The sequence below is a fragment of the Psammomys obesus genome, unplaced genomic scaffold (genome assembly GCF_907164565.1).
Source record: "Psammomys obesus unplaced genomic scaffold, mPsaObe1.curated_primary_1811, whole genome shotgun sequence".
Taxonomy (NCBI): domain Eukaryota; kingdom Metazoa; phylum Chordata; class Mammalia; order Rodentia; family Muridae; genus Psammomys; species Psammomys obesus.
The window spans coordinates 12148097-12219201 of NW_026596149.1; the positions used below are offsets into that span (position 1 = coordinate 12148097).

At 48.9% G+C, this 71105-nt stretch overlaps 1 protein-coding gene and 2 long non-coding RNA genes across 10 annotated transcripts in view; 2 read left to right on the forward strand and 1 right to left on the reverse strand.

The window, feature by feature from the left end:
• Positions 1-25, forward strand: part of Usp6nl (USP6 N-terminal like) — a 129727-nt gene extending 129702 nt beyond the window's left edge. For all 3 annotated transcript variants that reach the window (XM_055593896.1, XM_055593897.1, XM_055593898.1), the window contains one exon: positions 1-25. This exon is cut by the window's left edge and continues 3714 nt beyond it. The gene's annotated coding sequence lies outside the window, so the exon portion shown is untranslated.
• A 30191-nt stretch (positions 26-30216) lies between these two features.
• On the reverse strand, positions 30217-34268 carry LOC129666633 (uncharacterized). The gene is made up of 4 exons (XR_008718624.1): positions 34189-34268; positions 33212-33411; positions 32893-32977; positions 30217-31876 (listed from the first exon to the last, which is right to left on the reverse strand). It is a non-coding gene; the product is annotated as an uncharacterized LOC129666633 (long non-coding RNA).
• A 15281-nt stretch (positions 34269-49549) lies between these two features.
• LOC129666559 (uncharacterized) lies at positions 49550-58419 on the forward strand. Of its 6 annotated transcripts, XR_008718605.1 has the most exons (6): positions 49550-49591; positions 50290-50380; positions 50633-50715; positions 50809-50889; positions 55957-56316; positions 57840-58419. It is a non-coding gene; the product is annotated as an uncharacterized LOC129666559 (long non-coding RNA). The 6 variants fall into 6 exon arrangements; XR_008718603.1 differs by lacking the exon at positions 50633-50715; XR_008718608.1 differs by lacking the exon at positions 50633-50715 and having other exon boundaries at positions 57844-58419.
• The last annotated feature ends 12686 nt before the right edge of the window (positions 58420-71105 follow it).

Sequence of the window (71105 nt, forward strand, 5' to 3'; positions counted from 1 at the left end):
TCATGATGCTGTTGTATTGTACGCTTCTTAAGAAGAGCCCTGCTGAGCTTTAGACTTCACTAGTGAACTTAAAAGGCTTGGGGGAGAGGAGGTTGTTTGGTTGGATTTTTTCTTCTCAAGTCTCACCCCAGACCATTTAAATCGAATCTTGGGTGGAATGTAGGTATCAGATAATGGTATTTCTCTTGTGTCTTAGTGCTCTCATCTTGAAACTCTAAGAGAAATGCCCACCAAACCAAATTGTCTTATGTTTCTATTGTGGGGTGTTTAGAAATGGTTTGTTGTTGTTGTTGAAGACAGTCTTGCTATGTATGTCCCTGCCTTACCTTACTAGGTACACCGGGCTAATCTTGCAATTGAGGTGATCCTTCTGCCTCAGCCTCCACCGTGCTAAGATTATAGGCCTCCATCCTGATCAGCACATGGTTTTTGTGGTGGGTTTTGTATTGTTTTATTTTGTGCTCAGTGGTGGGGATTGGACACATGGTCTCAAATGCAAACACTACTGGATAACTAGCCATTAAAATCCTTTGTAGGTCAGAAGTTCTGGAGCTCAAAAAATGATATCAGGAAAGTTAGGGAAAAGTCCACTGGCAACAACATTATCTGCCATATAAACTTTATTTCAGCTGCTGGTCACAGCAGAGTAGCTTCACGGAGGGAAGAGGGGCCCCTCCACTTAAAAATAAAAATAAAAAAAGAGCCTTAAGATAGTGAGTTTCCTTCAATAGTCTGCTTTTCAAAACCCCAGCTATTAAAGATCTAAACAGTGACAAAAGCCTGGTCTAGTTATAACCAGTCAACGTTTTGAGCATCTAGAACTCACAGGTAAATCCTGAGCAGTTGCCATCTTCATGGTCTTCATGAATCGTGTAATGTGTGAGCATAGAATGTCAGTTTGGAGATGTAATTTCAGTGTTTTGTGGGTTTGGTATGTTTTTTTCTAGAACTTCTCTAGAACTGTGGCTGTCTTATTCTCTGTCATCAGGGCTGTTCCTTTAGAGCCTGTGCCTTGAAACCTGCTCTACCACTGAAGGACAGGAAGGGTCAGGGTTGCCCCTTCCCCAGGTGTTGGGGGAATTGGAGAATTGGGGCCAATAAGAATCTGTGAGTCGGTTTCAGTTTAGTGGTGGAGCAACTTCTGTTATGACGTGAGATTTGAGGATTGGGGGTTGACAGGGTCCTCACCTGACAGACATGCATCTACAGATCATTGGGACTTTGCCAACATAAGGGACCCAAAGTCACCAGAGAGTCCATGCCCCGGAGAAGATGCAGAGCAGTCATGCACATAGCGGAGGAGTTAGCCGTGAGAAAGGGCAGCGGTGTTCTGCGCATCTGTTAGTCAGGCAGTATGGGCCGGAGGCTGTCAGATCGGCATGGTAGGCTGAGTTTGCTGTCCAGTAATTGTGTGACTTTGAACATGTCCCATTGCCTTTCCTGGCCTCACTGTCCACAGCTATGACATAGGAGTGGAAGGGAGAACAGTCATGATTTGATTATTTGACTGACTGGAACTAGCAGTGATGGTGGTTTGAGCTCTGCTGTGCCAGCTGCTATTCTAACTCCTGGTAGAAGCCGTGATGTTGGAAACCCTTGTCTTCACGGAGCTTCCGTTCTGACCCACTTCCTCGTTTATAAACTGTGGGGTTTTGTTTGTGTGTTTTCCATGTTTCCTAGGATTGACTTGATTGGTTTGAAGTGCTTGGTGAAGCACTTATACCGTGTTGTTTCCTCTGATTACATGCAGTCACAGTACCAGGCCTTAGTGACCAGGAGGTATTTGACCTTCCTCCCACGGGGTTGAGAGTCTAGAGACCAGCCCAGGGAAAAAGGCAGTCAACTTGCATGAGGTACAAGACAGGAGAAGCTGAGTTGAAATGACTTGAGATGGTGCCAGCCTCTCACCCATGGCGGTGCTGTAAAATCCAGCAGACTTGCCCTTTGATATGAAGCGGAAAAGTCTGTTTGGATTTCACCAGGAGTGCTTGCTCACCTGCTGTGTTCCTCGAGCCAAAGTCAGATCACAGTGTTTGCAAGCACAAATAGGTGGCAAGCCCCTTAAAGGTTTGAATGGGATGAGATGGACAGTTACTGTAATGAAGGACAAGGTCAGCCAGGGGTGGGGAGGGAGGGACGTACTGTGGTGGAAGACAAGGCTATGGAGAGGTTGCTTTGCTGGCTGCACTCTCACGATCTGTCTACAGGTTGCCCCTAGCTTCTGGTCTAATTCCTTCTTGTACTCAGAAGTATTAAACACTGATTATTAAACCTTCTGCAATGCAGACTCAACTTTATTTGGAGGAAATCACAATCAGAATACAAAGCAGGCAGCACGGAGCAGATTACATATCAGCATCAACTTGGTAGAGCAGCTGTTTAAATGCTGCCACCATAAGTGGTACGTGAGGAGAATGTGACACGGAAAGGGCACGTGGGGCGGGGGGAGCTCTTCCACATGATAAATATAAGGTGGCAGCAAGCGGTGGCTTGCAGAAAGCTGGGGCCCTCTTGAGGGAGTTAATGAGTTCTGCCACTGATCTGTAGCTGCAGTCTTGGCAGGTGACTGAGCCCTTTTGGGACTCTGTTTTCAGATGTGTGTGCAGTGGCAAACAGTGGAGTCGGAACATGGTTCTTTCTGCTCCATAGTCTGAGGGGAGGGCGTCCCCACCGTAGGCTGCTTGCCTCTGCGGGGACCTTGGGTGTCAAGTGGTAGGAAAGTGATGGTGAGTGGGCAGGCCCAGTTTAGGGAGTAGATAGTAGTGGGGAAGACCGACAATCATGTGTTTACCTACTTCTGCAACAAGGACCAAGAAAGAGTGGTGCCCAGGTCCATGAGTGCCATACAGTAATCACCTCGCCCCAAAGATGACTCTCCAGAGAAAAGATGAGCCTTGGAGTGGCCTTGTGTTGGGTGTAGCCGTAAGAACAGGCAGAGGAGAGGCTTATAGCCATGAGAGGTCAGGCAGCTGTTGAGTGCTGATGTGGGTGCAGACAGCTGATGCTGAGTCTGTACAGACATTTACCATAGCAACGTGAACAATGGCGTCCATGAATAGCGCCATTAGCACACTCATCTTTGAGAAGGGGCCTCACTGCTCTGCATTTGTACAGTGACCTGGAGACCATTAAGTCTGCACAGTAGCTTGAATTTGGCACTTAGTAGCATGACTCTGGGCAAATTATATTGCCCTTCTGGACCTCACTTTCCTCAGGGAAGACCATGGGTCTCAGCCCAGCAAAGCCCCCACCTCCAGGAGAACGTCCCAGGAACTAGATTTCCTTTTGTCTTTAATCAATGCTTGGTACAACAGAACATCTCATGACTTTATAATCTAATCCACAGAACCTGAACTGCTTTTGTAATACAATTGTATGAGAATATTCTGCAGGAACTGGAACGAGCCTTGGACTCTAAACCTTGGGTGAGAAAGAGATGTTTCTTCCTTAGCGTCCTTTCTGCATTCTTCTAGCTCCCTTATCTTGCTTCTGTTACTACCAGGAAACCACCATATATATGTGTATGTGTGTGTGTTTAAAGATTTATTTATTTTTTGTATATAATGCTGTATCTGCACATAAGCCTGCATGCCAGAAGAGGGCATCAGATCACATTATAGATGGTTGGGAGCCACCATGTGGTTGCTGAGAATTGAACTCAGAACCTCTGGAAGGGCAGACAGTGCTCTTAACCACTGAGCCATCTCTCCAGCCACTGTTTTTCCCATTTAAATGAGCAAAATACCCTAAGGAAAATGGGCCACTAGTAGTAAAGAAGATGGACCTACAAGGAAACACTTTTACCAAACCTGCTTCAAATTCCCATTCAGTAGGGGATTGAAAGCAACAGTGGAATTCCAAAAATATGGGCATTTCAAACATCAGAATGTACATATTGCATTATTAGGTCAAGAAACATATATTTCTTAACGGATGTTTTGCACTGTTCTTTGCAACAGAACAAAAACCTAGAACCTGCGTGACTATGGCTATGTGATAGGATATATGTTACATTCATATAAAGGGGTTTTATATGTACTGATAGAGAAAGATATCTGAGTTATTCTGACTAATGCCTCAAAGAGTATTCTTTGGCCTACTATAACAGTTTTGTCTCAGAAACATGGTGTCAGAAGTAAAAGTGGCTTGGAGACTGGGTCACTGGCAGGATAATGAGAAGTTCTTTTTACATAGACTTCAGGAGCAAACAGTGAAAAATTGTTAGAGCAGATGGATGAGACTTGAGGAGCCACACTGAATCGGGATAGAAGTAGTGAGGGTGGAGCTGAAGTTGGCGGTCAGAGGGCTGTCTGATGAGATGGCTTGGTGATTAAGAACACTTGCTGCTCTTTCACAGGACCCGAGTCCAATTCCTAGCACCCACATCGGTTGGCTCACAACCACCTGTAACTCCAGTTCCACCTTGTAGCCTCTTGAAGGTGCGCACACACGTACAAGCACACATGTGCGTGAGCATACATGATCCACTTTAAGGGGAAGAAAAACACATTCTAAGCTTTGCTTTTAAAAATGTGTTAGAAATTGAAGCCCAATGACTTAAGACTTTGAAAAACATAATAGTGATTATAATGATTTAAAGGCAGATTATCTCAGAAACATGAAGACCTTAAAACAGAGTGTCTCAGATCATACACTTCATGCTAAATAATCAATGTTGGGTTTAATGGTTGCTTTTTAAAAGCATGTCTGGGAAGCCAGTCTTCTAGCCCTGGCTAACCCTGATCAGAAGCGACAGAAAGGTATTAAGCTCAGAGAGGAGGTGGAGGAGGCTGTAAAACACAGCTTGTTCTGACTGTCACCAGCTTGAAGCACAGTTATATGCTTGCATTTTATCAAATATGTAGTAAGAAAAGCACAGACTCAGAAGCACACAGTCCTTAAACTGAACAAGTCGAGTGTTTGCAGAGCGTGCATGAAGCCCTGGGGTTGATCTTCAGCATTCATAAACTGTTGATGCCTGTAACCAGCCCCAGCACTTTAAAGATGGAGGCAGAAAGATCAGGAATTGAAGATCATCCTAGGCTACCCAACTGAGTTCAAGGCCAACCTGTGCTATATGAGACCCTGTCTCCAAACGACAACAAAACCCAACATTAACCTCCTCTACAAGTCAGAAAAGAGCTATGTGCGTGTCAGTCTCCACACAGCACTTAGGAGTTCCTGCGTGTGTGTCACCATACCAGACAATGTGGTAGAAACATGGTTATAGGAAATTAAATTCTTTACAAACCAGATGCCTAAGCTTCTGCCCAGAATCAGTATGCCGAGTGAAGTCCTGCAGTAACACATACCATTGCTACTAATTTATGGATGGGTTTTTAGAAATAACTTAAGAAAAGGAATCCAGGCTTGAAGCCACCTTTGAAACGCCAGATGGAGTGTGAGTTTAATCAGAGGCCTAGAAAGAAACGTAAAACGATCTACCATGATCTATGAATTATGACTGAAATCAGCTAAGTTCAGGCAGTGAGAACCTGATTGGAGCTGATGGAAGAGATTTTGACCCCTGCAAAGAAATCTGCAAGTTCTTTTAGGATAAAGCTTGATGATGGGCAGCAGGGCAGCATGCTTGCCCAGAATTTAGTCACCTGAATGTTTCACACGAGGACAAAGAAGCCATAAAGAACCTAGCCTAATGCAGGAAATGTCCCCCAGCTCAAAAACTGCCAGAGATCCCTCAAGACACCTCAGGTCACACACAGTGCCACAAGTCTCAGTTCTGTCTCAGAGCCCTCAAATGGCCCTTAAAGCATAATCAACATTGACTTTTTGTGCGTGCATGAGTGTGTGTGTGTGTACACTCGCACATTTGTGGTGGTGGTGAGGGCCCTCAGCCATGCTTGAGAGGTCAGAGGACAACTCTCCCTTCACTGTGGAGGCCAGGCTAATTGGCTGTGTATTCTGGAGATAGCGCTGCCTCAGCCACCCTTGTCTGCAGTGGCGTGCTGGGATTACAGACACTTGAACTATTGTATTCAGCTTTCGTGTGGCTTCTGGAGATAGGACACAAGTCCTTAAGCTTGTGCAGCAAGTTTGCATCTCCAGCCCAACTCCAGGATTGTTGAGGGACCACTGAAATCTAGATCTCATCATTCTCAGCGGTATCAGTTACCTTTCTTTTCACTGACCAGACATGGCAACTTTGGAAGGATATATTGGGGCTCATAGTTTGAGAGGGTGTGGCCATCACGATGGGGAAGGAATGGCAGAGTTCACAGCAGTGGAAGCCTACAGCTGGGACTCCTGACACCTTAGTGGACCAGGAGACAGATCTCTGGGCTCTTGTGTATCTGCCTTTCTGTGACGCCATTCCTCAGGGTGGAGCCTGCCTCCTAAAGGTTCCTCCTAAACCTTCTGTGACAGCACCACCAGCTGAGAACCAGCTGCTCAAACACATGAGCCTGTGGGGACATTTCACATTCAAAGCACAGCACCAACTCCTGCTTCATCTCTATGCAAATTTAAAACATTACTATAGAACATAGCCCTCTCCCCGGCCTAAGAATGAGAGAGGGCCAGAAGCCAGACACTGTAAAGCTAGCCAACCAGCACACCCAGTCAGGAAAGTTCTAGAAGTGGTGTTTTGCTCCAGTTATTAAGACTGAAAAATGCTCAACAAAGCTTAGGGCTTGATGGCATGGCTATAGATTGGCACTTGTGACCTAGCCATTTCCCAGGCTCCGGGCCTCCTGAGGATGGAGTTTCTCTTCAGAAGGCAATTCAGAAAATTTTTGAGGGAACAGAGTAAATTGCTGCCTTTGGGGAATTCTTGGATTGGCTTCCAGGAAGTAGAGGTAGTGTGTGTTGACCTTTTCCCTTAACACACCTTTTTTTTTTTTTCTTTTTAGTTTGCATGCAGATAGGACAGATTATTTAAGCAACAGTTCTTGGGTGGACAAGATCCACTCTGTTTACTTCTGTGTATTTCCACAGGAAAGGGAGATAATGAAATTTAGCTTAACCAAGCTGTGGGTTGGAAGTTATAACCTACCTAATTCCTTAATTAGGCTATCAATTAAGCCTGTGTCTGTGCCACCTGCTATGCCTGGGCCTTGTGCCATGTAGAAGTGCCAGCACTGACAAGCTTGTCCCCACAGAACCCAGGGCTCCAGTCAGTCTTCAGTCTTTCTTCCTCATGGCTTTCTCTTCAGGGATATTAAGGTCCACTCTGAGACAGGTCATCCAGGTCATTCATATGCATGTGAGGTTACAGAGTATTCAAAACAACCCGCAGACTTGAGGACTCCCAACTTCTCCAAGGGGAGCACTGTGTGTTGACTGTACAGCTGACAGCCACCTTTTTTTTTTTCTTTTTTCTTTTTTGGCCTCAGATGTCCCAAGTTTTAATTCCATAGGGCAGCATCAGCCCAAGAGCTTGAAGAGAAAGAAACTAAGTCAAAGATGGCAAAGTCATAGCAAGTTGACTTCTGTAACTTCTGATTGTTCAATAGCATTGGTTGAATGAATGCACGAATGAAAAAAAGCTATTATGTATTAAGCATGGGTGTCACTAATGCTTTAGTTTTATAGGACTCATTTCAACATATAGGAAGCCTGCTAACTTATTTGCCATCCTCCCTCCTAAGAGGGAGAAGGGAGATGCCTTTTGTGGGATCAGAGCTAGTCTCCGTTGTAGAGCTCACAGCTGTGGTTGACTCCAGAGCCTGCAATGAAGAGCCTAGCCTGTGAATACTTAGAAGCTGCGCTGCATGGAATTATTAGCAAGTCTAGGACATACACTTCCCCTCGCTTACTCCCCCATGAGTGGTAGGCATGAGTTAGGTAAAACCTCGTCACTGGCTGAACCAAAATGTTTCCTAAAGAGATGGCATTCCAGAAAGAAGACTTGGTCCACAGCTTTGCTCTGCTCTTTGCCTTGGGCAGGTGTTTTATCTCACAAGGGGAACTGTATTCCACTTTCCAGTGAGGGCAATGTGTAGAGTCATAGGAAGTATGGACTGCAGGCTGGTGATGGCTCTGAGGAATACCACTACATGAAAGATGAAGATGAAGCCACCTCACTTCCTGCCATGCTAAGGCAGGACTAATGTGACTATTTCATTTAAAATATGAAGGATGCATACATGATCAACTGGGATGTTTTCCTACTCACTTGAAGCAAAGAATCAGTGTCTTTTGATTTCTCTTTACCACAATGAACATGTATTGAATGCTTGTTTTATATTGGCAGTTCCCTTAACAATCCATTGGTGTACAAGTGAGTAAGAGCCCCCCCCCCACACACACACACACTTCCCCACATGCTTTCAAGGCACTTCCGTCCCAGGAAGCAAGCAAGCAAGGCTGTCATGTCAGGTGTGAGAGCACCAAGAACAGAAGCAGCCTGCGCAAGGATGGAGAGCAATTGCTGTGATTTAAGGTGGTGATGGAGAAGTTGGTGGGTAGCAGTTGGAGCAGACATCTAGATCTTTGCAGAAGCACCTCTCAGAAGCAATGGCAGGTGCCCTGTTCTGAGGGAGGAGCCTTCCTGGCATGTGGGCACAAGAACAGAAAACCAGCAGGACTGTGGTAGACTTCTGCCTTTTGTTTGGCTCAAAAATTCGAGGTTTCAGCCCAGAGCCATTGAGTTGTGCCTGGGACTGTGGGGAGGTGAATATCAGAGGAGGAAGCATTATGGCAAAAAGGAAGCAGAGAGAGTAGGGGACAAGATATGTCTTCTTGAGGCATGCTCACAATAACCTACTTCCTCCAAGTAGGACCTACCTTCCAACTTTAACCTCCCAGTCACCATCAAATTAGGAATCCATCAGTAGATTAATCCATTCGTGGATTAATAAGGGTAAACCCTATGTTTCAGTAATTTCTCCAGAGCTCATCAGCTGGCACCCAAGGCCCAACAGAAACCTGTGAGACACATTTCATATTGAAACTATAGCAAGATCTAATGGCTAGTGAGATGGTGTCGGGGAATGGAATCACTGCATGATGCTAATCTTGGTTGTCAGCTTGACACACCTGGAAGGGGGAGCATCTACTGAGGAATTGCCTCCATTGTTGACATGCAGTCATGCCCGTGGGGCGTTTTCCTGAGGGCTAATTTATGTAGAAGAGCCCATCCTACGGAGCCATCCTTAGGTAGGTAGGTTCTGGCTGTATAAGAAAGGTAGCTGATGAAGTCGGCAGGCTGGGTGGGCCTCTACTTCAGTTCCTGCCTTGAGCTCTTGTCTCGGCTTCCCTCCATTATGGCTTGTAACCTGTAAGCCTGATAAACTGTTTCCTCCTCTAAGTTGATTTTGGTCAGTGTTTTATCATCACAACAGAAAGCAAACTAGGACAAGAGATTTAAAGTGGAACCAGACTGCTCGGCCATGAGATCTGTAAGAGGACTTGGCGAAGATGGGAGTAGTCTTAATTAATCACGCTCGGCTGTCACAAGTCTCCTAGCTGCTAGTTAAGGAGATGCCACTGTAGCCGGTGACAGGATAGAGGTGGGGGCAAATCTCAACTGTTGTAAGCACTCGTGGTAGTTTGGGGAGGCACAGAACAGCGTGAGAGAGAGGAGGTCAAATCAGTACTTGAATACAGTTCCGAAAACAGAACCAAAACGTTTTGCCATGGGATGGACGTAGAGTGTCAATCTAGATGTCGGGGCGGAGGGGGGAGGGTTGGCTGCACAGTTTTTAGGCTAACATGCATATAGTTGGAATGGATCAGACAGGATCAGACACAGGGCATGACCATGCTGGTGTGTTACTACAGGGAACAGGAAGAGCCCAGGTAGGAGATCTTCCTGTGCTGGCTTGGGACATACAACCCTGGCAGGCAGCCCTGCCGCCTTCTCCATTTCAGAGGTAAGTGCATTGGCAGCTGTGCTCATTTGTAATCTTAGCAGACCTTAGCAACAGCAAACACAGATCCTGCCTGTGGTTTTTCTGCCCTAACCAGGCCGTTTCCAGGTTGGCATTAGGTCCTCACACTGTTAACGGCCATGGGGTCTTTCCTTTCTCCGGAGCAGTGGGAGACCATTGGCTCTGTTCAATGGCTTGCTCTTGGAGCCTGCTGCTTCAGGAGCACCGGGGAGCTGGTGAACAGATGTGGAAGTCTGGCTACTTCCAGACCGGGACTCACAGTGTTGCTTGCCCCAGAAGGTAGGAGGCTGAGGGATGTCCCTTGGGTGCATAGACTTAGCATCCACGTGCTCCGCTGATCTGTGTAACTAGAAGCTTCTGAAATAGGAAGATTGGAAATGTAACAATGTAATACCAGGTGTGAGGCAGCAATGGGCTGTTCCAGGCTAAATCTTGAGACCAGGTTGGCTCTTGTTCCATCTTCTGTAAACTTTGATGGCTTAGAAAGTATTACAAGACCTCAGTGTGGTGAGAAAAACTAGGGAGGAACCCACAGACACTATCTAATAAGTGTGTTGGTCGGGTTCCTGCTATGGAGCGGCAAATCACTTCAAAGCGTAGCGCCTTCAAATGGGATCACCTCCCCTGCCGCCCTACCTCAGTGCCTTCACTCAGGAGCAGCTGAGCTGTCTGAGCCGTGTGTGCAGAGCTCCCCAGGCTTTCCCTACAGTCCGCATCTGGCCGGGGACCTGTGGGCTTTCCTCATGCTGTGCCAACGTGTGTTCTGCTGTGCTCTTGCTGGCGTGGCAGCTGGCCTTCAAGGGTTAAGGGAATCAGACGCCGCCTTTCTTCTGGGACTGTACCAAAGATACAAACACTTGGCCGACACATTTCCTATCCCACAGAAGCCTAAGGCATGGCCCAAGATCATCCTCTTTATGCTCTGTGTCTGTGGCAAATCTCCTGAGGCCTGCCAGCACTAGCAGCCCTCTGTTGAGAAGTGGAAGAATGATATGTCCTCATGCAAACAAATAGATGTTTTCTGAGACTAAACGCTCCATCTGTTTAGTCACCTAGGAAATGCCCTTTTTTTTTTTTTAAATGACATGTATCAGAGTAGACTGTAAAGCAATAATCCCATGAATACAAAACCTCAAAAGGGCTGAGCAGTGGACAGGAACGTGACCTTGACTTTGGATGGGAATAATAGTCACAGAAAATGTATGCCTGTGAAAGGTGATGGCATTCTAGCCTGTCTTGTCACCAGTTGCCTTTGTGAGGCTAAGATGGTGAGCGAGCCATGTGTTTCCTGTGTGCCTCACACTGATCCCGCCACCAGCATCTCTGTGCTGACCCAAATAGGACAATTTTTCACTGTTGAGTTCCAGTGTTGTGGACAGGGTCACACGAGAGGCCAGGCTCTGAGCAGGCATTGCTTTGTTTATTTGTTTTATGTGTATAAATGATCTATCTTCACGTATATACACCAGAAGAGGGAATCAGATTCCATCGCAGGTGGTTGTGAGCCACCATGTGGTTGCTGGGAATTGAACTCAGGATGGCTGTAAGAGCAGCCAGTGCTCTTAGCCGCTGAGTCATCTCTCCAGCCCTAACCAGACATTTCTTATTCTGGTAGGTAGCATGTACCCCAGCAAACAGCACAGAAGCTAAGAATCAGGGCTGCAGGTGGGGCTCAGTGGAAGACCACTCACATGTGCGAGCCCCAGGATTTTTTCTCCAGCGCCACAGAAGCAATTTAAAGAGAGAAAATAGAAGTAGTAATAAGTTCGGGAAACTGACTGATCTCAGTAACGAGTGAACAGGCTTTCTGTCTTTTTTTTTTTTTTTTAACCAGTTCTCAGCACTTGCATTATATCACCATACGGTGCCTATTCCCCAACCCGTGTGAGACCTACACAGGAAATGCAGTGACACATCTGTGATCACTTTGGGACATGCCGTTCTAGCCCAGAGCTGCTCAAAATCTCAAAATGCGGCCCTGGGAGCACACAGTTCAGACATAACCATTGGTAACAAGGTGAGAAGAGAAATTAGTAAAACAAAACAAAACTACAACAACAACAACAAACTTCTAAAAACTCTTGTAGCATCTTTCAAACCTAATAAGTAATAAGGGGTTTCACTAATTTCATTGTCCTAGAAACTGACTTTTAAGAGGATTGTTTTGTTTGTTTGTTTGTTTGCTTGCTTGCTTGCTTTGTTTTTAAATCTATATGATTCTGAAAATTTTAAAAGTTAGTCCTTTCTTTCACAAGTCCGGAGAGATGGCTCAGCAGTTAAGAGCACTTGCTGCTCTTGTAGAAGACTCAGGTTCCATTCCTGGTACCTACACGGCGGTACCTCCTTCTGTAACCCCAGTTCCAAGGCATCTGATGCCCTTTTCTGGCTTCTGCTGGCACCAGGCACATGTGTGGTGCCCATGCTCCCACTCCTAGTGTGTGTGGTGCTGGAGATTGAACCCAAGGCTCTGGGCATGCCAGGTAAATGCTTTATCACTGAGCCATCCCCTAGACCCCGTGGGTACAGATTCTTAGACAATGTTCCTTGTGGAGGGACCCATATTCCTCTTTCTCCCCTTGATCCATGCTGGGCATCCAAGCATCGGGAGCTTACATCTGCAAAGAGGCTTTCATAAGGAGGAAGCCATATATGTCTGCATTTATATGTCCCTCCCACCTTGAGTTCATGGCTGACAGATCTTTGAAATTTTCAGAAAGTGTGACATCCCTTCAAGAATGGCCTGAAACCCGACTTATTTAAGCAGGTGGGATTCCGCAATGCTTGGCTTTTGTTCTCTCTCTTTCTCTCTCATGTGGCTTCCCATCCCCCTTCCCTAAGTATTCTCCAATAGAGGACTTTGGTCTCAAAAACAGTAATTTCTGTGACAATGGTAATTACTTTAATTGGCATTCTTTAAAGGTAGACCCTTCTCGCACCCCCTCTCTGGAGACTTGAATCAAGTTATGATGTATTGCATTTCTCTAAATCGGTGAGGTATTATTTTCTTCTTATAGCTGTTAATGGGCAGTGTAGGAGTAAGAAAAGACTTCCTAACTTTACTATTTTTTTTTCCATCTAGAATAATTGCAAATAATTTTTCTTTGTTTCTAGGCACTAGTAGCTAATCAGCCTTATAAACAGAAGGAAGTGGAGGCTGCTCCCATTAAATTCCTTCCCACAGGATGAGAACTCACCAAGCCCCACAGAGCTCCCTTTCCTCATGAAAGCCTCTCCTGTCCCCTGGAAGAGTCTGTTTGGTGCTTACTTTTCTAGGGGATTTGTGCTATTTTTAAAGAACAGTAATTGGCCCTATGTAAGCTTTTTCCCCCCCCAAACAGCCACATCCTTTATTATTTGAGCTCCTTGTTAAAATAAGACAGATGGTCTAGCCACATTAGAACCTCTTACTGGATCTGTCTTTCATGGCCCATACAAGCCCCCAGCTGGTCCCGAGAGGCCAGCCCCTCCCTCTGTATGCGTCACTGACTTGGACGCTGCAGGCTGCTGATAGGTCCATAATGTGGCCTTTGTGGTCTGTGGATTATCTTTACCTCCCATTTCCCCCGTCCCAGGGTACTGCTTAGACACAGAGTACCCTATTGGAGGTCCTGATATAGCACATGTGGGTGGAGTTGGGGGCATGGGCACATCTCGGTCAGCAGTGCCTCGTGCTGCCATTCCATGGCCCTTCCACCCACCTACCTGCCCCTCAAGGTAGCATCCCATTGCATTCCCTTAGGACTACCGACTGTAGGTGTTCTGATAAGTGGCAAGGTCACATAGTTCTCTCAAGGTTTCAAGTTCATGAGCAGAGCCGTGATCTGAGAATAACTGTAACATGCCCGCCACACTGATGGTCAGGATGAAGGTGGCGCCTTGGTGTCTGACGAATGGGCGAGCGACTCGCCCGCATTTCCCTGTCCACGTTGCCAGGCGTGCTGGTAGAACACAATGAGATTCTGTCAGATGAGAGCAAATGTACCCGCTGACCTTTCCCACCTCTCCACCTCTCCACCATGTGTTTCTGCTTTTTAAAAGGTTATGTTGTGCGTGTTGACATTACCCCAGAGATACTTCATTGGAGCGTGCCGAGGATGACTGTGTGGAACGCACAGTGTGGCCGGTGCTCCTGATTCGTGTGTCTTCCTCACCCAGCATAGTCCTGGCATAGTCAGGAAACCTAGCATGACCACTGCTTTGTGGCACTGGGCTGTAACAAAGGCCTTGCACGTATCAGGCAAGTGCTTGACCACTGCACTGCACACACAAACACACACAGGCTTGTCTTACTAGGCATGTTCCCTACCCTGCTTTATCTTTATTCACTTTATTGCTCTCTCCCCCAACTGCCTGCTGCTGCGGTTGAAGCAGGCTTCCATTTGCCAGGCTCTGGCCCCTGTGAGGCAGCTGCCTCGGGCTCCTCTGTCTATTCAACCTCCTGACTGCAGATGCGCGTCCCTCTTTGCAAGCCAGATCGACACGTCTTGTTGGGCTGTGTAGCGCATGGCGGTCAACTGCTTTGCCACCAGGCTAGAGCCCCAGCATAGCCCTATTCTATCGGGCACTTGGTTATGGAGATCTGCGCTTCCAGAGGGACGGAGGTTTAAGAGAACCAAAGGCCCTCCACGGTGATGCAAGCTCACTCCAAGGCCGAAGCTAACCTTCTGTTTCTTAAGGAACTGTCTATCTGTGGTTTTGTTATTGTTGTTTGAGACAAGGTCTCTTGCTGGGCTCATCAGTGTAGCTGCTATGACTGGGGAACTTACCCTGCCTCTGTCTCCCCAGCGCTGGGATTGCAAGTGTGTGCAGTCCTGCCTGGCTCTTTAGGTGGTTGCTAGGGACTGAACTCAGGGCCTTGCGGTTATGTAATGAACACATTCCAGATAAGCCATCTCCCGAGCCCCTCAGTTCTAATTCTTCGGCAAATTGTCCCCGAAGCCTCCCAGCAACTGCAGCCTGAATTTACAGCCCTGGGAAAGACTGGGTGGGATCAGCTGTGCCCCCCACCACCACCGTTAGCACACCTGGTGGGCCCGCAGGGGGCAGAGGCATATTCATTCTGCCTGCCCTCAAGGGGCTCACTGTAGTGATCTCTCCTAGAGTTCCACAGGGGAAAGACCTGGTTTATTTGTTTGTTTGTTTGGTTGGTTGGTTGTTTTTAAATTTCAACCTGAGCAGCCTGTAAGGCTTGTGGCTCTTTGTAGGCAGCTTTGGACAGAGAAATCAGCCGAGGCTCTGGATGCTTACAGTGTGAGGCATTGCTCACAGACACGACAGAGCACACAGCCCCCAGGATCGCCGCTCTCTGCCCGAACCAGTTTGTTCAGCCACTGAACAGGGAGTATGAGCAGTCCCACAGACAGACGGTCACCATCAGCATCCTTAGAGGAGGGATGCGCACCTGGGTCCCTCCCTTGTAAAGAGCAAGGCTGCTCTTTACAGGAGACAGCCTTGGCACTGACTTGCAGCCTGCCTGCCTGCCTATAGTCCAGCAGGCCAGGGGCCGCTGACTCAGCTCGGGGCTTCTAGAAACGGGCGCCCGGGAGGCAGTTTCCCTGGGCTCCCGTGTAATGCTATTGGCCCAGTGGGCTGCTTCTCCCCACTAAGAATCTGTTGTTCTGTGTCCTTCCGGGCACAGCGATGTCTCGGCAGCAGCTTTTGGTTTTTATTTATTCATGTGTGTTCTTTGAGCTTGGTGTTGTTGCCAAAGGGTTTATGGCCTCTTAAAGTTTCAGAGCCTCTGATTTTATGGCCACTGTTTGTGGAAGAGAAGTGCCGTTTGGGGAAATGGCTGGTTTCATTCTGACGGGATGATGAATGAAGGATTAGGTTTTTCCATCTTCATTTGGAGCCCTTGCACAGCCCAAGCATGTATGTCCCAGAGCTCTCAGTGCGGATTACAGGGCTGTGCTGTCCACGGAGCCTTGCTGTTCTTCTAGTACTGGGCTTCTACAGGGGTTTCTGAAGTTTATCGTGTCCAGTCCAGTGGCTTGAAAGTTTCTCTGAGGACAGTGTGACAGTGACAATCATCCGGATTCGGACAAATATGGCCTAGCGTTACGACACAAGCCCTTTCTAACCTGTGTCAGCAGTCAGACTTCCAACCACTTAGGGGACCCACCGATGCCTCAGGTTAGGAATTCAGTGTCTTAGTCAGTGTGAGCTGCTGTGACAAAGAGCCTTGAACAGTGGTTCCCACATGCCATTTATTTCCCGTCGTTCTTGAAGCTTGAGATCAGAGGTTGGCGTGGTAGGGTTCTGGGACAGCCTTCCTTACAGATGACAATGTCCTCATTGTATTAACCTAGTGATGTGGGGGCAGGGGTGTGTGGATTGTCTCTTTGGTTCATTCATGGAGGCTCCAAAAGGCCCCACCTTGCATGACCACCAGAGCCCTGAGGGTTAGGCTTCAACATGAGAATCTAGGGACAGCAGCATCTGGTCCATGCCCAACAGCAATGCCATTAGGTGAAGGGAGCTCAGGAAGGTGTGCCCTGACTCAGTCCAGTGTCTTGTCTGGTGAGAATCATGACTCTAGTCACAAGGAGCAAGACTCAGTAAGGCCAGAGTGTGACACCTCTGTGCAGGCCTGTGTCCTGAGGCAGGGTGGGCCTCTCTCCCTACTATGGCCGCCTATCTGAAAGCTGGGATCTTACCATCTGTCTTGGTTGGCATTCTATTGCTGTGAAGAGACAGCATGACCACAGCAATTCTTACAAAGGAAAGCATTTAACTGGGGCCTTGCCTACAGTTCAGAGGTTTAGTCCATTTTCAGCATGGCAGGAAGCGTGGTGGCGCTGAGGAAGACACTGAGGTACAAGAGAAGTTGAGAGTCCTACATCTGGATCCACAGGCAGCAGGAAGAGCCACCAGGCCTGGCTTGAGCCTTTGAGACCCCAAAGCTTTCCCTCAGGGACACACGTCCTCCAACAAAGCCACACCTAATCCCTCAAGTAGTGTCACTCCCTTATGATCAAGCAGTCAAATACATGAACCTATGGGGACCATCCTTATTGAAATCACCACACCATCTGTGACGAGTAATATTGCTTTTCTGTTTGACTGCATTCTGAGTCAACAAAGAGACATAACTGCCAGAGACTCTAATGGCATTTCCTAGAAAGATTGCCAGGGGAAGTCTTTCCCCCAACGCTGTTGGTAACTCTGACAGATCTAAGGAGGTCCAAGGGAAAAATCTTTTGCTTTCATCTGCTTGCCTTTACTCCATGCTGGGAACTGTATCTACTCCATTACTGCTATATCAGAACCCACTTTCTTCAGTCCGCCATAGACTGTGGCCTTCTAGAAATCCTTCGGGCCTTCATCATCACATGGGGACTACTGATACATCCCACCTCAAGGACGGAGAGGCTGATGAGTTCATTATTCTTTCCAGGATGTAGATGGTCACTGGAACTACACACCCTCACCTGTGTGAGCCAATCAAATCCCCCTTTGTAGAGCCCTAACACACCACAGATCGCTATCAGAAATCTGTTCATGTGGCGATGGAGGCTGAGAAGGGTCGTGACCCCTCTGCATGCCAGAGAAACATGAGCCAGGGTTGCTGTTTAGCCCAAGTCTGAAGACCTGAGAACTCAAGCCCAACGATGTAAGCCCCAGTCAGAGAGCAGGAGAGATGAGATGAGACGAGACGCTCCAGCTTATGCAGAGACGGGAAGAAAGACGGACACGTTCTTCCTTTCTCACCCCGTTTCACTCAGGCTCCAGCGGCTCACTCACCTGGGGAGAGCCGTCTGCCTTACTCAGTTTCCCCTCTGAAAGCTAATCTTATGCCAAAACATCCTCAGGGCCACACAGGAAGAAAGCTAAGCCAGATGACTGGACACTGAGCGGCCAGGGAAATTGACAAATACAATGAACCACCACACCTGTCCCACGGTCCAAACACTTCACCTTATTACACCACCCACGTGAGGACATGGAAGCGACTGGAGAGCTCAAGGTAGTGTTGTAAGGACAGAGAAAGGGGGGAAGCTGACTGGCTCCCCGGTGTGCTGGGCGCATCTGGCCTCTGGGGCACTGTGGCAGAGAAAGGAGAGTCACGCCTTCTGAAGCAGCAATGCAGCCCACTGGAGTCTGGCCTGAACCGTGTCTTTGGACCTGCAGGCAAGCATGACCTGCTTGCTCCAGCGTGGAAGGAAAGCCCTACTAAATACCCTGGGGTAAAAGGGACCTGGGTACCCACCATGGCAATTGACACCATTAGCCCTGACACAAACTAGTCATGTGGGTAGGACTCTCACTACAAGACCGAGCTACCCCACCTAAAGTTAGGGAATCCCATGATATCTCTGTATGATGGTGCTAGGTAAATTCCAGGTCATGTTTTCCAAGGTCTGAAGTAAGTGCTGAATAAACCACCAGGAACAGACAGTGCTGAGGATGACCATGAAAACATAGTATGTTTGTGCCTCCCCCAGGTTCATACGACACGACACCTCCAATTTGATAGAGATAGGAAGCAGGACTTTTGAAAGGATGTTGGGTCATGGGATATAGCCCTTCTGAACGAGACTGATGCTCTTATGTGAAAGGTTACAGAGAGCTCCCTCTTCTCTCCCACGGCTAGAATACAGCCGTTTACAAAGCAGGAAGTGTGTCCTGGCCAGATACCAAATCTGCTGACACCCTGATCTTCAAATTCCCTGTCACCAGAACTGTAAGAAATGAATTCCTGTCACTCATAGCCCATCAGTGTGTGTTATCTGCTTAACATCCAAGCAGACTAAGGCTTTGAAAGGTGTGCTTTATCTCGTGTTTCCAAAACAGCTGCCACAGCTTCATACAGGATGTCTGTATTCGACACACAGAAGGAAAGAAAGGAAGTAGAGAGTAGAAGTAACTGGCTTTATCCCTTTAATAGAAAAGCAAAACTTTTCATAGACGCCTTCTTTAGGGCTCATTGGCTAGAAATGAGTTACACAGCCGCCCCAGTGTAAGAGCTCTTTGGAAACAGGTGGGGCTTGTCATGATTCGTTATGGTGCTAAGCTTGAGGAGAGAGTGTAAAACAAAACAAAACAAAAAACAAACAAACACAAAACTGCTGTGTAAGACTGGTTGAGAAAAGCCACACAGGCAACAAACAACTGGCTTGTCTGGACTTATTCTTGAGATCATCTCTCCATACGCAACACTTGGGATGGAGATTTGTTGTTGATGTCGTCTTCGGAGTGCACAGGAGCCTTTCAGTGGCTGTCCTAGATGAATAAAGGGCTTCTACAAATGGCGTCATTAGTATCCCATTGAGCACCCTGTGGTCTGACTGGGGCTCACCACCGGGGAGGAGATTGCTGAGCACTGCATGTTCTACCAGCTGGTCCGTTCCAAATGTACCCGGAAAGAAAATAGAGCGGGTGGACCCGAGCTTGTCGGACAAGGTTGAAGGTATGAGGAGAGTGTCCCCCCTCCACAGAAAACATCCTCAATGGCCAATGGCAGGATGCTGCTTTTGAGAAGGCCTCCCATAGCCAAGGGGCAACTGCCGGTTGCCTGTGCCCGTGACGTGAACCTCATCCCTGAGTGGAAAGCTTTGGGCAGGAAATGGAAACGGTAGCGTGGGTCTTTGGGTTTGAGTAAGATTATTTTTGCTTATACGTTTTTTAGTTACTCAAAAGAACAGAAAACTAAAAACGAGGACTAAAAGCCATGCATGAAGTCCCTCCCGCTCATTTTTTGCATTTTTACTTAAGAAGCCTTTTCAGACTGGGCTAGTGGGAATTGGGACTAGAACAGCGTGGCCATTGCCCCACAGAGTTCTGACACTGAGCAGGGCACTCACGTCTCAGCCCAAGTTACGCAAAGTGATTTGTGAGGGTAGAGAGTTTAGGGCATGTTTAGTGGTGCCAGCCACATTGTTCTGGCAAGGAAGGTGCGTGGTAGCTTGAAAACAATGACCACGCTTGTGTTGGTGTCTTCCCCGCCTGTGACAACACTGCTGAAGAAGCAACTTAGCCAAGAAGAGGTGAGTTTCTGCTCACAGTTTTGTGAGGGCCCGGGCATGAAGGCTCAGGCAGCTGGTCACATCTTTGAGGCAGACAAGGAACACTCCAGCAGAATGGGCCCCGAGCCCGCCATGGCTGCAAGCCAGCCAGCCAGCCAGACCCCAGTCCCTAAATTTGAACAACCTCCCTGGACAGCACCACCAGCTGGAACAAAGGCTCAGATGCATAAGCCTGGAGGGGACATTTCACAGCAAGACCATAAGGAGCCATCTTTAGATTAAGGCAGGGACGAGAAAGAATTGCCTGGCTCTGGGCTTTTCCCCATCTCTCGGCATCTCTGGCTGGACATTGCCCCCCGTTGGCCACTGCTCGTAACAGCGTCCCAGGGCCTGGGTTTCTTTCCTTGGGACATGAGTGGCAATGCAGCATCTTCTCAGAGTGAGAGAGCATGCAGGAGCCTCTCTGGGGCACGGCTCTCTCGATGGCGGTGCCCATCTTTGCGGTTCCACCTCCTCTCTGGACGCAGGCTTTGATTTTTCCATCTCATTCGGAGGGAAGAGCCTGTGCCTCACTGTCAGGCAGCTGAGTGCATGCTTCATCCGTGGAGAGCTGGCAGTCTGTAGCACCCTCAAGCACCACTCCTACTCTGATAAGAGCTGATGGGAAATGGAGCTGGCGAAGGGAACGCAAATTCCCCAAGTGAGGAGTCTGGGCCTCTAACAGTGTTGTCAGTTGGGTGTGAAGATGCCACTTTGAGCAAATGTCCTAGGCTGACCGAGGCATGTCTCCCTGATTGTAGGACACGCCTCCCTTTCCAGGGCAGAAGCACTTTAGTTGCACTTCTGCAAAAATGCTGTCCTTTCAAGGTCCTAGAATATGCTTTTTGCAACTCAATTGAGGTCTGCTTTTCTTAGGTGAACTTTGCCTTATTATGGTCTAGCTAGGAGACTGTGTAAACACGGCATGAGATAATGCGAATTGGATCCTGTTAGTTTATTTTGGAAGACTCGTCTGAAATTAACAGGAAACTGCTTTCCTGTGTTTGCTTTCTACCTTTTGGATCTGTGGTGGCTGCTGGCTCCCTTTGACCCTTCTGTCTTCATGGGTTATTCGATAATATGTCCTGCTGTGACATAGCAGGTCTACATATGACTTAGGACCTGTATGTATTTATAAAGTGGGGTGATAACTCCAAAGCTTCAGGGGTTCAGGGCACAGGGTGGCAGCAGCTCTGTCTCCCCGCCAGAGCTACCTATAAGAACAGACTGTTCACACCTGCCCTTAATAGCACCTCCCCCTGGGGGATGGAGAATCATCCCACGTAAGAATTGTGTTGCCTCAGTTTATAGGCTTCACTGTTTGGTGTGTGGTCATGTGAGTGGAGGTGCATGAATGTGGCATGGGGGCGGGGCTGCACATCTTTGCATTTGGAGGTCAGAGGTCAACCTTAGGTGTTGGTTATTTAGCAGACATCCTCCCCGTTTCTTTAGACTGGGTCGTACATGTAACCCTGTTTGACCTGGAACTCACAGGGCTCTGCCTGCCTCTGCCTCTCAAGTGGAATGAAAGATGTGTGCCACGATTCCTGGCTTTCTCTTGTTCTTTGATACAGGGTCTCTCACTGGAACTTGGGGTTCACAGATGGGCTAGGCCTGTTTCTGATCGCCGGCACTGGGATTATAGCGCATGCCATTGTGCCTGGAATTTTAGGTGGGTGCTGGGTTCAAACTCAGCCCCCATGCTCTCATGACAAGTGCTTTGCTATGAGCTACTCACACATCCCTTAAAACGTTCAAATATGCAGAGACTGTAGGTCTCTTCATCTTGTCATGAATTAAATTGTTTGGAGGTACGAGAATAGTACTATCATGTTTTTTAAAAGAGTATATCACTTAGAGTTACAGATTAAAACACAGATGAAGTGAGATGTATCAAAATAATTATGGTGAGAAGTGAGAGGGATGATATAGACAAACAAGATCGGCCACGTGTGAATTAAATCAGGCATGTGATTTATTTATTTATTTATTTATTTATTTATTTATTTATTTATTTAGCATTTAAATGTTTCCTCCCCACACACACACCTCTCTTTCTCTTCTGAGACAGGGTCTCTCTGTATAGCCTTGGCTGTCCTGAACTCACTTTGCAGACCAGGCTGGCCTCGAACTCACTCTGCCTCCCAGAGTGCTGGGTTTGAAGGCACGTGCCACCTTGCCTGGCTCCACCTCTTCCAGGGTTCAGGAAGTGTAGCCTTTAGGGACGGGGACGCAGTTCAGCTGGTGATCTGCTGAGCTCAGATCCCTTCACCATGTAAAAGCCGGGTATGGCCGTGCGTGATGGTAACCCTAGTGGGGTGGGGGTTGAGATGGAAGCCAGGGGTGGGGGCGGGATGGGGGAGGTGGACACGGGTGGATTCCGATTAGCCAGCGAAGCTACCCGAGTTGCTGAGCCTCAGGCTTAGTTAGAGCCTGTCCCAGGAAAACAGAATAGGAAGCAATGGAGGAAACACGTGACATCAGTCTCTGTCCTCCACAGGCCGCAAGTGCGCACACATCTACACGCACAACATGCGCGTGCCCACATGAACACGTATGTACACCACACCACAATTTTTAGAATTGAAAAAGACTTTATGGTGTGTGTGTGTGTGTGTGTGTGTGTGTGTGTGTGTGTGAGGTGGGGGAGGAAAGAGAAAGAGAGAGATCCACGTGTGAGTGTATGCTATGCGTGGGTAAGTGCAGGCTTGTGCACATGACACACACATGGAGATGAGAGGGCAACTTTCCAGATTGTTTCCACCTTCTACCATGGGGTTTGGGAACCAACCTTGGTTGCGTTTGTGTAACAAGCGTCTTTACCTGCTGCATCGCTGCGCCAGCCCATAATTAAAACATTCAAAAGGTTTACCTAGAAACAGAATCATTCTTGCCAGGTGCGGTGGTACATGCCTGTAATCCCAGCACTCTGGGAGGCGGAGGCAGGCGGATCGCTTTGAGTTCGAGGCCAGCCTGGTCTAGAAAGCCAGTCCAGGACAGCCAAGGCTACACAGAGAAACCCTGTCTCAAAAACTAAACAGATTGTCGTAGTTGCCTCCGTGACCGAACTCCTTTTAAAAATAACGGTATTAGTTGCTTTCACTTTGCTGTGGAAACGCCTGACAGTCGGGACGTAAGGAGAAAGAGCCCTGAGATTCGCAAGGATCTGCCCCTCCCCCAGCCCGCCCCAGTAACTTACTTCCTCCAGCTAGGTCCACCGGATGACGTTTCTAGACCCTTCCAAAACAATGCATACAAAATCACTGTGGATCACACTCTCAGCACATGAGCTTTGGTGGGTTAATTCACATACAAGTCACAGTGACCCTTTTTGTAAAAACAAAAAAAAAAAAAAAAAAAAAGAAAGTTTCTGGAATAGTGTTGGAAACTTAAGAAGAATGAAAAGGAAATTCGTCTTCTTTGAGAGAAAATTGCAAAACTGAGAGGGAAGTCCGGAGAATTTACTCCCACGCACATCTGATCTCTCCATGGACCTCTGTCCTCCACACACACACGTCCTTTCTCAGCTTGGGCATTGCACCAGAAAGGCGCTCCCACGCACGGTGGACCTGCCTCTGCCCTCACGTGACCATCACGCAGCAGTCCAGAGCCACGGTACGGTTCGCTCGGGACGCTGCACATCCCGTGGGCTTGGACAAGCTTCCGATGATGTGGACCTGTCTTTACACTCAGACAAAATCGTTTCGCGTCCCCAGATTTCCCCTGTTTTAACGGTCGTAAGATTTTTTTCCCCTCTTGGCTCACGATTATTATGAAGTGTCTTGCTTGTTCAGCTATCTTTCTGGCTTTGACTTTTGGTATAATTCCATTGTGTGTGTGTGGTGTGTGGTGTGGTGTGCGTGGTGTGGTGTTTGTATGTTAATGCGTGTGTGTGTGTGTGTGTGTGTGTGTGTGTCTGCACACACACACACGCGTACACGTGTGGAGGAATCAGGTTCTTGCTCTGTGGCTCTCCACCGTATTCCTGGAGATGGGCTCTCTCCTTGAGCCTGGAGCGCATCAGTTTTCCGCCGAGTTGGCTGGCCAGCAAGCCTCAGGCCTTCTCCTGTGCCCCCTGTTTCCCGCACCCCAGTGGTCTCTGTGCCCGGTGTTTCCTTTCTCTTCCTGTTTCTTATGATTTTAATTGCCCTGTCCTTCCCCTCTCTCCCCCCTCCCCTTTTGTCCTTTCTGCCAGGGATGGGACCAGGGCCTCATGCACACTTACCCTGAGCTCTAGCCTGAACATTTCGATTCCATTTTCTCTACTCTTTTAACCTATCTTTCCTTCTTACCTATCTCTTCTTTTTTTTTTAAGTGCTTGTGCCAGACTTTACACATTTATAAATAATCCACAGTCACTTTAAAATAACGCTATGCTGCCTTGTGGGTTTCTATGAGTACAGCAGAAGAATAACATTATTAATTCACTCTCTCATCCTTTGTGTCATTGCTGGCATGATGGTATTCACACACACACACTTGTTCCACATATATAAATATTAAAACAATTATATATTTATATATGTAAATATATAAAATGTTAAAAAGTTTAAAAATTCCAAACATATATAAATGTTAAAAAAATAATTAATGGTGTATTTTACATAACTGAATATATTGTTGTTCTTATTTTGAACAAACTAAAAATTAATCTTAGATCAGTTACTAAAGAAATGAAGATTATTGTCCTCACTCACTCTTTCTCTCATGTTCTTCCTTCCTGCATGGAGATCTCACTTTCTGGCACCCTTTTTTTCTGTTCTCCAGGCAGCTTCTTCTTTTAGAGTTTCTTGCAAGGGCCTGTCAACAAATTCCTCTTCACTTTGTTTAACTGATGAACTGTTGCTCCTCCGGTTCGAAGATTAGTTTCACAGGGTCATTTTCAGATGGCCGTCTTAGACTTTCCCTGCTCTCTGCTCACGCGGCCCCTGGGTGCTCGCCTGCAGTCCACTCTGTTAGCGCACTTGGTATCATAATCATAGTTATTTTCACATTTCATGTCTGATAGGTTCACCATTTGTGTAACACTCGAGTTCTTTTTTTTAATGTGTTCGTGCGTGTGCTCGGGCATTCGTGCATGCTTGTGTGTGTGTGTTTGCGCACATGCGCAGGTGTTTGGTTTTTTTTTTTTTTTTTCCTCCTTTTCCTTGTAGATGTATTATAATTGTCTTATATTGTTTTCTTGACCATCAGAGAGAATGTTCTGGGTAAGATGCAGAGCTATGGCTAAGCAAGACTGTGGTCGGGTGACTGTAAAGGCTTCTCGTGCTGGCTGGGTGTTCGCTGCTCCCGGGCCCTGGAGGCCCTGAAGACCGCAGGCCAGCCCTGGCTCCCAGGCTCTCAGTTGACCAGAACCTGTGGAGAAGGCCCATGGCACTTCAGAGTCATTCCTTCCCTCCTGGTGGAGACACAAGAACAGGAGATTTTTCTCTCTCTCCACACAAACCTGGTTGAACCGTGAAGGTAAGAAGCGTGGGGCTACCTTGAGACTGTGTTCTCCTCAGGCTTTTCTTCCCCAGACTGGCCCGCACCAAGCCTTCGGTGGTGGGAGCCTGAGCTGAGGACACATTCCGGTAGACAACGTGTTCACTGAGCCTGACATCACTGGTGTCGTGCAAGGGGCCTTCTTTCACTGTGCAGGAAATTAAGGCTCACCGAAGATCCAGAATCTTCCTGGGACCCAGCAGGGCCGGGGAGGGAGGCTGAACCCAGAGCAGCAACAGTGAAACTCATGTGCGTGCGTGCGTGCGTGCGTGCGTGCGTGTGTGTGTGTGTGTGTGTGTGTGTGTGTGTCCCTGCCTAGTGCCACCTCTAGGTGCCCCTGTGGCTTCCTGGGCAGCCGTGACTTCACGGGGAGCACCGGCACTCAGGGGCCCTGCAGGTCTCTGCTCACACCTACCACATGGCTCAGCAGCTCCCCCTAAAACGGGGCTGAGCCAGATAACAGGAAACTTGCCGGCTGGCCTGGTGGGCTGGCCTGCGCTGCCCGCAGCGGGTGTTCTTCTTGCTTTGTTTGGGGTGGTTGGGGTGGTTGTTGTTTTCCTGAACGGTTTCCCACTGGCTCAAATTGTGGATCGTGCCACTCTCCCGGCAAAGACTTCCCAGTAATCTCCTCAGTGCCGGGGAAGCTGCTCTGCTATCTCAGCAGCTGTGGAGTTTGCCCCACCTCCTCTCCCTTCCCAGGACAGGCTGGTCTCCCACCCGGGACCCTCTGGCCTCGGCCTCTTGAGAGTGGGGCTTGCAGGCCCACAGGCACCACCACACCTGGCCTAACCCGAGAGTGGCTGAGTAACAATCCGCAGGCGCATGCGGGCACAGCGTCTTCTCTTGTGGCTCTGCTGTGCTCTAGGCTGTGCCCACTGCTTAGCTAAAAATTGAGTTGACCATTCCCGTTGCTGTCCACAGAAAGGAAGAGTGCAACAAGCAATGTCCACCGAACATGAGCAGAACACATTCGTCCCCTCTGCTGGTTCCCCTCAGGACAGCGCTGACTGCACAATGCGAGCACAGCCAGAGGGTCACGGATAAGCCCAGATGAAGGGTAGTTGAGAGGGGAGCCTATTTAAAAGAGGACCAGATCTCATGTAATAATGCAGCCTCTGGTCCAGTTGGTCCCCATGGCCACACAGATGTCCCACCAGCCCCTCCCCACAGCCCGGCTCCTGGTTCATAGTTCCGTCCAGTTTCGTCATCCAGCCCGCTTGCATGTATTACTGCAGTGTGATTGTCCACTTGCAGCCCTCGTAGGCTCCTCTGGGTCTGGAATCCTGGACGCTGACAGGCACACTGCTCCACTTCCTTTCTCTTCCAGTTCTCAGTGGTTGGACAGGCACTCAGGATAATCTAAAGGAGGTTTAGGTACAGAGTTGTTCTGTCCTCACCTCACGGGCCATCAGGGACGCAGGGTCAGATTTTTCCACCTATTCCAAGCGTGTCTTCTTCTGCCTGCAGTACTGAGTTTGAGTCACTCCAGAATATCTGCATTCCATTCTACATGAAGGCCAAATGAGAACACGTTTCTTCTTGAAAATGATCTGTAACTTACACAAATCACTTTCCACCATTCCTGGGCTGGAATCTAGCCAGCCCCACGGAACTGCAGTGGGTTCTGGGGAGTGCACTTTCTGCTCCACATGTCATGTATGTTGTGTTTCAGGGATAGCTGCACACTGACCCCTCACCAGACTCAGACAGATGGAGGTTTATTAAAGGCTTAGCAAAATCTGACCAGTCAGGGACACAGTCTAGATTCAGGAACCAAGACTGTGACCCTGAGCCATTCTTGTGGTGAGTTTTTAAAAGAAAAACACACACACACACACACACACACACACACACACACACACACAAAACCAAACAAACCAAACCAAACCAAACCAACCAACCAACCAACCAAACAAACAAAAAAACAAAAACAAAAAACCCCCACTATAACCAAGCAGGAGGAATCACTTCTGTTCCAGATACGTTGTGTCTAGGTAGCTAGACAAAGCATTATAAGCTGATTGGCTGGGATTGAGGGTATGGGGACTTTCTAGTTCCCTACCATTCTGGGAGAAAGGAACATAGCAGGGTATTGTGGTTTTGCTTAAGCAGAACATACATGTATCATTGCATTCAACAAGTATTTTAAGTAAAAGTTATTTTAATTAATTATTTATTTTATTAATTTAATTAATTATTTTTAATTAATCTACTTTACATCCCTATCATAGGCCCTCCCTCCTCCCATGCCCATCCTCCCTGCCACTTCCTCCACCTACTCCTCAGATAAGGGGAGCCTTCTCCCCAACTCACACTAGCAATCAAGTCACATCAGGACTTTTTGCATCTTCTTCCCCTTGGCCTGGTGAGGCAGCCCCACCAAGGGGAAGTGATCAAAAAGCAGGCGACACAGTCTATACCAGAGACAGCCCCCTCTCCCCTTTCTAGGGGACCCACATGTTGGCCAAGCTACCCATTGTCTATGTATGTGTAAGATGCCTAGGTGTGTGGGTCTAGGTTAGTTGGATCTGTTGGTCTTCACGTGGGACTCCTGTCCCCTCTGAGTCCCTCTCTTCTTTTCCACCATCTCCCACAAGATTCCCTGCACTCCACCCAGTGTTTGGCTGTGGGCCTCAGCATCTGTTTCAATCCGCTGTTGGGTGGAGCCTTTCGGAGGACAGCTGTGCTAGGCTCCTATCTGCAATCATAGCAGAGTACACTTAATAGTGTCAGCGCTTGGCACTCTCCCACAGGGTGGGTCTCAGGTTGAGCCAGGCATTGGTTGGACATTCCCTCAATCTTTGTTCTGTCTTAATCCCTGCATATCTTGTAGGCAGGGTACATTTTGGGCCTAAGTCTCCTCCCTCCACTAGGAGTCTAGTCTAGTTAGAGGGTGGCCTCTTCAGTCTCCATGACCCCTGCTAAAGTCACCCTTATATCCTGCTAGGAGCCTAACCTGTCCTGTGTCTCCAGCTTGTCTCACATATGGCCCTGCCCATGATTTCTTTTCTCTCTGCAGGCCCCCTGTCCTCCCATTCCCTCTCTTCAGGCTGGTCTGTACCCTCATTTCTCAGCATGCTCACTCTCCAACCCTGACCCCTGTCTTCAATTACTTCCACTGTCTATTCTGTTTCTACTTTTGAGAGATATTTAAGTATCATCCCTTGGGTTCTCCTTGTTACTTATCTTTTTTTGGGTCTGTTAATTGGAGAATGGTTATCCTGTACTAATGGCTAATATCTGCTTATGAGTGAGTACATACCATGTGTGTCTTTTTGGGTCTGGGTAACTTCACTCAGGATGATCTTTTCTAGTTGCATCCATTTGCCTCCAAATTTCATGATTTCCTTGTTTTCAATAGCGAGTAGTATTCCATTGTGTATCTATTCTTTATACTTCAGTTGAGGGGCATCTGGGTAGTTTTTAGTTTCTGGCTATTACAAATAAAGCTGCTATGAACATGGTTGAGCAAATATCTTTGTTGACTGGTGGAACATCATTTGGGTATATGCCCAGGAGTGTTATAGTTGGGTCTTGAGGTAGAGCTATTCCCAATTTTCTGAGAAAGCACCAGATTGATTTCCAAAGTGGTTGTACAAGTTTGTACTCCCACCAGCAATGGAGGAGGGTTCTCCTTGCTCCACATTCTCGCCAACATGTGCTGTCACTTGAGTTTTTGATCTTAGCCATTCTGACGGATGTAAGATGAAATCTCAGAATTGCTTTGATTTGCATTTCCCTCGTGACTAAGAACCTTGAGTGTTTCTTTAAATGTTTCTCAGCCATTGGAGATACCTCTGTTGAGAATTCTGTTTAGCTCTGTACCCTATTTTTAATTTTATTTTGTTTGTTGGTGTTTACATTTTTGAGTTCTTTGTATATTTTGGTATTAACCCTCTGTTGGATGTAGGATTGGTGAAGATCTTTTCGCAATCTGTAGTTTGTCATTTTGTTCTATTGACAGTGTCCTTTGCCTTACAGAAGATTTTCAGTTTCATGAGGTCCCGTTTATTAATTGTTGATCTTAGAGCCTGAGCTGTTGGTGTTCTTTTCAGGAAGTTGTCTCCTGTGCCAATGAGTTCAAAGCTCTTCCCCACTTTCTTTTCTATGAAATTTAGTGTGTCTGCTTTTATGTTGAGGTCTTTGATTCACTTGGACTTGAGTTTTGTGCAGGGTGATAAATATGGATTTATTTGCATTTTTCTACATGTAGACATTCAGTTAGATCAGCACCATTTGCTTAAGATGCCTTCTTTTTTCCATTGTATGGTTTTGGCTTCTTTGTCAAAAATCAAGTGTCTGTAGGTATGTAGGTTTATTTCTGGGTCTTTGATTTGATTCCATTGATTGACTCTGTTATGCCAATTCCATGCAGTTTTTATTACTATTGCTCTGTAATACAACTTGAAATCAGGTGTAGTGATACTTCCAGAAGCTCTTTTTATTGTACGGGATTATTTTTGCTATCCTAGGTTTAAAATTTTTCTATATGAAGTTGAGAATTGCTTTTTTAATGTCTGAAAAGAATTATGTTGGAATTTTCATGGTAATTGCATTGAAACTGTAGATTGCTTTTGGCAGGATGGCCATTTTTACTATGTTAATCCTACTGATTCATGAGCATCGGACGTCTTTCCATCTTCTGATATCTTCTTCAATTTCTTTCTTCAGAGAATTGAAGTTCTTGTCATACAGATCTTTCACTTGCTTGGTTAGAGTTACACCAATACATTTTTTATTATTTGTGGCTATTGTGAAGGATGTTGTTGTTCTGCCCAGTTCACGAACCCCAAAAGACCAGGAATAACTAGACTCCGCTGTAAATACATGAGGTTCTTTTTATTATAAATCATTACAAGCTGCAGCTTGGGCTCACACCCCCCAACCGCCTAAGTGGTGAGAGCCGAGAGCCCCGTGCTCAGGTTAATTGGGTGATGTGAAGATTCTGGTCCCTCCCAGTATGCCCAAGGCAGGGGCAGTTCCTGCCTGGCAAGCATCTATTGGTCAAAATGCCACATTTTGAATTGACTGACTATAGGAAGGTCTCCAGACCATTAATGACCTGGTGTCCCTCCCTAGGGGGATGGGCCAGTTTCCTAGCAACCGTATCTCTAGTAGGTGGAGAAAGAACTCAGTAAGGCAGTTCTTCCCCTCAGGGCATTCTTGGACTTCTCCACCCAGCTAGTTCAGGCCTTAAATAACAGCTGCTAATTTTTAATCTTTTGGTCTCTCATTGTTTCCCTAATTTCTTTCTCAGCACGTTTATCATTTGTATAAAGAAGGGCTACTGATTTTTTTTTTTTTTTTTTTTTTAGTTAATTTTGTATACAGCCACTTTACTGAAGGTATTTTATCAGCTGTAGAATTTCTCTGGTGGAATTTTGGGTCACTTAAATATACTATTACATCATTTGCAAATAGCAATACTTTGACTTCTTTCTTTCCAATTTGTATCTACTTGATCTCCTTTAGTTGTCTTATTGCTCAAGCTAGGACTTCAAGTACTATGTTGAATAGATATGGAGAGAGTGGGCAGCCTTGTCCTATGCCTGATTTTAGTGAAATTGCTTTAATTTGATGTTGGCTATCAGCTTGCTGTGTATTGCCTTTATTATAAGTATGAGCCTTGTAGCCCTGATCTCTCCAAGACTTTTATTATGAAGGGGTGTTGGATTTTTGTCAAAGGCCATAAAAGGCTATTCTTGTGTCAGGCAGGCAGAGCCTGAGAACTTGAACTCCATTTCACCTTTCGATCAAAAAGGATACGAAAGATAACATGGCTTTAGTTATGCTAAACACTAAAGCAGGTGTCAATAAAGGAGCTACAGTTATGCTAAAAACTAAATTAGGTCTCAACAGAGGGGCTATGTTTTTGTAAAAAGTTAAAGGAGGCCCCAGCTGTCCTCAGTAAAGGGTTCCTTGTTGAAAGGAAGAAGAGAAGAGTAGTGAGGTACAGTTCACTGGTTGCGCCTCCTCTAGCGTCTTCTGAGATGTAATCCCAGTTTACCTTCCCTGTAATCTTGACTGTCAAGAAAACAAGGCATTTTCTGTATCTCAGAAGTCTACTACCCAGCTCAGGTGATCTAAGGGCTTTCCCTGGAGTGCTAACCCTTCGTTTGGCTGGGAATTCTAAACAGGAGTCCCAGCTGCACCAGCCCAGATTATTGGTAGCCGTGATAACAGACTGTTTACCAGGCTTCCATTTTGTGCTAGTTACTCCTTTAAGGGATTTTCACTGGAGAAATCTTCCCAAAGCCCATGGGGGCAGGTATTAAAACAACTCTGCTCTATGTTAGGAGAGGGTTCTAAAGGCCACGATGTAGGGACCTTTCTCAGCAGCGTTCTATTTCCCCAGGTACGCGTCCAACACAGTCCCTTTAAAGAAGGTGAGAAGTTGGCCTTTTGTGAAGCACAAGGACACCCAGGAGCATGCTAAGCAGCTTAATTAACTCAGAGTCTGTTGTAGGAGCAGGATGTCTTGGAAATTAGAAGTCTCTGAAGTGGAGAGCATGAGCCTCTGGGAGAACAGATCTCTCCCTGGAAAGAGAGAAGCCAGTATTAGACCTTTTGCCCACATTTATAAACACTACTATCGGGCATGCGCCTTATTGGGTGTGCTCTGTCACTGGCACAGCAGTAAGTCTACTTAATATAAAAACAATTACGCACACAGGGCGTACTTATTAGACATCCTCCCTTAACGGAATGCACGGTTCCCAAAGCTTGGAAGCAGATGTCGGCTTGCCCCCCCCCCCCGCCTCCTGCCCTGCCACCATCCCCACGCCCATAGCGGAGAGAGAGTGTAAGTGATCCTTCTGTGGTGACAGAATTTTGCACCAGGCCAGGGTGTGTCATTCTGCAGCAGTTGGGAAGGTGCAATGGCTCAGGCCATCACAAGCAGCAGGAGCATTCTGGCAGCCAATTACAAAGCCACACAGAGCTGGGGGAAGGTGCAAACACTTCTCCAGCCCTCCCCTCCCCCACCCCCCAGGACCTGTCTTCCAATGTACAAAATGGACCTCTCCAGGGCACCTTCTCTCTCTTCTTCTCTCCCTCCCCGCGCCCCTGCTCTGAAGCCTCCCCATCTATTGCCAATTTCCCCTCCCTCAAATCCCAGAGATCCTCTTTCAATGAGAATGCCAACAAAGCCAGTGGCTCCCTTTCCTGGAAATATTGGTCTCCTCTGTCTAAGTCTGTTCAGGCTGCTGTAGCCGAGGGCTGCAGTTTGAGGGGCTTGGGCATCAAGCATTTATTGCTCATAGTTGTAGAGGCTGGAAATCTAAGATTGAGGTACTGGCTAATTCAGTTCTGGGGATCTCTTTCTTCTTTCAAGGCCACTAGCCTACCTGACGAGGGGTCTTCCCATGTGGCCTTGAAGGCCTGACTCTAAGCATAACATTAGGACGGAACAAGGGGCCAGCACCGTATGTGTCCCATAGCACCCTCATAGCGTGGCTCTCTGTGAGCAGTAATGACAGGACCACTGCTACCTCCCTAGTTAATGCGTTGTTGTGTTACCCCAAACTCTTATGCTGGTGTCTTAAACACAATACCTTGGCATATGGCTGTTGGGAGAGACATTCTCTGCAGATGTAGTAAGTTAAAATGAAGCTGGAGGGAGGCTGTTAAATTGATGTCCTTTTAAAAAGAGGATGCAGACACACACAGAGACAGGGAGAGAAAGAGAGAGAGAAACCATGTGAACATGAAGGAAGAGATTGCCAAGCAATTCCAGAGACAAGGGGAAAGGCACAAAACAGGTCCTTGCTCTTGTCATTAGAAGGAACAGGCTGTACTTTTATGTTAGATTCTAGCCCCAACTCCATGAACAGGGACCATGGGGAGACTCTAATTCTGCGCAGGGGGACCCACAGGCATGTGAGACAGCGAGATGACCTCAGGTGATGAAGCAGGGAGGCCGTGTCCTCTGGTCTCTGGCCCGTCGCCATCACCATTTGCTCTCCTGTGTAATTGCTAAAGTTTGTCTCCAGCCTCACACTCTAAACAAGAAGCCCCTGGCAGGAGGCTGCAGTAGGTGGAATCTCGAGTGTCCAGAGGCGACCCCGTTGTTCCTGATTTATGAAGGAAAGACACGGAGTCACACAGAAGCCATGTTGGGTTATTACATTTACAACCTATACTGAAAAGAGCTGATTAACATAACTACCCTTTGGTGGCAGGACAGAGGGTGTCTGTCTTTCACAGACAAGGGCTGACCTGTCGTCTCCTGTTTTGGGAAGGGCCCCTTTCTCTCAACAGAATCAAGAAATGGGTCACACAGAGCTTTCTGCATTCAATATTTTGAATGTTGTTAACTGTGCATTCGCGAGTTCTCTTTCTGAGTTCTGGGACCTTCATCTTCTGTTCTCTGAATCTTTGCTCTTTGCTTGTTACAACATGGGATTTCAGCCATCTCCAGTGACGAGAAGTCTCAGCCCCCATGTTTAGGGGGAACAGTGACATTTCCATCTGACCCTAGCGAGGCAGCAGTAGACAAGCACCGTGCAGGTCTGACTTTCATCAGGAATTCTTGTCTAGTGTCACCTTGAGCTCAGCTGCCCCCTCTCAATCTCCCTGTTTGTTCTGTCTGACTGGGACCACGGGATCTGCCATGGGACTGCACACTGCCTGAGTTAGTTCTCACAGCTCTTAGTAAAGATCCTCGAGCCTCTAGCCCCTGTTAGAGCTGCCTGGTACATAACAGTTTCAATAAGTACATGCTTCGTTCCAGTGGGTTTTTCCTGTCTGACGTCAAGTTTACTTTACGGCAATGCACAGTCCTTGCTGATGTTCATGCGGGGCTGTTCAGGAGGCAGAGGCTAGAAAATGATTTGAACAAGGGAAGACACCTGTAAAGGATTGTTGAGCAGCAGGAGGAGGTGTGGAAGGAGGGCTCTGGAGGACACCCTGGGGCCGAGAGGGTGCATGCGCAGGGCAGGGCAAACTTACACGCGGTGCTCGAGTTAACTAGATCTGTGTCCGTGTGACAGACTGCCAACAGAAGCAGAAGAAGGGAGAATTTATTTCCCTCATGGCTTCAGAAGTGTCAGTCCACCAGGGAGGGGCGAGGGAGGGCGTGGTGAAGCAGAACCCACCGCACCACCGAGGCCAGGAAACAGAGAAAATGCAAATGGGATCCCGAGCCAAGCAGAGCACCCCAAGCCAGACCCAGGGGACCTGGGCTCGTCCCTGCCCTCTAAAGTTTCTACCTTCTGCCAACATAACCGTGAATGTCTGAGGGGCCCGTTCTATGTTCAGATCACAACGACAGCACAAACTCCGCAGGGCGGCCTTGGCCAGACGTGGCCCATGTCACTGGGCAGCAGCCACAGCCTCCCAGTACAGGTTAGACAAGGTGCACAGCGCACAGAGAGGTCAAGGCATTGCTGCTGGCCGGAGGCTTGGGGCGTACTGGTATGTGTGCAGGGGGACCTTCAGCAAGGTCATTGGGGAGGCCCGAGGTCCTGAAGCCACCAGGACAGATGTGCTAGGACACATGTGCCAAGCATACGTACCACCAACCAGCAGGGCGGCAGGAGCAGCGTAGACCATAGCCAGCACGGTAGAGCGAGCAGTACCCCTCTCTTGCCCTCCCCTGCCCTCTACTGGTGGATCGGAGCATCACACTTACGTAAAGTGTTCATCCTGAAGGGGTGTATTTGGATCAGTTAGATGATCAATTGAAAATGGAAAGCCCAGGCTAAAAACAGTGGTGTTTACCCACAAGTTAGAAAAACGTGAGGTTGCTAAGGATTATGTTTTAGAAAAACTGTCTGATTAGCATTTCCTGGGGGCGGGGTAGCTTACTGGTGTTGAAAACCTCGTCATTCGCACGCCCTCCGTGAGAGTCCTCATTCCAGTTCTTTGCCCTCTTCTGAGTTGGACCATTTGGTGTTTTATCGAATGTTTGTTGCCACTGTTTGCAGTTGTGTCGAAGGAGTGTTTGTGTATTTCGGATAGTTGCTCCTGATAGTCTGAGTGGTCTGCAAATATTTTCCCTCACTCCATAGGCTGTTTCCACTGCCAGTTGTTTTCTGTGCTGGTGGAACATTCGGTCTCACACAGTGCTGCCTCTTTAGTCAATGCTTAGTAAATCATTGCAGAGACAAGTGTCAATACGTTTCTCCCTGTAATTTCCTTCAGGAATTTATAGTTTAGATCTTTAATCCCGTGTGAATTTTTTTTTCTTCATTTGGCTGTCCAGTTTTCTCAAGAGCAGGTGTTGACATGAGAGACTGACTGTCCTTTTCCAGGCGGCTAGTCTCGGCACCTTGTCAGAGACCAGCTGACCAGTTCTGTGGGTTTGTTTCATGGCTTGCTATACTGTTCCATTATCTCGTGTAAACGATTTTTAAATTTGCGCTTGTTTATTGCAATGTTTATAGCATGTGTGTGCTCTTGTGCCTTTGTGGATGTAGGTGGGCATCTTGCAGGAGTTGGCTGTCTCCTTTACCGTGTGTGTTCAGGGACAGGCTTGGATTGTCAAGGTTGGTGGCAAGTTCCCTAACCACTGGGCCATCTCACCAGCTTCTCTCTGTGGTTTTAATTCCAGGCCCATACTGGCTAGTGGTGGTTTGAAACAGAGCTTGACTACTTCACTAGCCCAGGGTGGCCTTCAGCTTAATCCTCCTGCCTCAGCTTTCTAAATTCTGGGCTTACTGGCAAGTGCCGCCATACTGGCAATAAAAGCTGTTTTGTTTACTATAGATTTTAATATATTTGGAAATCAGAAAGAATGGTGCCTCTGACTTTGTTATTTTTTTTCTTTAGATTTTTTTTTTTTGGTTCTTTTTGGCCCCATATGAAATATGGGATTATTTATTTTGTTTCTGTGAGCATTGGGTTTTTGATGATGCTTGCTCGGAGTCTGTAAATAGAGATTGTAGATAAGAACTTAAAAGGATCATCTTGCCGATTGTATTATTTTTGATGCTGCTATACTCTGAGCTGTTTTCTTCGTTTCCTTTGGGATGGTTTGTTGGTCATGTATAAGGTGCCAATTATTGTTGTATGTTGATAGTGTATCCTGAATTGTTTCTGAATTTGTTTGTATTATTATCAGTTATAGCAGCGTTTTCACGGATTCTTTAGAATCTTCTAGATGTCAGACCACACTGTCTATTCACAGCTACAGATTTACTTCCTCCATAGAGAGTGGATGTCTCTGAGTTTTTTCTTATGCAACTGCACTATTATTCAAAATAGCTCAGTGATGGAACCAGGAGTGATGAATAAGTAAAGGAAGCAGAGAATACACATAGACTAGGATGCTAGTTAACCCGTGTAAAGACAGAAGTCTGGCTGTGTTTTGTCAACACTGAGAAACCTGGAAGTCAAGATGCAAAGCGAAATAAGCCAGTCACAGAAGGAGGGATTCTGAACTGAATAAGTATTGAAATAAACTCGCAGATGTGCAGAATAGAATGGGGTTTCCTGGGGCCAAGCATGAGAATCGGGGGCACTCCTCGGCTGGCATGAGTTTCAGCTGTGTAGCTGAAGAGTTTCTAGTGTCTTCCCATGGGATAAAATGTGCACGTAGTTAAGCTGTAGTGTCACGATGGCTGTAATCCCAGGGTTTGGGGAGGTGGAGGCAAGAAGATTTGTATTTCCAGGCCAGCCTGACCTATGTAGTGAGATCCCGTCTCGAGAGAAACGAAAATGAAGAGGGCAGATCTTTCATTACGAGTTGCCTCCTCCATAAAGCAAAAATGACAATGGCAAATAGACAAAGGCACAAATGAAGCAATAAACCCACAAAGGCTGCAGGGAGAGTTCGGAGGTGATGGACATTGTGTCTGTCACCTCGGGTTTAGTCACTGACAAGCATGCGTGTCCACAGTCATCAGCTGTATACAGTAAACACTGGCTTTTGGAAAGCCACCAGTTAGCCGGAATCAGCTTTTTATGGCCCTAACCCCAGCCTGGGGCTTCAGGGTCGGATCACCGTCCACAGCTCGCTTGGCCTGGAAGAGCCTCCCATTACCTTGAGAGACGCCCACTGAGGCAGGAAGGAGGGGAGTGATAGAGGAAGACACGTGATGGCCTGCACATGTGCGTTTATGGTGCATACACATGCACGTTCACGCGTGCGTACCACGCACCTACCACACGCACGCAGCGACAAATGAAGACATTGGTTACACCTCACCAAAGCTCTTTCTTCAGTAAGGAGGCCTGCCTGATGCCTTGAAAACTACCTTCGTGATCCATATTCTTAGCGTGCCTGGAGTTTGAGATGTCGTCCTCCGGCGCCAGGAATTGCAGAACTAGGGCCTTCACGTGTGAGGCAAGTGTCCCTCCACTGAGCCTCCTCCCAAGCCTTTCTCCATGACGGAGTAAGTGACAACACCAAGTTCCTCAGGGAGTGAGCGCGGTGCAGCACGGATTCCACACAAAGCTCCGGTGATGCTGGAATGTACTTGCCTCTTCCCTCTGCTCGCTGCCTCCACCCCCACTGCCCTTTTCTGTACTTGATGAGAATGAGAGAGAACAATGAAGAACTGAGGGTTCCAGTTGTCTCCTCAGCCACACCCAGGAGGAGCTTGGGAGAAAGTGCTTGAGTTTCTAGAATCACAACCAACAAGCACCTCCTCACCCTCTCTCTTTTCCCTCCCCCGTCACAATCTCCCGAGGGACCCAGAGAGCTGGAAAGGAGACCTGGCTCCTTGGACCATAGGGTCAGCTCCCATCAGGGTTATGCCAAGACGCAGCCCCTGGTGCCTGGCCCCGGGCCCCTGGGCTGGGAAAACAACGCTGCCCAGTCTGTGTTGCTGAACTTCATTCATATTCCCCAGCCTTTACAACAAATTCCAGAGTCCATTTTGTGGAACATGGGAAAATGCTGCTAAAGATATGGAAGTGACCAGAATATCTTTAAATGTGTGATCTCATAGCGTCTCTGCTTATACTGACGACTGGCTTCTATTTTAAGTAAAAGTGTTTGCTCGTCAAGACATCTTCACAGACAAGCACACGCGCCTGAATACACCGCGCACAGGAGCCTCAGCACTGACAGGGCCCTGAGCTTCCCTACCCTCACAGGAGCAGCTCTCACAGAGGAAGTCCTGTTCACTTCGTTTGTATGCTTGGCTGTTGTTTCCGGTTTTCAGAGTATTTGTTTCTTTTGTAATAAGACAAAAGGAACTACGAATTGGCGTTTATGACTTTTTATAATTATTGCGGTATTTAGGTTCATCTGTGAAGCACTATTCAGCAGGAGGGCGGGCATATCACAGCCTCATCCCCTCAGGGATGTCACCCATGTCGGATGTCCTGATGAGGCAGAAAGGATGCAAATGCTAGCAGGGCAAGTTCCCCGACCTGCTAATGGACAGGCCCGGGTTCCTCTGAAGGGGTGCTCTTGGGTTTTCCCAGCTGGTGAAGCCCTGACCCTCTTCTGACAATTATTACTTTGTGTCAAGAGCTGCTGTGCTGAGCTGTCCAAATATGACAGCCGAAGACGGAGTAGGCCCCATCAAATCTTCCGACTGCAAGGCTCAGTTCAGGGGTGAGAGGTTCCTGGCCTTTGCGTGGAAAGGTTTAGCAGCTAGCACCCCTCCTTCCTGGATCCCCTCATAGCACTCCCAGCGGCTCGAAATAGCTGCCAATGCCTCTGTGCTGCTGCTAAGGGTACATCTGGTACCAGGGCCATCTTGGGGCCTGGCTTTCTGCCATGAACATGTGACAGGAAAGATGGCTCAGTTGGAGAAGTGCCTGTCTTAGAAACACGAGGATGGGAGCCTGATCCCCAGAGCTTGTGGAACGAAGCTGGGCGCAGAGGCATACACTTGTCATCCAGCTGCAGGAGAAGCAGGCTGGGCGATTCCTGCACTCACCGCCTAGCCAAACCAGGGGACAGCCCCAAGCCAGTGACAGAGACTCTCTCAAACCACGAGGAGGACAGCTCATGAGAAGCAATCGCTGAACGTGTCTTCTGGCCTCCGCACACGCACACATGTGTGCACCAGAACACACACACACACACCAGCACTTAAAGGAACACATGAGTGTGCACGTTCACATATGCCAACTAAGAAGGAAAGAAGGGGAGAAGAGAGGAGGTGGGAGGGAGGGAGCTGCTCTCGAGTGTTTAGGATACCACACTCTTAATCTCCTGGAACTGTGAGTGGCATTCTGCTCCTCCAGGGACAAATGGCCCATCCAAAGCCCTGCAGGTGTGCAATGGGAGTTGGGAGGGCCATGGGTCAGTGGCCCTTCCATTTTCTTCACTGCTGTTTATGTCACACTGCTGGATGCCTCCGCTGCCTTATATCTTCTTGGTGCTAACTCTGTTAGGAGGAAAGCGGGAGGTTTTCCAAGTAAGGCCAAGGGATCAAGACCAGCTAAGAGAGTCATGGGGGGACCTCCTGGCTCCTAGAAGTGGCTTTTCAGACAGTCGTCTGGCCAGCTAGGGGCTGGACTTCGTACAGGTGATGTTGAATCCTGGCTGGTGGCATCTACTCAGCTCTGTATGTGCACACAGGAAAATGTGGCTTCAGCTCTCCCGAGACCCACCGTCTCGAGGACATGAGTGAATTTAGCATGAGGACAGCTGGTTATGGCAATGGCTAGTATTTCTAAATACTTTGTATTGCCTGGAAGAGTGCTTCACGTAGATTTGTTTCCTTGAAATCATCCCTTCATCACGAGGCGAGTGCCTCCTATGTACCACCGTGGTTCTGGATGCTTCCATGCAGCAGTAGACAAGAGACAGCCTCCATGAGCAACACAGAATGACCTAGCCACACAACAAGCAGGCTAGAAAAAAGAAGAGATTCCAGGACTTGGTGTAATGTGGATGAGCTTGAAAACACGATGTTAAGTGAAATAAACCAGTTACAAGACGACAAACGCCACCGGATTCCATTGATAGGAGGTCCCTGGAGTCTGCAGGGACAGCACATAGCAGAGTGGCAGCCAGGGTTTGGGGAAGAGGGAGGTAGGTGGCCACTGACTAAGGGAGGCGGAGGTTTTGTATCGTAAGAGGCCTGGGGAAGGGTGTGGATGATGGCCACACAGATGAGTGAGGGTGTTTGCTGCCCCGCACCACACACGCTAGGTCAGGCCGGAACAGTGTGCGTTATCTGCATTTCAGCATAATTTAAAAGAGAGATGGGGCCTGTCAGCATCCTGTCATGAAGGCAGCGGGGGTGGGGGGGCTCATGAGACCCTCACCCCTGCCTGGGAATCTATACAGAGTCAAGGTTAATGAGAAATGAGCTCCGATCCAGCCCTTGCTTTTAGCTTTTGTTTTTGCAATGCTAAGCATCCAAGATCTCAACCTAAGTCTTTTTTTATGTGTATTTGAAGGTTTTAATTTATATCTATTTTCTGTATGTTTGTCTGAATATAGGACTCTGCACCATGTGAATATATACAGTGCCTACAGAGGCCAGAAGAGGGTATTGGATCCCCTGGGGCTAGAGTTACAGATGATTGTGAGCCACCTTGTGGGTGCTGGGAATTGAACCCAGGTCTTCTGGAAGAATGGCCAGAGCTTTTTCCACCTGAACTCTTTCTCCAGCCCTAAAATTATTACCACTGTGTATGTATAAAGCTTCTCAGGCCACTGGACAGCTGGGAGTGAGAGCCACAGATTCTCAGCTTTAATCCCTCCCTTGAACCAACTGGGCAGTCATAGACTACGAACACCAAGGCCATGTCCCTTGAGGTTCTGTGGTCAGGGCTGGCGTGGCAGCCAGAGACAGGGGTTCTAAACGATCGATCGAGGAATAGCCAGGGCTGAGTGCCGATGGTCAGCTCACTGAAGGCAGCCACTGTCCTCCAGGGCCACACTTCAAAATGGGACAGTGCCACGGCAGTGCAATGGGCTCTCGCAAGTGATTTGATGTTCGCTTTTAAAATGAAAATAATAATAATAATAAAAACCCCTCAAACTTTAGGTTTGAGGAGAATGTCGCCTTATGTAATATGTGTTTACCTTTGTGTATTTAAGCCACACAATATAATTTTATATATTTTGGGAGCGAGAAGGGCTCATGGAGGTCACTGGGTAGCTGCCAGCTGCTTTGCTGTCAGCTCTACCTGGTTTCCTGTCATCACAGAATGAATGCAAGAATGAGAGAGGAACTCACAGGTTTAAGTAGGTCAAGGGAAAATAACAAGTCTGAACACAGAGTGGGGGAGCTCTCGAGAAGCCAAGGAGCCAAAGCCATGAAGGGAGCTTGAAAGACTTGGAGAGGTCAGGCTGAGGAGGAAAATTAGAAGGAGGTGGAGAGGGAAGCTGCCTAGAAATAATATAGAGGGCATCTGCGGCCTGTGAGCAGCTTCCTGTTTACCGCTGCAGATCTCTGTGAGGACCTTTCTGTTTTCTGCTCCGTGCCAGTCTGTTCTCTTGTGTTCTGCCTTCTAACCCTCACCCCCCCCCGCTTTCTTTCCTCCCTCCCCATTTCTTTTCTTTTTCCTTGACCTCCACAAGAGGGTGTGTGTATGTGTGTGTGTGTGTGTGTGTGTGTGTGTGTGTGTGAGTGTGAGTGTGCGTGAGAGTGTGTGTGTGTGTGCGCGCGTGCGTGCTGTGTGCACATGGGAGGTCGCATCAAATTGTTAGATCTCTTGCAACTGGAGCTCCAGGGGTTTCTTAGCTGCCATGTGTGAGGTGGAAAAGAACCCAGGTCCTCTGGAAGACCAGCAAGTGCTCTTAACTGCTGAGCCCTCCTTCCAGGGCTCCGTAGGGCTGTTAGCATTATTAGCTTTCAGGATTTAGTGTGGATAAGAAGGAAACTTCTAGAACTAACCAATTACCCAACACACAAAAGAGTCCTGGCCATAGCTAGTCTTGAGTTAGCCAAGTGAGGGGCTTGGGTGTGGAATGTCAGGAGAAACCAGCTGTATCTAGAGTGAGCACCAGAGGTATCCCAGTGGCCGGAGGCGATTCACTGCTTCTGCAACTCTGTGTGGCTCTCCTGGTCCCACGGTACTGGAGATGGCAGATGGCCATGTTTCTGGGATGCTCCCAGCCTCTCTGGTGTGAAAGCAGAGAATGGATGTGCTAGCTTGGTGATATCCCGTCTCATGGACAGGGCAATTTTCCTGAGAGAGCAGAGAGAATCCTGGCCTTTGGTTCATTTAAAAATATTTGGAACACAAAGCAAGCAGGTGATAAGTCTCCTGGGACCTCAGAGATGGAGGTGACCAGCACTCTAAGGTGCTGGTCAGCGCTTTCCAGGAGGCCTGGCCCAGTGACACCTGCCTCTCTTCAGTGGCCTAGTTAGGACATCTCTATGGGGCAAACCGTAGGAAGACAGCCTGTGACTCGTTCCCTGAAGCACAGAGGCAGTCCTTTACAGGTTGAGAACATCTTCATTTAAGGCCTGGAAACCAACATGTGCCATGGGCAAGCCTGTTCCACAGGGGCTGGGTAAAAACCCCAAGCACAGCCCACGGCGCCTGCGGGGACAGTCAGAATGCAGGCTGGGTCGCTGTGGGTGGCAAGCCTGGCAGCAGGGGAAGGCTGACACCCACACCCACACTCTCTTCCTGCAGCAAGCCTGTAGAGGAAGTGGGGGCCAGCGTTTCCAAGCCTCTGTTAGAGGGCAGCCCGGGGCTTTGTGCTCTGTTATTAAGGGTTGTTATGTGACCACATAGAGCACTCAGTGCCGGAACCTCTTCTCTGCCCCCGCTATCCTCTGAAAGTGGTTCGGGATTTGAGATCATGAAAGGCCACAGCACTTCTCCTCTAGTGGCAATTCCTCCCGTCAGTAACACCTGTGGAGCCATTGTCTGCCCAGGCATGTCTGCCAGCGCTCAGCTCGTTTTGGGAACTGGGCAATACTATTCTGTTAGCAATGCATACAACAACCGGAGACCCTATTTATCTCCACAGTAGAGTGCATATCCATCCATCCCCACCTGTTTCCAGGCCCGCTTACTCCTAAAATAATCAAGGGCCCCTTTGGTGTCGTGTGGGTGCAGCCCATCTTCTGAAGCTCCTGGGTGTGGAGCCTTTTTCTCAGCCTCAGCTCCCTCCCATGGTCCCAGAGCCTGGGACGTGGCCCACCTTCCTCCTCTGTCCTCTGAACCTTGTAGCCCAGTCTGCTCCCTGGAGGTGAAACAGGATGCACAGTCACTTAATATGTAGCAGCCCCACTCTCTGGACTTCCTCCCTGCCCATCTGTAGGGTGCTGTAAACATGCTCATTTCCAGGCTTTTCCTCTCTTCCCTTCAGTCTTCCATGGGGAAGTCAAGGCTTTGTTTTTACTTGAATTGCTGCCCCCACCGTTGGTATGTATGTATGCAATGTACATGCATGTGTTCATAAGTGTTTGCACATGTGTGGGTGTTCCTGTATACATTCAGGTACACATGCATGTGTCTACATGGAAGCCCAATGTTGGCCTGGGTGTCTTCCTTGATCACTCACCACCATACACACGTATGTATTAAAATGGGTTCTCTCAGTTGATTCCAGAACTCCCTGATTCACCTAGTTAGCCCGCTCGCTCTAGGGATCCCCTGTCTCTGTGTCTTGCATGCTGGGGTCACAGGTGGGCTGCCATCCTCATCCTTCATTTACATAGGTGCCTGGGATCCAAACTCTGGTCCTCGTGCCTTCACGGCAGCTACTTTACTTTCTAACCACCTCCTCAGCCCTAGGCTGCTGTCATAGTGCTGATCATTCAGCCCTGCTTGGCCTGAGCCACTGTTAACTAGATGATGCCTTGGTGGGCAGGAGCAGGGTGTGATTCAAAGACTCAGGATGCGTTGTTTTTGTCTTCAAACCAAACCCGCCTGATATCCATAACAACCCCTCCTGATGCTTAGTGTTTGGAAACTTTTGCTGAAGAGCTGAGCAGGTGGAGTGGAGCTTTGTTTACGATAGTTCCTTCTCCCTGAGAGGACGACATAAACTCTATTTTGTCTCCATTTTAGGACCAGACCTGATTTTAAAAGAAAAGTCACCAGTTCCAGGAACTAGGCCATAGGTCACTAATTCCAGGAACAAGACCACAAAATCCCCTACCCAAGTACCAGCCTCGAGATAAACACAGGAATGGTCAGATATCCTTTCTCGGGATGGGGCATGGTGCTGGGCAGCCTTATCTCATCCACCTGGATGCAAGCCAATCAGGAATCAACCCTGGAAACTTTCCCGGCATCCACCAACGAGGTTTTAGATTACCTAGCCTTTGCTAGAATTCCCCTAGTTTTCTTTAAAAAGGCCTGTGCACCTTTGTCTGGGGTCGCCATTTTGTAAAATGGTTTCACCCTTGCATGCGGTTTTCTCAAAATAAAACACTCTTGCCAACTGCATATGTGTGAGGTGCTCTCCGTGCACCTCCGTAATTTCGGATTTAAGGTTCCCCTCCAACCCCCACAAACCACCTGGCTTGACCCTGAGATAGACCCACAGAGCCATACTTAAATCAGATTCTTTAATTTTACAGATCAATTTTCAGGAAATTCAGGGAGCGGAACTTGCTTCGGTGACATCTTGGGGATCCAGCCAGCAAATGCAGACTGTGGGGTCCCTGACTGGCTGTATGACAACGTCCGGAAGTTGAGCGTTATGGTGGGAAGGACGCTGGAACCAGGGACAGTCTAAACCCCTGATCTTTTGGTGATTACAATAGGAACATTTGTAGATGAAGAGCACCCTAAACAACTTAGTGAAGCTGACTATGTCACTCACTGTTTTCCTGACACTCGTGTTTCCCCCGGCGATGAGAAACCAAGTCAAACAAAAATCAAATTAAAAGCCAGTGTCTGCACCAAGTTCCCAGAGTGGAGATGGAGAAGCAGTGTGCACAGGAAGCATTTTCTGAAGGCAGAGACTCCGGAGTCAGAGCCTCAGCGAGGGCGGAACGGAGGGAAGAAAGTTCACTGGAGTCTGAGCTAGTAAGCTCTCTCCAGGGAGCTACCAACCAAGCGGCCTGGCGCGACCCAGATCCTGACCGCAGGCGAACTGCCCGAGGGAGCTGAGAGATGTTCTCCGCCCATCTGCTCAGTGCTGCAATGTCACCTCGCCTGGGACTCTTCCTGGATCCCCCCAGGCAGGGCTGTCCAGGGCCAGCACTGGCCTCCTTCCGTGATGGACGGATGTGCGCAGGTTGTGCTCAGCCTTTCCACTGTGTCCCCGGGGCAAGCGCCACATAGGGCATTTTCTGGGTCCCTTGAGGTCTACCAGAGCCCATCTCTGTGGGGCGCCCACCTGGCACAGAGGACGGAGACCCCTCTGCCCTGGGAGCCTGCGGGACAGGAGCTGCGACGGGAAAGCTCAGGCAAACCTGCGGGGAGCAGGAGGCCAGCCGCTCTGCTCAGGTGTGGGGGCGCCCGGCTACCTCCCATGCTGTTGCCACTGAGACCAAGTGGGCACGGCGCTGGACGCATCCCCGCCTGTGCATTTTACAGCCCCTGGTGCGGCTCCCTCTGTGCGCACCTGGGTATTGTTTTCATGGAGTTTGCTTTGCAAACCAGCTTTCAGCGGGCACGTGCCCACAGCGTGCTGCTTGAAGCTGGCCCCGGAAACAGACACAGCCAGAGTGGGCTTGGCGGGCGTGGATTTCAGGAGGGCCTGGCCACACCCCCCGGCGGCTATGGAAGTGTGCTTTGGCAGATGGGACAAGAAGGTGCTAGGGGCCTCTCTGCTCAGGGCAGAGGAGTGAAAGCATTAGAACAAGCGGGTTGTTCTGAGCCACGGCCCATCCACCTCTGCTCAGGCTGGCTGTGTGCACTGTCCAAATAGATTCCGCTGAAGTCGCTTCTAACTCTGTGTGTGTGTATGTATACATGTACGTATGAGTGTGTATATATGTGTGTATGTGTATCTATATGCACATGTATGTGTGTATGTGTGTGTGTGAGCGTGTGCATGAGCACATGTATGTGTGTGTGTTGCATGTGGAGGCCAGAGATTAGCATGTCTGCTGCTATCACTGTACATATAGGTGGGGTATATGTATGCTTTCCCATAGGTGTGAACATGCATGTGTCCTTGTGCGTATATTATCATACATGTGCCTTTAGTAAGCCAGTCTCAAAGCCAGACTCAGAATCACTTGGAGTCCCTGAGGCCCTGACCCTCTCTGAGGTTCAGCTAGAGGTTGGAGAACGGGGCCTTGATCTCTACAGACATCCAACAATAATCTTCTTGGGGCCTTAGTGCCTTCTGTGACCCCTGTCCCAGGTCAAGAGCAATGGTGAGAGAAAGCAGCCCCGATCCCCATCTAGATATTAGCAGATATGAAAGCAAAGAGGCCCTCCCTAGAAGAGGACTCCAGAAGCAATGGCTCTGGCCTCCAAGAGAAAACAGCCCTACTCAGGGACTTAACCCGCCTTGAGGAGTCACAGATCCCCCAGAATGGCAACCACTGCACTAGATAGCCACCTGCAGCGTTCCCTGAAGCCAGGGTCTATCTCAGGGTCAAGCCCACAGCCAGGTGGTTTGCGGGGGTTGGAGGTGAACCTTAAATCCGAAATCACCGCACGGAGAGCACCACCCACATGGTGGTGCTTGGCAAGAGTGTTTTATTTGAAAAAAACCTGCATGCAAGGGTGAAACCATTTTACAAAATGGCGACCCCAGACAAAGGTGCACAGGCCTTTTTATAGGAAACTAGGGGAATTCTAGCAAAGCTTAGGTAATCTAAAGCCTCGTTCATTGGTGGGTGGCGGGAGAGTTTCCTCCCTTCCTCTGAAGTGGGAGGCCTAGCAGTGTTGGGGTCACTGGACTTCCCTATGTGGGCCAAAGCCTTTCAAGGAGGACAGCACAGAGATGGTGGCCTGCCATTCGAACCCTTTTCTAGCGTCTTAAATACTGTGTGAACCAGAGGCTTTCCTCTAAGATGAGTAGGAACACGGAGGTTCTTAATGATTAGGAGAGGTGGCAGTAGGGAAGAGCATGATAGTGGACAGCTGCTGGGAGCTGGGAAAGCTTGGTCAAGCTTCTCCTTGGTGACCGCCTTTCTTACTTTCCTCCTCACTGACAATGCACCACAGAAGCTCCTCGAGGGAGGCAGGATTTCTATTGCTGTAGTTTCAGAGGATGTCAGTTGGCTACAGTGGAAAGGCACATCAGTTGGAGTGGTTGTTCCAGGACTATAAGGTAACACGTCAGCGTGCAGAAAGTCCAGGCTGGGACCAGAAGTGGATGCTGCCTTCAAGGGCCACCCCTAGTAACCCACCTCTGTTAGCCAGATCACAATTCTAAAGGTCCCCAAAACAGTACTATGTTCGGGGCCAAGTGTCCAGACATCTCACAGCCAAACTATAATAGTTACCACCTTTGCTCCTGGTAGGTTCTAGGACATCCTTGGGGGAGATGGCTGAGGAGAGGTTTCTGACTCTCAGGGCCTCTTGATCTTACTTGTGTTCCACTTGGTTGCCATAGTGATGGACCCCTTTCCTGGTCCACTATACACAGGATCTAATTAAGACAACTGAGGCCATAGCTTGTGAAATGTTTGTGTCTCCATGTAACTCCCATGCTCTAAACACCCCCTCCGAGCCTCTCTGACAGTAGGTTTTCTGGATGTGTGCCGTCTCTTTGCAGGTTCCTCGATGGGGGAGATTCAGATGTGTCTCTGTGTTGCTCCCAATGCTAGTGGGCACAAGAGAGGTGCTCCCCACTAAGAATGACGGAAGCAACCCTGAGCAGTTTTGGGCCTGGAGCGCAGTCCGGCCTGAGTGACTGTCATGGGACCAGTCAGGAACAGTTTACCTTCTGTGCACAAGGCATTGGGCATTCCCTCTCAGCTGTGACGATGCCCACTTTGCTGCTATTACCATCCCTCCAGGGAAGCCTTTCTAGTCCACACACACTTGGGCACTCTTGCTTTCCTGACTCTGCCTACATACCCTCATATCTAATTCCCTCCCTTGACTAGATCTTACCTTTTCAAAGTGATCAGAATTCCAAGCACATAACCCTGGGTGACAGGCAAGAAGGGGCCTTCCTTTTAGCCCTGGAAGAAGCATCAGCGGAGTCCAGTCTTCAGAAGGTTTCCGTACCCAGCACTTTCTTAGTTGCTAGCAGCTGCAGATGTGCTCTAGAACTGAATCCCAGAAGCCTCCTGGTGAGCCTAGCCATTTCTGGCAAATCTTGCTACTCCTAGTGTTCTAGTCCCTGTCAGAGGCCTCACAGTTCCTGGAGGGGGGACACCTGTGTGTTTTGACACCTGTGGCCCTTGTGGTCCAAGTCAAGCCACGTTAGGTTGTCTCCGTGCATTCCACTTTTCAATGGCAAGCAGCCTCCACGGCCTCTAAAGTTTCTTCTGACTCAGAGGCTTTCCCGTGCTCTTGTCTGTGGATGGGTTTGCAGTGGGATCTTTTAGGGTGGTAGATTTCAGAAGCCTGGACTTAAGTCTCTGGAGTGCATGTCTGTTCTGTCTATAAACACATCCCGGTGAGTCCATTTTTTATGCTCTAGATCCTCCCTAGTCACAGGAAGGTTCTTCCCAAACACTAAAAACTTTGGTGCTTTTGTCAGTGACCTTCTCCTCCTGTCTCTCCGTAGTGGAGTCATAGAGGGGCATTTTTCCCTCCTTCACTTGCTCATGGCCCATTAGTGGCAAGAGCTGTTCCATTATCTGAGCCGTGATGAGCTCACTAGCTGGAAAGAGAAGGCCCGTGGGGGCGATTTAATTTCAAATTCAATGGCCCAGTTATTCTAGTGGACTTTAGTCTAGACCCCAGGGTCCACAGAGGTGGGTGTACCCCGGCTACCAGAGGTACCTGGGCTGGTGTGGAGGAAGAACAGAGGCAGGGAGGGCGGAGGAACAGGAGGGAAGATGGAGAAGTCCCACTGCAAAGCAGAACTGCTGTCTTCCCTCCTCCTGACCTGGCTCAGCCGCAGTTCCTGCGTGCTCTGTGGTCTGCGGTTTCACACTAATCACACTCCCCCAGCTTTTAGACCTAATTCAAAAGGTTCTGCAGCAAAAGTTTGGTTTGACCATGGGTAGCGCAGTGGCCTACTTGTGCATGGTAATAGGTGCTTTAGTCTGCTGCAGGTACCAGATAGCCAAGGGGCATGGGTGGCTATGTTAGGACAGCCCTTACACAAAACAACAGGCCTGCCAGTGTGTCTTGTCAAATGCGTAGCTGATTACTCATTTGTTCATCTCTGAACTAATTTAGCCTCTCAGCCTACACACACACCCCTTCCACAGGCTTCCATCATAGGCTCTGAATTTGTGAACACGGAACTGCCCCTTTTCTCTCCCAAGGTCAAAGTCCTCACTCACCCGAGGCGCTCACTGCTGTTCTGTTAGTTATTTTCCAGCTTCTAGCGTCATCGAGGTGTGTTCAAATGTCTTCCAGCCACAGCCTGGCTCTGCTTGACCCTTCCTGCCCTCCTCTGGTATCCCTTTCCCCTCCAATCAGGGTCTTTACTCACACTGACCTCCTCTGCTTCTTTGTGCTTACTTAACCCTTTCCTGCCTCAGGGCTTTTGCACTTGTGTCTTCTAGTGGGAACAACATTTGTTTTTCTTGCCCTTTCCATCGCTGGCTATCTCTCTGGGTCTGGCATAAACTTCCCCATTTCAGAAAAGCCTGCCGTGTCAGTGAGGGTCTACGGAGAACACAGCGAGCAAGGTGCTCATCTGTTTATATCAATATTATCCATCTGCCTATGGGATGGACATTGTATTCCCCTGGGCTGGGTGACATCAGGCAGGGCGTGGATATAACGGACTTTTAGTGTCTCACTCCCATTCCCTGCTCCAGCTTCTTCTCACCCCTCCTCCCTCCTATTGGTCCCTTTTACTCCCGTAGACAATGTCTGCTTGCTACTTTTGTGCTATCTGCACATATATAATCCCGTGTTTCAGCATAACATTTACAATATTTGTCTTTTTGAGACTGTTTTGATTCACCCGTATGATGGTCTACAGCCGTGTTTGTTTCCTGCAAGTGGAATTTTTTTCTTATAGCTAAACAATTCCGGCGTGTATGGATGCCTTTTCTTTATCTGTTCCTCCCTTGTTGGGCACCTAGGTTGGTTCCGGGACTTCGCTGCTGGGAATAGTGCTGCAGTAAACATGGATGTGCAAATAGCTCTGTGATGCACTGATGCGGAGTCTTTTGGGTAAATACTGAAGGTTGATTTACATTTGTTCAGAATTGCTTGGTAAATAACGCCCTTGATGAAGGAGGAAGAATGAATGAAAAGTGTGGTAGGGAAGAACCTGGGGACTCCCCCAGCTGCAGGCCACGCTCACTCACACTGCTGGGTGTAGATGGTTCCTTCGCAGGCTTCCATGTTCCTCAAAATGTCACCTTCCCCAAAGACATGTCCATGTAGGTCAAACTCCTGAGTCCCAGATTCTTGCTTCCTCAGCTTAATCATCACCGTAATTTTAAAAACTCTCTTCGGTGCGGTGGTTAATGATGATCAGTGTGACGGGATTTCAACTCACTGAGGTATAGACCCAACCCTGGGTAAGTCTGGGAGGGAGGGGAGTTTCTGTGTGTGTGTGGTATATCCCTCCATCACTTTCCACTTTACCTTTTCAGACAGTGTCTCACTGAGCTTGAAGCGGTCCATTGGCTGTCCATAAACCTGAGGGATCCTCCCGTCTTTCTCCACAGCACTGGGTAAGAGCGCACGCTGCCACCTGCAGGTGCTAGGGATCCGAACGCCATCTCCCCCTGCCTGAGAGAGTATTTCCGGAGATCAATTTCTGTGGAGAGTCCCTTCCTGAGGTGGGTGGCAGCAGCTCATGGGCTGGTAGTCCAGAGACAATATAAAGGGGCAGGTAGAAGAAAGCTGAAGACCAGCGCTCTCTCTCTGTGTTCCCTGGCCCCTGGTTAAACACGCGGTGAGCTGTTCTGACAGGCTGAGCCTTCTAAAACCATCTGCCTAATATGTCTCCTCTCCCTTGAGGTATTTATATCATGTATTTTATCACAGACACATAAAAATAATACAAGCTGGGGGGGGGGCTCCATTTCTCTCAGAGTCTTGCTTCCTGTCCATAGCTTTTCTCCTAAGCAGCAGTTAGATCGGCACCAAGCAGAGTTTTATGGGATGAATTGGACCTTTCCAGAATTCATATCCAGAAGTCCTGATCACTCACACCTTAGATATAGTTGCATTTGAAGACAGACCCTCACAGGTGTGGTTGACTTATCATGAACGAGCTATAAAGAAATCATAAGATACGTCGTTAGGCTGAAACCTAATTCCTGACTGCTGTTCTTACAGGGAGGTGGTACATTGTTTAAGCAACCCTTAATGCATGGGTTTTCTGATCGATTTAAATTCCACCCAGTCAAGGGAACCTTCACTGACTCATCCGCAGCCTCACTCCCTGCAGACAACATACTCTTTCCATGTTCTTGGTTTACCTGGTAGAGTTTCCCCAGTGTGTCCTCACGAGTCTGAGGTGCTTGTGGAAGTAAGATCTTGGGGTTTGTGGTGCTAATGGCTGTACTGCTGGTGCCTTGTGCCTGGCCTGGTATCTAGAAGAATTTGTCATGTGTCCAGCAGAATAAGCAAAGGAGCACATCTGAAAACACCACAGGAGGGTCTCCGGAGCTAGAGGCCTGCTCACCTCGTGCGAACTGCCTCTGCTGCAGAAGCAGAGGACACGGGGCACCGGGCATGGAGCATGGAGCATGGGGCAGGACCCTAACCCCTGCATCTTCCATCCTTTGCACTGTGAATGGTTCGGGAGTAAACGGAAGGTAGGGTTTTAGAGTACTGAAGGGAAAGGTAGCGTGGATTCCGTCATTTGCTCGGATTTGTCTTCAGTGAAGTGACTCTGGAAAAGATAGAGACAAGGTGTTAGTGGAGGTGGAGTGTGGAGAGAGACTGACAGGAAGTTAGGTCACGGTGGGACCATCATCCTCACCCACAGCTCATGCTCCCCAGAGCCTCTGTGGGTGTACTGTCAGGCTGCTCTTATGTGGTAGCTACTGAATAAGGGACAGATGGAGGGGGAATTCCAGAGGTTGCCACAGGCACCTCAGGGGAAGTCTGCTAACGCCAGGTTTTCCCCTGTCATGTTTTATCCTTTCACTGAGGGCGAGGGGAACACCGCACTTCCTCTGAGTGTGATGAAAAACACATTCTTCAGTCCTCCTTGGCCTCCTCCCTTGTTTTTCTCTTCCTTTCTTACTGGTTTCCTTTATATCCTCTTTTACACTTCCTCTTCAGCCTAGAAATCCCGCTGGATCGATGCTGCTCAGCCTCACAGATGTGCGCATGCGGGCTGGCTCAGTTCCTGTTCTGGGGAAGCTGGTTGGGGATTCTGAAGCGGTCTGGGTTTTTCTGCTGCAGCTGAAGGCTGACCGTGGACTCGTTGTACACATCCATATGGATTGAGAGAAGAACGTGGGTGTGGGAGAGAGGAATGAAACTGTGGAGTAGGAAGGATGGGTGGTGCCGATGGCAGGGAGGAGACTGAGGCAGGACGCTTTGCTAGTGCCTGTGCTAGGAATTTCCTTAGGCCTTTTGTATCAATTTCCTTGGCTCTTCATCCCCTCCTCCTTTGCCATGGATGCTTCTAATATATATATTAGAATTATATATATATATATATATATATATATATATATATATATATATATATATATATAATTTATTATACTACATGGGTTTTGATGTTGGGGGCACAAAGGTCTTTCTACCCACAGATCACTAGGGAAACCAGGAATGTTAAACATGCAGGGTCCCAGAGGCCTTTCCAAATGGAGGAAATAAAATACCTGTTTTCCTGCCTGGAAAGCTGGAAGTAGGTATTGTTAAGGACCTGGTGACATTTTTTGCTATCTGTGGGGCAGACAGACCTGCCCCAAATTCCTCAGGATGTTTATCCCAGACTCTCCATCCCTAGGCCTTTATCTTTAGTTCCCAGTTAACAGTACCCATTTTTAAGGGGCTATCACATGGGTTTTATGGCTGACCTCTATGCTAACTCAGTCAGAGACCACATTGGATTCTAGGCCCTTTAGGTATGAAACCCATCCTTGTCACATATACTTTGCAACCTCTTCATGGTTTGCTTCTGTGTCCCCTTCATTCGTTCTGCATTTTTAAGGAATCATTGTCTATATATTGATATGCTGTATGTTTCATTGTGCATATGAGCTAACTCCTATTCATATGAACCCCACTGACCTTCACTGATGCTCATCTCTCCTTTCCTCAGCCCCTGCCTCTCCAACCAGTCTCCCTGCTATTCTTAACGTCACACATATAGAGAAAACATAATGTCTTCTTTCAGTTAAGCTGGTCTGAGCTCATCTCTCCTGAAAGAGATCAAACTCATTTGCAACCCTTCCTTCCCCTCCTTCCGCCCTCCTACCTTCTGCTCCCTCCCTCCTTTTCCTACCATTCGTTTCTAGACTGAAGTGCCCTGTGCTGGGACAGAGAGTCCCAGACAGCGGTGCTGGGCTTGTTCTGGAGCTCTGGCATTTGCTGCCAGGAAAGCCTCCTCCTCATGTCTGCCCGGTCTCCCTGGTTTCCGAGAAGGCCTGCCCCCAAGCCCGGCTCAGTGTCCTTGAGGGCACCAGCGCGCTGTGCTTGTGTTCCCGAATTCAATGCCAACCCCCTCACAATGGAATCAGCGCATGTTTTTATATACAGGGCCATTCATTGTCACCTACATTTTTATATGTAAGGCTCTTCCCCAACAGGCCCTGAAAGGGATGTTCAACCCCACGGAAGGTTTCATTGTCCTCTCCAGGTACGAGTGACACAGCATGCATGTGCGTATCCGTGTCACACATTGAACTGAATCACAGCACAGTGCTAATGAAAGGGGGGAGAAGAAAGCCCTTTAAAACACGTTGTTTGATCAGAATTTCTCAACCCTGACTTCATGTTTGTTAATCCTTCTGGAAGAGAAATGCTACAGTAATGACTAAAGCATGCTGAGTGTAGCCTCGCTTTATTGAAAATGTTTTTTTTTTAAGGAGTCTAATTTGAACAGCAACATCAGCTGGCCTCACTTTAATTACAGTCTTCCATTTCTATTGGTAGTTGTATCAAGCTCAGGAGAGTCAGGGGGGTGCAGGAAGGGTGGGGGACAGGCAGGGGAGGTCTTTCTCAGATGATTTCAGCCGCTTTTATGTAGATATGGATGTGTTTTTTTTTTCTTTCCTTTTAAATGAGCTAACATTTAACATACAGAGTGAGCAGCTGGGTTTCCAGAGCGGAGCTTGGAGTGAAAATACATCCTGTCTCTGTGTGTGTATGGTTTTTTTTTCTCCCATGACAAACTTTCCCCTGGTTGCTGTTGTTTGTTCTCTTGTCCTTCCTGTGGCCGCTGCTGGCCTGCTGAGTTAGGAGAACCCGAGTGCCACACAAATGGAATAATCAGGGATGCAAGCAGCTGATGGCTTCAGCTGGTCACAGAGCTGTGTGCTGCTGGCGTCTACCGCTTTTCCCCAGTGTGCTCTGTCCCACTGGTCACCTGCCTCTCTGCATAGCCCTGTGTTTGGGATGCGGTGGCCAGCGCAGTGACAATAGGCTCTATCCACTGGATATTCACCATCTCTCACCCCCTGTCCCCAGCGCTGGTTAGTTTTACCCTTCCCCAACTTGGAAACTACTTTAAATAGTCCCTTTGCACATAGTGCTGGTGAGCAGAGAACCCACAGACTTTGTGGGGAGACAGACAGAGGATTACATCACAGCAAGCTACTTGGAGATCAGGTCGTGTTTTACTTCTGTCATTCTCCCCAGGAGTGTTCCTGAGGTTCCCTGCCCCCAGAAAGTGCTCAGCCCACCTGGCTTGTGCTCTCCTCTTCCAGGCAGAGCAGAATGCTTTTCCAGTGTCTCCTCCCCAAAAAAACCTCACCAAACCTCACAGGAAAACAAAGGTTGTTGGGTTTACTAGGCTGGCTTTTTGTAAAAGGCAATTTAACGGTTTTCTTTCACATCTCACTGTAGTTATATCAGTCAGCGTGACTGACAAATCACAACAGTTCTTATGCCTGGTACATGCTTGCCATTCTAGGACTTGGGAGGATAAGGGGAAGGGTCAGCCTGGGCTACATAGTAAGATCCTATCTGAGGATGTGTCTTGATAAGAGTTTGACCTCCCTAGCATGTGCAAGTCCTGGGCTCAGTCTGAACACAGACACAAATTTCTTCAAAAGAGGCATCTCTGCTGAAGAGAAATAACTGGAAAGCATTTTGTTCTCCATTATTGAATTTTTAATTGGTGGTTGTAAATGTCATGTCACATTTAACATCTATTTAATATCTTTTTCCTTTGGGTTCTATACTGTATTGGCCATTAATTATTTCAGAAAATTCCTCTCGCCTGTCTCTGGATGCTGAGCCCTGGTGGGGAAAGCTGGTTGAGCAGAAAGGTTCCTGGTAGGAAATAAGATGTGTTTCTGGCTCGTACCCAGGCTCTAGTCCACCTGCCTCCTACGTAGCTTCACCTTCTGCCCAGCGCTCTCTAGAAGTAGTCCTGTATTGCTTAACCCGGTGAACAAGACCTTCCAATATGGCGTCCCCTGAAATTTGATGTTTTGCTTCTTCCCATTTCTCTGCCTGTTAGCCGAGCCAGGCATTAACTCCTCTAGAACATTTCCTTATAGTGCCTTTAGGGGAGTGGCCTTTGGTATAGATGCTTAGATTGTTGGCTTCTAGTGCTCTCTTAGGTCTTGTAATATCTGAACAAACTCCTTTTCTCACATCTGCAGCACCTGTGGAGGGACAATTTCTTGGTCTGTTTCTGCTGCTCATAACACAACACCACAGACTGGGGAAGTGTCAGCTTGAGGCCTGACATCTGGCACAGCTGGAGAACCTGCCTCATCTCAGACTCACACCCATCCCACCTCTGGTTTCTCCAGCAGGAGGGTGGGTTCAAAAGTCACCATGGGCACCTTTGGGTCTCATTGATGAACGGTTCAGCTCTTCAGCCCTGCGGCCTGGTGTTTTCTGACAGTTCTGTGTCTTCCTGAGCATTAAGGAGTGTTTCCCAGGATACATGCATGTCAATGCTAATGCCATCTTACCCCAGTGTTGACAGCAGTAACCTAAAGAAAGTGGTAAGCAAGGTAAATTGGCCCCTGTGCTGTGGGCTGGAGGGACAGGGAAAGCTTCCCCCATCTCCACTCCATTTAAGGGTAGATCCTAACTAACCTCTCTTGTTTCTAAGACCTGAGTTCATAACAGGGTTCTCTTCATTACAAGTTTCTCTGGCTTCTTCTTTCTCCTCCTCCTCCTAATCACCCAGGATCTGCAGGATCTGGAAGGTCCTCAGGCAACTCATGGAGCCTCAGGGTGTTTGTTAACAGTGTCAGGTTTTTTTTTGTTTTTTTTTTTTCCCTAAACAAAACCTTGCTAGAGCCTTGAGCCTGCCTCTGCCCCTGCTCCTGCCTGACCACACGGCTCTCCAACTTCATAGCCTTTTCACCCTTTCTTCCAGGCAGGAAGATATTTATTTATTGTTATTTTATATTTTGAAATTTTATTTTTTTTTATGTGTATGGGTATTTTGTCTGAATGTCTGTGTGCGGGGCCACCATGTATGTGCAGTGCCTGTGGAGGCCAGAAGAGGGCGTCAGAACCCATGAAACTGGAGTTAAAGATGGTTGTGAGCTGCCATGTGGGTTCTGGGAACTGAACCCAGCTCCTCTGGAAGAGCAGACAGTGCTTTTAACTTCCGGGCTGTCTGTCTCTCCCGACCAGCAGCAAGCAATTTAACTTGCATTTTCTTATCTGCTCTTGCCCACTAGGACTAGATAGATGGTTGTAAGCCTGAGCCACTCACACCCATAAGATAAAACCTAAGCACCTAGCTTGATAATATGTGGACATGAGGCCATGGAACAGTAATTGGATCATGGCAGGACCCTCATGGATGGAATTAGTGCCCTTATGAAAAGAGACGCAGGAGAGATGACCTCTCTGACCGCCACATGAAGATGAAATCAAAGGGTTGCATTTGTATGCCTGGAGTTGGCCCTCACCAGAAATCAGTTCAACTCAAATTTCATTGTGAACTTCTAGACCCCAAGAGCGTGAGATAATATGGTTTAAACGTGAAATGCCCCTCGCCCAGGCTCACGGTTTTGAACCCTGGTTGGAGGTATTGTTTCGGGCAGTTGTGGGATCTTTAGGGATATGCGAATGGGTTGCATCAGACGTGAGCTTGGGGCTTGGTTGCGCAATCTTCAGGAGGTGGAGCTTCGCTGGCGGAAGTAGGTTGCTGGGGGTGGGGGTCATAAGGCCTAGAGCAGCGGTTCTCGGCCTCCTTAACGCTCCGCTCCGACCCCCTAATACAGCCCCTCAGGTGCTGACCCCAACCATAAAGTTATTTTAGTTGGTACTTCATAACTGTAACTTAGCTACTGCTATGAATTGTAATGCAAACACCTGTGCTTTCCGATGGACTCAGGCGACCCCTGTGAAAGGTTTGTTCGAACCCTAGAGTGGTCACGACCCACGGGCTGCGAACCCCTGGGTGAGAGGCTCGCTTTGCTCCTGCGGGGCTCTCTGCTTCCTGCTGAGCCAGTAGGGTTTCCTCACCATATAGCAAAGGGTAACCCAAAGCAAATTCTCCTTTGATTTGTGTTAGCTAGAATTCACTGTGAGGAGAAATGCAGCTGATGAAGACGAAGACAGTTTAGTCACCTGGTTCTCGTCATCTTGGCACATTAAGCCCAAATTGGTCAATTGTTCATCGCGGCGACCAAAGCAGCTACGAGGACGCCTCCAGGGAAGGGATTATTTCCTTGGCTCCAAGGTTTCTGCCCACAGTCTGTGGCTTTGTTGCTTCTGGGCCCATGGTGAGGCAGACATCACAGGGGTGGGAGGATGTGGCAGAGGCCCCTGGCCTCTTCTCATGGCAGACACGAAGCAAAGACGGAGGGAGGGTAGAGGGAGCTGGGACACGATCCAGTCCTCCAGGAAGCACCTCCAGGAACCTGCTGCCCCCAACTTATCTTGCCTTCCATCCCAGACCTTATAGAGCCTCCCTAAATAGCTACCCTTCAATGCATGGCAGCCATTTTATACCTAAACCCTAACTAACCCCAGCTGCCTGAGACATTGTCAATGCCTGAAGCTTTACTGGCAGAAGAGGAGGATTCATAATGACCCCCACTCCAGCGGATTCTGGACACCCTCCCCCCCATTAAAGAGCCTACTTTCCAGCACTGTTGTCGTGTTGATGGATAACTTTATAATACGTCACCCATGGAGAGCACATTCAAACCCTAGCTCTGCTTTTTCACAAGGTCCTTTCTCCTGACCCACCTACAACCCTAGGTGCCACTAGAAACTGAGACATTTCAAGTGTCCTCAGTCCTTGTGTGAGCCTTTGGCACTCTGGGTATGGTCTTAAGCCCTGGAGGAGGGAGGAGCAGGGCTGAGAACTTCCTGATACATCCCAGACTGTCAGGGCTCAGTCATCTGCTCTAGCGCTTCACTGGCGAGGCAGTGTGACATTGTTATGCTGTGTGAGTGATGGACAGCCTCCTTTAGTATTGAGATTGGGTTTGGAATTACCTGGGAGACATACCTGTGGGTGTGTCTCTGAGGGCATTTTCAGAGAGCTTTAACAGAGAAGAGAACACCCACCCCAAATGTGGGTGGTTCTGTCCACGTGGTTCATGTCCACGGACCATGAACTAGGGCCCAAGACTAGATAAAAAGAAGCTGTGTGATGGAAACTGGGCGGAGACTCAGTGTAGTTTTTTCTTCATGCCTCACCTTACCTGTTCATCTGTGGAGCAGAGAGCCAGGCACATGCTGGGCCTACATACAGAAAGCTTTGCAGCATCCCAGGGTGGCCAGGTGTGTGCTGGGTTTCCATACAAAGCATTCAAGCATCCCCGAGGTGGCCTCGCCTGCCAGACCACCCAAGTGTAACTGGGCAAGAAAGAAGGCCATGGGGCCTGACCCAAGAGCTGTCACCACCTGCCACCGTGACTTCTGGAGCTGTTCTCAGCTGTATGAAGAGCTAGGCGAGGACCTGGAGTGGAGCCGCCTGGGAGAGGAGAGGAGAGGAGAGGAGAGGAGAGGAGAGGGTCGTGATGTCACTGGGGACCACACCTCTGCAGCTCGAGGCCCTGAGGCCAGCAGAGGTAGTGAGTGAGGGACACTATTTGAAGGTAGGTAAGCTGTAGAGATGGCCAAGCAGCTGCCTCTATCATGTGGCTATCATCTCTGTCACCATTGATGGTGGTCCCAGCTTGGTTCTCAGGAAGAGCTGAGGAGTTGGCATTGCTAGCAGAAAAGCCTGTTTCTGGAGGGTGATTTCTCAGCTCTGATTAACAAGGAACAGGGATTTCAGACCCCCAAACAGACACTCTCCCCGAAACCCTCCCTACTCCATGGACCCAAAGCACACGTCCACAATACATCTACCCTGAAGTTAAGGAAAAAAAATGTGCTTGGAGGAGAAAAGAGCCTGAGGTAGGCTCCAGTTTTCAGATTTAATGAGAATTCGGAAGCTGGATAGAGGGGCTTCCAGGGGCTATTGCTGGGGCTGTTGCTGGGACTCTTGCCTTTCGGCTGCACCAGTCCCTGCCTCTCCCTCCCTGCTGCCCCTCCCCACAGTCATCCTTATAGGGGGTGCCTGTGCTCACCATCCTCAAATGCTCCCAGATCCTAGTGGGATAGGATCATCTTGAGCCTGATCTACCTGGTCCCCCAAATCCCTGTCACTAAAGAAACATCCCAGAGCCATGGTTGGCTTGCCCTCAGTCAACTTGGCAGCTCAGTGGGGAACGTGGGTGCTATTTTCCAAGCTGTCATTATCAGGAAGCCCACGGCACACTGCCAACAGCTGCTGGCCCTACCTGGGGCTGCTAACTGCCCTGCCTGGCTCTACCTGGCTGAGCCTTGCTCTCTCTTTTCTGTGGGACTCAGAAAGTTGGAGTTTGGCTCACCCTGCAGGAAAACTGTTTCCTGCACTGAATCCCCTTCTTCCCTATCCTCTTATTCTATCCACACTTAAAATTTTCTACCTCCAGTAATCTCTCTCTCTCTCTCTCTCTTTCTCTCTCTCTCTCTCTCTCCAAGAATGTACTCCTTGCCTCCCTTTCTTCTCCCCATATTCTGGGCATGACATAACCATCACAGTGATGGACTTTCAGCAACTACAGTCTGGGAAAGATGGGACCTGTCTATAGCCAATCACGGGTGGAAGAAGGACTCGTGGGACCCTGCCCCTCCCTCCTGAGCTGATGGATTCGGCAGGAGGAGGAGCTGTTATTTTAGGATGTGTGTCCACTGGTAAACCCTCCAAGCTCCATCGGACATTTCCATGACCATGGGAACACACAGTTATGGTTAAGCCTAACTTGAGAGAGGTGGGGGTCATAAAACAAAACAAAAAAGATGTCAACATGGGAAAGGACTCTGGAGGGAGGAGTGGGGATTGCCAGGGCTGGGGAGGCAGTGAGAGTGGAGAGTGGTTACAGTGTGTTTCGTACATGTATGAAACTGTAAAAGAAATTGATTAGTATTTAGAAAGAGAGAGGTAACTGAGGGCCAGAGAGGGCAAGACAGATGGGCTGGGCCACAGAGCCTTTGTGGCTGAATATGGTCATGCCTACTTTTCTGCTTTCAGACGTGTTCTTTCGACACCCCACTGGCTACCTCTTTGCTGTTGGCTTGATTGATCTCCTCCAGTTCCCCTTCAGCTAGGTCTAATATGGAGCGGTGACCCTAGTGTGAGCGAACACTGTGGGAAGAAAGACTCCTCTGGGTTGGGTCAGCTCCTTCTACCTGCCAGTGGCCTTTGTCTGGGGTTTCTTGCTGATTCGAGGCATCCCCCTATGGCCTGTCCAAACCTGTTTCCTGCAGCGCCTCTGTCTGCTGCTCTGGGCGATCCTAAGCAATTATCTCTCCCATAAATGTAACGGATGGTCCCTCCTCGGACACTAAATCCACAGCTAAGCAGTTCCTGCTCATTTGCAAATGAGTTCTTCTCTCTCTCCCTCCCTCCCTCTCTCTCTACCCAGCTCACCCTCACCCATCCCCCACAGCTGTTGCAGCCCAGGATTCATGGTTTTCATTAGTCTCCTTCCAGGGGCTCAGCTGACTGTGGGGCTGTAGGGACAGTGGTTTGCTTCGTTCTATGTACTCCCCATAGGAGTTCTAACAAGGAGTTGATTTTCCAGGCTCATTTTCCAGGCAATGCAACGAGCCAGCCAGGCCTGAGAGATGCTGCAGATACGGGTGTCCTGGCAAACAGCATCTATGGAAAACCCACGGGCTAAATGAAAGTCTAGGGTCTGTGGTCCAGTTCCAGACCTGCCCCACCCAGGTCTGTGTGACCTCAAGCAAGTGCTTTGACTTCTCTGAATATCCATTTTGGTCTCATGTGATCTGGGGTCCCAGCTGTAAGGGAACTGGTGGAGTGATTTGAATGACTTGGTCAAAATAGTTTCCAGCTGCTGAGTGTCCCCAAAGCAGACTCAAATGTGCAGTTAGTGCTGCTATGATCCCCAAACAGTAGATAATGAACACAAATCTCACAGAGGTTGATTAATTTGTCAAAGAACACACAGCTAGTTAATACAGAGCTAATCAGTACAGGACTGAATGACCCCCAGGTCTAACTGAGGTCACAAACAGGATTTTGATGGTTTATTTCCACGGTCAGCTTGGTGGGGTTAGAAAGTGCCTATGGCATTGGTACAGAATACTTTTGGGCCCAATTGGCGGGGGGCTGTTTCTAGAGCGGACCAGCTGAGGAAGGTAGGGCATCATCCCCCAGTCGGGGGTCTGAGTCTGATATCAAGGAAAGGGAGCCTCATCCCCCAGAGGCCAGCCCTCATTCCATTCTGCTTGCCGATCTGTCCAGATGTGAGCTTCCTACTGCCTGTCCTGGTCCCTGCATGACTCCAGATAGAGAAAAATCCTCCCAAAGCCCCACAGTTGGGCTCCTCATCTCTAAAACGGGGCAGTTGGGTCAATCGTGTGGCCACATCCCACAAGCATTTGATGAGGAGCTTTGAAACCACATTGAGGCCCAGCGCCACCCCAGAACAGCTGTCCCCAAGAAGGCTGGCCCCGGACTGTCTCAGCCCTGGGGTGACCCTAGCATACACAGGGCTGACAGTCCCCAGCCCAGGGAACCCTAAAGGTCTCCTTTTTTTTTTTTTTTTTTTGCTAATAGCTTTGCTGTCATAATCTATCAGGTGGTGGGGGTCATCCCAGAATCAGGTTCACTCAGTGTACGATGTAACCTCAGATTTGCTCAACACCAGCTACAGGCGGGCGAGGGTAGAGGAGAGGCCCAGAACAGGGAGGGGCTTGCTTCAAGCCTGACCTGGTGCCAGCTTGCTCTGTGTGTGAACAGAGACACCTCCGTGTATGTCCCTTTCTGCTGTCACTCCTGCAGAGAATGGCAGGCCATGTGACAAGCTTTGGGCTCCCTAGCCAGGGAGCTTGGAGATGGTGTCTCTCTTCACAGATGCTTCATTCCCAACGTCTTTAGCACGTCATAGCCCCATTCATTACTTTGGTTGGTACGAATTAAAATTCTGCTTGAGATTTAAAAAAAAAAAAAGTAGTCTGTGATGCCCCATGAAAAAATGGAACCCTCCCCTGAAGTATTTCATCCTATGTTTCCAACCAAGAAGGGTAGAGTCTAGGATTTTGTGTTGACAGAAACGGCACAAAGAAGGGCACTGAGGTCTAGAAGGCTGACTGAGGTTCCATATTGACCACTGAGCAGCCTTGAGGACCTAGGGAACATTCTTGACCATCAGAAGCCTTTGCTTGATCCCTGTAAAATGGGTCCAATATGTCCTGACTCATGGAGATTTTGTGAGAAGACACGGAGGGGCATTCTGTGAGCATTGCCTGGAGGCAGTAGCTCTATACACGCCTTCCTCAAAGAGGGCCCCTGGAGATGTCAGAGCTGTGTAATTTCATGACCTGGAGACTTCTCAGGAAGAGCTTGGAGCAGGTGTCGTGGTTTGGCGAGTTTCCATCAAACATCAGGAGTGAGTCTTCATCTTTGAACAGAGCGGCGGGGTTACCGGATAGAGCCTTGCTGGAATGCTTGGCATGCTGGTGTTGGTTGTGTCTTCGTCACTGTGAGCCAGATCCCTGACAGGAGCAACTTGAGGGAAGAGAGATGCATTTTGGCTCATCTAAGAGGGTTTCAGCCCACCGTGTTGGGAAAGGCATGGCAGAGTTCATGGCAGAGGGAGTTTGTGGTAGAGGCTGCTTCCGCTACGGCAGACCAGGAAGCAGCGAGAGCTGGGATGGTGAGGATGATTAAAGGTAAGGATAACCATCCAAGATCTGCCCTAATGAGCCCCTTCCACTGACTCAGCTCTGCCTCTCAGGGGCTCTGCCACCCCCAGGACCACTGCCTCCAAGTGGGGGTGGGGTGGGGTGGGGTGAGGCAACACTTAAAACACGTGGAGGACGATTCAGATGCAAACCCTGACACTCTGAATCTGTGTGTCAAGACTGTAACACAAAAGGTGGTAACATTTGGAGGCAGGACCTTCGGGGGATATTAGTCCTAAGGGTGGGGCCTTCATGCTGGATTAGTGCCCTTGAGAAAAAGACTCAGTCTCTCTTACATGAAGAGAACGACGGGAGCTCATGGAGCGAGTGTGCTCCATGATTCTGTGATTCTGTCAGCACGCTACTCATTTTGGGGGGTGGAAAATGCTGCCTTTTCATTTCTAAGGGAGTGGTTGTGGTGGGTTTCCTGGAGAAAGTGACATCTGAACAGAGACGATGGGGAATGAGCCTTGTGTGGTACCTGAGGCAAGAGCCATGCAGGACATGGCAGGGGCAAGGCTGTCCACAGGTGTGTGACAGTCATCAGAGAGCATCAAAGGAATGCTGGAGCAGAGAAGGACATCCAGGCATGGGCTGGGGACATGCCAGGGCTTGGACATGGAAATGTGACAGAGCGAACAAGTATGGACACTCAAGGACAGGTGAGAAGGGGACTCATGCAGCGAGTGGCTAGTGGAGTGCGAGGAATCATGATTCAAAGTCCACCTCACATGGTACTTTCTGGGGCCCCTCTGTCACCAACCCACCACCCTGTCTTTCCTCTCAGGAGCAGCCCTGATAGTGGCCACTCAGGCCACTCACTTGTCCCTTGTCCTTCCCAAGAGGAGCCTCCATCTAGGTGATAATCACAGCCTCGGGGTTCTCTGTGTCCTCCATTCGGCCGGGTCAGCAGCTTTTTACACAAAACAACACGCACAGGGACAGAGGTGGAAGAGAGCAACGGGGCCGCCATTTCTTTAGCCACATTTACTGAGCACCTAAAACATGCAAGCAAGAGGGCAAGAAACAACCAGAGGGGGCCGTGGAGAGGGCTCATGAGGGTTAACCGCTTGCCATGTTCCATCGTCGGCACTCACATTAAAATCCCGGCATGGCCTTGTGCACCTGTGACCCCAAAACCGGAGATGCAGAGACGGGGATCCCTCAGGCTCGCTGGCCACTCACCCTGGCCGTCTGTGAGCTCCAGATTCCGGGAGAGACCCTGTGACAAAAACAAAATAACATAATAATAAACCAGGGAGACTATTGAGGAAGACACCCAACACTGACCTCTGGTCTCCACACACAGGGGCACACGTGTGTATATGTGTATACATACATCTTTCAGAAAATCAGGTCACAGACATGTCCTAGGAAGGAAGAAATGGACTGTGGATGAAGAAAAGCCTCAGGGAGGACTTTTAGGTTGTCTGACCCAACCCCTCCCACTATGAGTCACCTTAGAGGGGAGGTCTGTGGGACCCCTTGGTGGCTGTGAACTTGCTGGGCAAACTCTGTCCTTCCCTTGCTCTGGAGGTGGTGTCTGGGTCCTCAGCAGAGCATGTGGGGACGCTAGCATTGCTACCCAAAGGAAGGCACCGCTCAGCCACCTGCTTTATGCCAGGCGCTTCCTGCTGCTGTCCCCGAGAACTGCTCAGGCCCACCTCATACTTTCTCAGTATTTTGAGTCCCTGGCCTTATTATTTGCCTTCAAGAACAGTCTTTTCCAGCCACCCTCTACAAGCTGGAGTCACGAGGGCTACATTTAAGTTTAAGTCTTCCATCAACGATCGTGAGACAGGGTGAGGAACGGGATCTTGCCTGCTCACCCAAAACATAGCAAGCCAAAGATGCTGTGCTCTTGTCCCCGAGAGCTCATCCCTGTGGAAACTTCTAGGCCAGTTTTGTCTTTCTCCTGCATGGTCCCCCTGGCCAGAACTGCCCTTCCTTCATTTTGTGTTATTCTGAGAACTTTTCTTCCTCTGCGTTTGCCTCCCTCTCTGTGCGTCTCTGTGGTGTCTCAGAGCCCAGGATCTGAGTCCTCTGCTTCTCCACCAGTCTGGGATCTGCACGCAGCCAGGTGACTGCCCCCTTTAAAGCTCAGCGTGGCCCGTGCTTTTTCTGGAATCTGTGCCTGGCACAGGGTTGAGCTCAATGGCAGTTTAAACGGAGGGAAGCCTTTGACGATGCCTCCTCTCACCTCTCGCCTCCACAAAGACACAGACCTTTCTGAGCACAGCTTTCGAGTCAGGTTTTATCCCACAGAGCCAGCATGGGGGAGTCTGGCCTTTTGAGCAGGCCTCCCTATAGTTTTGGCTTTCCTGTGATCTGGGTTTATGTAATGTTCCCTCATCCAGGCCATCACCTTCCTGTTGCTCCACCACAGACCTGGGCAGGATCCACAGCTGAAGAGCTGCACAGAACATTGGGATAGGTCCCGGGCTGGGTACCCTGTACTGGGGAGGACCGAGATTTAGTGACAATGCAAAGGAGCTGAATTAGCAGGGATGCTGCTGATTGATCCAGGTGCATGTGGTCTCAGGTGAGCATGCAAGCTCTACAAAGCCTCAGTTTCCCTGTTGAACATTGTGTTCCCTGACTCTGACTCTATGTCAACCTAGAACATCACAGTGTAACCCTACTTGGAGATAAGCTCTCTGCGGATTTGACCAAAGTAAGGGTCAGGATGAGATTAGATGTGTCTTAAGTCCCTATAAGGGACTGCCCCTGTGTGAAGCAGAGGACATAGGGGCTGCTTAGGGGAGAGGCCATGTGAAAGATGGAGGCAAAGAGGAGAGAGACGTCACCATGAGCTGAGGATTTCAGGGGTCACTGAACATCACTTCGGGCTGTGCGATGAACGTTAGCTTAGCTCAAATCCCCAGGGCTCATAGTGCACAGAGGACAAGATGAATGGAAGCTGAAGCAGTTAAGTCACCAGAGAGGGTTGACAGGTCATGATAGCCCTGGGAAACCAGGGCAGGGTGTCATCAATAAGACATGCTCCCTTCTGCCTCTCCTCTACAGGGAGCACTCAGGAGAGATGTTCTCCCACAGCCCTCCTGGGGAAGGAGACACCGCCCCTACCAGAAAGATCTCTCTGGAGAAGGATTTCTCTGGAGACAGAGAGCTTGTAAAGGGGGTGGGCTGAGTGGGGTAGGGTGGGGTATATGGATTCCTAAGGCCATTTCTATCTTTCTCCTCTTGTCAGTGGGACCTGTTCCCTGGGGGTGGGGACACAGAGTGACTTTAATTGACTAAGAAAGCCAGTGGTCTTCATAGAGACCTATGTCATCTGAGCCAGGACAGGAAAATGTTCAAAGGTGGCCTCACAGCCTGGGCCTGACATTTCTCCAGGTGTGGTGTATATTTGAGGCAGGAAAAGGGATGGCTTATCTTGCCATGGGTTGAGCTACACACCTGCCCAGGGGTCACTGTGTGAACATCCTCTCAGTCTATGTGATGAACCCTTAGCTCAGAGCCACAGGGCACAGAGGAGAGGGAGATATATGGACAGCTGTCAGGGTTTGGATGAAAAGCCTCTCCCAAAGACTTCTGTGTTGAAGGCTTCAGACTTAGCTGGCTGCACTGCTTGGCGAATCTGGGCCCCGACAGTCTATTCTAACAGAGCAGTCACATGACCACCATGTCATTCCCAGGTCCTTGTCATCCGGCAGGGACTTTGTGCCTCTCTGACCAACCCTGGTTTTCCCTTCCTCCAGCATGGCAGTGCCCTGAGGGAAGGGCATTGAGAAATGACTCCTGGAAGCACATCTTGACAAGACCATGGTGAGGAACTATGAGGGTGAGGGTGTGCAGCTGGGCCTGGGGCAGGGATGGAGAGGGGTGTGTCTAGGGCAGAAGTGCTCAGCTGACACCAACCCTCTCTGAATCCAGAGCTGAGGACACAGGTACAGACGAGGAAGTGTTTGACAGGGTCCCATGCAGTTTGGCTTTGAGGATGTTAACTGTCAGGCCTTAGGTGGCCGGGGTAGGTTCTGAGCTTTGTTTTCGTGACAGCACCCATCCAGCCGCTCTTGTTGCTCATGGGAACACAGTTCACTGGCTGCAGAGTCTTTTGAGCTCATGAGTCTGGGGGTTTCTGGGCTTCTCACTCTGACTTGGTTGGAGGAGACGTACAAACGCCATTTCCAAGAGGCTGCTGATGGCATTTTTGAAGGTCTAAGAAGCGGTGGGATGCCCCCTTTCACCTGACACCCAGTCCCTCTTCCTGCCAACTTCAAGAGTGTGCCACAGCCCTCTGCCAGGTGACCGGCTGCAGCTCCTCTGCGTGCCTGGGAGGGGCGGGAGCATGGCCATCTGGCACAGGGATGGTGCTGGGGCTGGGCCTCACCTCTGCTCTCACCCTGGAGTGAAGCCCGAGCCAGAGGAGGGAGGCATGAGCTGCGAGTGTCTTGTGAGTGACTTTCTCACCGTCCTGCAATGATGGCCAACTCCTCCTCCTCTTTTAGACAGTGGTAACCTGCTCACTCACTACAGCCTGTTCTTCGCTGTTAGACAATACCTGAGGCGGGGCCTTTGTAAGGGTACACACACACACACACACACACACACACACTCACTCACTCACACACACACACACACACATTCACAAACAAACACACTCACACATACACACACTCACTCACACACTCATATACACACTCACACATACACACACATACACACACACTCACATATACAAACACACTCACACATACACACACTCACACACACACTCACATACAAACACACTCACACATACACACACACATACAAACACACACATACACACACTCAGATACAAACACACACATACACACACTTACACACACACTCACATAGAAACACACTAACACATACTCACACATACACACACTTATACATATATACACACTTACACACACACACACACACACACACACACACACACACACACACGGCACTTATATAGTTTACAGTTCTGGAGATTCAAGAGCAAGGAGCCAGGATCTACTTGGCTTTGCTGGGGCCCCCATGGCACATGGCCTCCTAATGATGGCAATGCGCAAGGATGTCAAAATGAGGACTTCAGGAAAGATGCCAGCTCCTTTAGAGCATCTGACATTCTTGCAGGGATTAATCTAGTTCTGTCAGACCTTCATTAATCCCTTCAAAACACGGTTGCCCACTCCTTTCTAATTACTCTCCATGATGCCCTGAGTCCTGAGCAGAGGACCAAGCTATCAACACACGGACTTCCCAGACACTCGCAAATAATATCCAAGTGATAGCAGACGCCTGTGAAGACAACTGGCCAGGGAGTAAGATTATCAGATTTGCCTCTAAGAAGAGAATCAGAGGCCACATGGAGCATAGACAGCCATGGAGGGCTGTGGCCAGGGTCTGGGACAGAGGAAGGTGGCCACAGGGGAGAAAGAAGCAGGAGGAGTTTGGAAACCATCTTCAGAGGTGAACAAGGAAGGAGAGGAGTCTGGTGCGTGCGCACTGGTCAGGGGGTGAAGGGTTTTACTTGCAAGCACTGCAAACTCAGGCTCCCTGTGCTTTCCTTTTTTTTTTTTTTTTCCTATCGGAAAATCCTGCAGATGTCACTGACCGGCCACACAAGCACCGCAACTCTGTAACTCTATGTGGTGTGTAATTATAGCAACACAGGCGTAAAATTACCGAGGACAAGGAGCTGCAGGGTAATTACACGATTCTTTGTTATTTGGCTTTTTCTCCTCTTCTTCTTTTAAAGCTGCTTCCATTGAACACGCCCATTTGGTGGGTGGGTGGGGAGAGCAGGTGGCAGATGGGCAGGAAGATGAGCGCCAGTGAGGAGTGAATTCAGCATCGATAGGGTCCTCAGCAGGGGAGGTGGCCGAGGTTGAGGTGAATGAAATCTCTATGCGTGAAATCCGTGTGTCCCTTCGGTCCAAAGTGTTTCCGTCCCCTCACCCACACCCTTAGCAAACATCTTCACTGCAGTGCTCTACCCCCACCCCTGTGGATGGGGGATGGTTGGCTCTGAGTGAGCCTGGAATCGTCAGGAAGGGGAGCCATGAGGTGGGCTGCGCACCACAGCATGCCAGCACGACCAAACGGCACACGCCGTGGTCACAGCTCAACTCCGATGCCATGTACAGCACGGTCACAACTCCTCTCTGACACCACACATACCAGGGTCATGGCTCAGCTCTGACACCACTCATAGAAGGCCTGGGAGTTTGAGGCGGCCTGAACTCTACAGTGAGACCCTCTCTTGGAAGGGGGGTGGGATTGGTTTTGTGTGCCGAGGTGGCTTAGCCTCTGTGGGGCTCTTTGTCTTGGGTGAATGGGGAAGGAGAACGTTAGTTAGCAGATCTGCTGACTCCTGTCTATGGCATTTGTGGATTTTTTTTCCCTCTGGAGGTATTTCAGCTTCTTTGGGGAAAGATGTCCGTGTGCCCTGGCTGGGAGCACCGCCCTGTTTGCCTGAGTGGAGGCTGACTGTCTTGCCTCTCAGCATGGTAGCCCCTCTGTCTAGTGCTACCTTCTTTCTGCCTGTTGGCTGACTTCATATTTCCATGTCTTATTATTCTTAGAGGGTGGAGGAGAATTGGTTGCATAACTGGGTGGGGCTAGGACAAGGGAGTCTTAAATTTCCTCCTAGGGACATTGAGAGAATTTTCTTGGGGGCTGGGTGTTGGCCCAGTTGGCCGAGTGCTCGGCTTAGCATGAGGGAAGTGTCGTGGATTAGGCAGGGCTCTCTAGAATAACAGGACGGCTTACAGGCTGTGGTCTGTCTATCACATCCATGGCCACCTCCTGACAGAAAGGCCAAGAATCTGGTAGTTGTTCAGTCCATGTTGGAATGACAACTAATGTAGATTCTAATACCAGCAAAGCAATGTGTCGGCAGAAGGGTGAATGAACTCGCCAGCAGGAGTGAGGGCAAGAAGGAAAGGGCACAGGCTTCCACTGGAAGGTGTAGCTCAGATTTAGGGTGGGGCTTCCCACCTCAAATGATCCAGCTAAGAAAGTCCCTGAGAGCCAGGTCCAGCTGCTTGAGTTTTAAAGGAGTCCATAAGTTGAGAACCAAGATTAGCCATCACACACTGGCTAATCACAAACTGGGTTCCATCCCCAACACTGTGTGAACTAGTCATGGCTGCTCATACCTGTAACCCTGGCACTTGGGAGGTAGAGGAAGGAGGATCACAAGTTCAAGATCGTCACTGGCTACATAGCAGATTTGAATCTGGTGTCGCCTATGTCAGACTCAGAATAGAACAGAACCGTTTTCTGTTTCACCTCTTCATTTTCCTCAGCTGCTGTGGTCTGAATTTGTCTCTCATGCCTTGCCCAAATGTTTTTGTAGAAACCTGGTCCCCAGTGTAATAGTGTTGAGAGTTGAGGCCTTTGCATGCAGCTTGGGAGAGAACAAGGACCTTGGTCCATGCCAAGGGCATGGTAGAGAGAGAGACGCCCATTCTGTGAAACCCCGCGGTGCCACTGTTTACGAAGTACCCTCTTCGATTCAGTCACTGATTTTGCTCCTGGGCGATGGGTCTCCACTGGCCCTCCCACCAGACTGTTCTCCTGTCATCTGCTGTTGAGGCAA